Source organism: Anarhichas minor, unplaced genomic scaffold, assembly GCF_050575085.1.
Source record: "Anarhichas minor isolate MPS153535 unplaced genomic scaffold, ASM5057508v1 ptg000016l, whole genome shotgun sequence".
NCBI lineage: Eukaryota > Metazoa > Chordata > Actinopteri > Perciformes > Anarhichadidae > Anarhichas > Anarhichas minor.
The window spans coordinates 1,981,572-2,053,660 of NW_027466462.1; the positions used below are offsets into that span (position 1 = coordinate 1,981,572).

General features: G+C 39.3%; 6 long non-coding RNA genes across 6 annotated transcripts; 1 reads left to right on the forward strand and 5 right to left on the reverse strand.

The window, feature by feature from the left end:
* Positions 1-5,973: 5,973 nt before the first annotated feature.
* On the reverse strand, positions 5,974-7,765 carry LOC142950772 (uncharacterized). The gene is made up of 2 exons (XR_012954501.1): positions 7,411-7,765; positions 5,974-7,226 (listed from the first exon to the last, which is right to left on the reverse strand). It is a non-coding gene; the product is annotated as an uncharacterized LOC142950772 (long non-coding RNA).
* A 15,126-nt stretch (positions 7,766-22,891) lies between these two features.
* On the reverse strand, positions 22,892-24,775 carry LOC142950657 (uncharacterized). Its single transcript, XR_012954476.1, has 2 exons — positions 24,472-24,775; positions 22,892-24,290 (listed from the first exon to the last, which is right to left on the reverse strand). It is a non-coding gene; the product is annotated as an uncharacterized LOC142950657 (long non-coding RNA).
* Positions 24,776-36,139: 11,364 nt separating this feature from the next.
* LOC142950658 (uncharacterized) lies at positions 36,140-38,025 on the reverse strand. Its single transcript, XR_012954477.1, has 2 exons — positions 37,720-38,025; positions 36,140-37,538 (listed from the first exon to the last, which is right to left on the reverse strand). It is a non-coding gene; the product is annotated as an uncharacterized LOC142950658 (long non-coding RNA).
* A 9,805-nt stretch (positions 38,026-47,830) lies between these two features.
* On the reverse strand, positions 47,831-50,673 carry LOC142950773 (uncharacterized). Its single transcript, XR_012954502.1, has 2 exons — positions 50,396-50,673; positions 47,831-50,214 (listed from the first exon to the last, which is right to left on the reverse strand). It is a non-coding gene; the product is annotated as an uncharacterized LOC142950773 (long non-coding RNA).
* A 14,505-nt stretch (positions 50,674-65,178) lies between these two features.
* On the forward strand, positions 65,179-66,588 carry LOC142950774 (uncharacterized). The gene is made up of 2 exons (XR_012954503.1): positions 65,179-65,512; positions 66,223-66,588. It is a non-coding gene; the product is annotated as an uncharacterized LOC142950774 (long non-coding RNA).
* A 63-nt stretch (positions 66,589-66,651) lies between these two features.
* On the reverse strand, positions 66,652-68,635 carry LOC142950776 (uncharacterized). Its single transcript, XR_012954504.1, has 2 exons — positions 68,296-68,635; positions 66,652-68,169 (listed from the first exon to the last, which is right to left on the reverse strand). It is a non-coding gene; the product is annotated as an uncharacterized LOC142950776 (long non-coding RNA).
* Positions 68,636-72,089: the final 3,454 nt, after the last annotated feature.

Sequence of the window (72,089 nt, forward strand, 5' to 3'; positions counted from 1 at the left end):
GACAGACAGTGATGAAGAGGAGGATGAAGGAGGAGATGAAGACCATAGATAACTCCTCTCACTCCACTACGACCAGCTGTGACTGAGCAGCTCATTCAGACATCAGATCATCACAACGAGACCTTCAGACGCTGCTTTGGACCCCCGACCTCTGACCTCTGAGAGACTAGACTCATCTTCGTCTATATGGAGAGAACATCTGGATCTTGTTCTCTAGACAGAGAGTGATTCATTGAATATTTTCTACACAGATAGTAACAAACACCCAGCAGAGTTACTACTACTATCAGTCCCAGTCCACAGTAGAGGACGATCCATCCTGGACTCTCTGCTTGTGATGGACTTCCTGTCGTTGAAGGATCTCTTCCTCCACTTGATGTGTTTGGTGTCTCAGGTTTGGGCCGATCCCTCTCTGCTGTAAAGAGACCAAACAAGTCTGAGTCATTCATGAGAAGAAACAACATCTCACTACAACATAAACTAAACGTCCTCAACAGATTAAACTGGAACATATTTCACAGATCCTGTAAGAAGGAAGTGTAACGACAATAATCAGGTTCTTTTTAGTCCAGGAAACTTCTACTGAATCAACTCACCTGTGACGTTGAGGTGACATCTCTTTGATCTCTCATCATGACCTGTGAACACATCACACAGGTAAACACCTGAGTCATCAGTCCTGAGTCTGGACATGTGGAGTCTGAGTCGTCCTTCTCTGAGGACGTCTTTGTCAAACTGGACTCGTCCTGCAAACCGTTCATGCTGAGACTCTGGAACCTCAACACCTTCATGAAGATGAAACAGGACTGGGGGTCTGACATCAGTTAACATCTCACAGATGATATTAAGGGACTTGAGGGAACCGTCTGTTCTGGTGGTGAAGGTCCATTCCAGAGTGATGTTGTGGTTCTCCTCTGCCTGATAGGAGCTCTGTGTCACATTCACTACTAATGATGCTGTTGAGGAGACAGAGAGGGAGAGTGAGGAGCAGACAAACAGCTTTAACATGAGAGCCTTTAAACTGCATCTCTAGATGTTCCTGTGGAGTGTTTAGTGATGCTTCAGAGCTGTAGTGCTTTAAACATACAAAAGTCAACTCACCACAGACACAGGAGGTCAGGATGAAGAGCAGCAGGATGCAGCAGGTCATCTCCTCCCTGTGAGAGGAGACAGAGGTGAAGAGTCACCAACACATCACATCAAGGTGTTGGAGGTCCACATCTACAGTCTGTCTCTACATCACAATACTCCTTTGTGTTCATCATCCTGCTCATTACACACAACTGATGACACAAAGCCTTGATGCCAATGCAGCGTCAATGTGAACTACAACCACAGCTAAAGCTGGTTTCCCTCAAGACGTTTCATTCATAGTCAAATAAAATAAGTATAAGCTGCAGTAATATGTTTCAAGACAGCGCCAGATGTTCAACACGACAGGAAACAGTCAACACGTGTCTCTACACACTACAAGATGCTGAAAGTCCCGCCCGTTGACTTTATCAGCAAGTAGTCAAATAGAGGCAGAGTGGGCGATTCTGTCATATGATATGTGAACAAGTACTCAGGCGCTCAAACTGGTTGTTGTCGTTTCATCACTCTTCTCACTTTTTGTCTCCCCTACACGACGTGTTTACCATCCAGAGTTAGTTTCACATCTGATAACTTAACGGTAACTCTGGGCAGTAATGATTAACCACCTGCTCTGGCACTGCTGGCAACTTCCCCAATCTCATACTGCATGAATGCTCACATAGGGTTTTTCCCTTCCTCAAACATTTCTCTCATGTTTCCTCCAACACATCAAGCTTCTTATTGTCATCAATCAATCAATCACACTATGAACATCTATGTACCAACATTTATAACAAATACCACACAGAGAACACACACAACCTCATGTTGTTGTTGAAAAGTGTAATTTAAATAATACAGCTGTTTTTAATGGATCAGGTTTTATTCTGATGTGTCTTCAATGCATCACATCTCTTTAAAAAGGTCCAGCTGGTATTATTAAAGATGAGCTCGTTGGACCTTTTCAGGTTGAAGATGAACTCAAAATCAACTCCCAAACCTACAGCCAGTTTTTAGAAGACACTTTCTTCAAGCAGTGGCACAAGAAATAGTCTGCATCTTTCAAGAAGACCATGGTTTTTATGCAGACAATGCTCCATCTCATGCATGGAAGTACTCCACTGCGTGGCCAGTAAAGGCCTTAAAGATGAAAGAACAACATGGCCCCCTTCCTCACCTAAACCCTGTGGAGAACTTGTGGGCACTTCTTGAACGGGAGATTTACGGTGAAGGAAGCAGTCCACCTCTCAGAACAGGTTCTGGGACGCTGTGGTTGCTGCTGCACAACAAGTTGATCGTCAACAGATCAAGAAAGTGACAGAATCCATGAATGAATCTTATTACTGTTATTGAACAGAAGGGGGGGGGGGGGGGGGGGCTATATTGGTCACTGATTTATTTTGAAATGTCAGAAATGTTTATTTGTAAGTTTTGAGTTCTTTGTTTATTATTCTCACTTTAACAACTGAAAATAAACAAGTGAGATGGGAAATTTCTTTTTCGTTTTTAATTTAGTTGCATAATAATTCTGCAGACTAATAGTTGCACATTAATTGTGCACATATTCTCCTCAGAAAGCCAAAACCTCACTCTTACTTTCTTAAATATTCAGGTTTGAGGTTTATGAACATCTTGGATTGACAGAGAGCTCTGTAGTTGTTCAATAATAAAATGAATCCTCAAAAATACAACTTGCCTAATAACTGAGCACACAGAGAGTCTATTGTCAGGTTATTGACTTCACTACAGTCTAAATGTAGAAGGGTTGACCCCATCAAGATTTTAAATGATTTACATTCTGGAGAAAAAATATCCACAATTATTGAAAGTCAGCGACGCACTTTTGCAGAGAAAAAAAGGAATTAACTGCATAATGTGTAAAATCCATCCATATATTCAATTATATTTACAAAACTAATATTTGCAGGAGTTGCTGTGGTAACAATATGGCGCGAGTTAACTAATTTGAACATTTGTGTTTCACCTAAAATAAAGTGAAGGCGTCAGCTTACCACAGACGCAGGTCAGGCTGAGAAGTGTAGGAAATTTGGGTTTAGAACTGTGCTTTAAGAAATTATAATAGTGTTTAACAATTCATAATTAAGAAATCATAATTAGAAGTGTCTTGGAATACATAATTAGAAGATTCATAATTGTAGAAGTGTTTTAGGATTTGTAGTTTTAGAATTTGTAGTTAGAAGTGTATCTTAGTAGCACCTTTATATTTGCTTGTGAAGGTTTTTGCCAAAAGTTGCAAATCCTTATCTTTATATAGAATGTTTACCATAGAAGTGTTAAGCCATAAAATACAGTCATTGAATGTTTTAAACTGTAAAGAATAGTATGTTGGGAGTAAGGGACAGATAGATTTCTAGATAGGCAATTACAGGTCATACCCGTGCGAGGGTCCTGCGAGGAGGAGGAGCCAACTGGATTTAGCCAATAGGAACTACGGACACGAGGGGATGTTCCGGCCTCTTGCTCCTGTACCACTGGGTGGGTGGTAACGCTTTTTGGGGTGAGCAGGTCATATTCGGTGTAACTGTAAATAATGTACTCCACTATGCAATTGTTTTAGCATGAGAGGTATTAAATGCTTTGTTTATAATTGAAACCGGTTCTCTTTGTGTAAGAGGCTGGATTACATGCGGTTTCCCCACAGTCTAGAGGTTCCATGAACCTAACAGAAGCAGCAGAATCCTGCAGAAGATCTTCTCCCTGTGATATAAATCAAGAGGGTAAGCAACAAAGTGCATTCAAGAACATGAAAGACACTTGACCACTGACTACATCCACAGTAGTCTTTGCAGATTCAGCACCCACATGTTCCCAGTTGGAGAGTTCACTTTGTATCCTCCACTCTCTCTTTCTCACGGTCACGGTGTTTCTCAGCAGCTATTCTGCCAACTTGAACACACCCTGCACAGCCTGCAGCTCTGACGTGTCCCTACATGCACACTAACTCTTACTGTCCTGTTACAGTGAGTATACAAATAAATACCTTAATCAGCACAGTCAGCTGTCCTCAACCCAAGACGTCCTCAGTATGTCAAGAAGTTCCAAGATGAGCGTTCACTCAGCCTTTTCATTGCTGCACTAAAGTAAAGTGCGTCTGTGCCCTCACTCCTCCTGCTCTTGCGTTCATTCAACGGTATTTGTTGCATCAACATCCGTGTCTCTGCACATGGTTTTTGTTGGCAGACTAAGCTCCTCCCACTATAAATAAACCGTTGATAATATCACCTGCCAGCATTCAACATTTGATCGAAAGTAGCCTACAAACCTGCAGGAAATAACCAAAAGGGAGTTTCCTGGCTTCACACAAAAAACCGGACAGGTACCTGGTCGGTAGTTCCCTGCCTGCACAGACACACATTGCCGTACGGAACTATAAGTGTTCAGTGTTAATACATATAAGCAATAGTACAATCATTATTATACTATGTGATTTGTGCAGATGTATCCGTATTCATTTATAAGGATGAATCTGCACAAATCAACAAAGGTGCAAGCTGCTTTTCCTTGTTGCGCTCTTTATAAAAACTCTACTTCCTTTCTCAGAGAGGAAACGCAGCAACTAAGTGTGAAGATGATGATGATGACGATGATGATGATGATAGTTCACAGAAACTGACTCTTCAACATGTTTATCTTGTTTTAGTCCACCACAGATAATCTGCTCTGTGTTCACTTTATTGAAATAAGACGAGATAGAACTTTATTAATCCTGAAAGAAACAATTACATGAAGAGTAAAGTAAATAGATGAAGAGAATAAAGTAAACTAAATTAAAATAAAATACATTTATTCTGAAAGCACGTTTCCTTCCGCTTTTAGATTCTACAAACTAGTTCCTGTTGTCTCGAGGAATTATTTTGAAGATGATAATCTGTCCCTCATAGTCTCTGTCCTTTGTTCTTTTCATGTGGAGCATTTGGGCTGTGATGTTTGTATAAATGGTGCTGCATGAATAAATAAAGTGGAACATGTATCTAGACTGTGGAGGAATGTCAGTCTTCCTTTTCTCTCCGCGTGTGTTCCTCCAGCACTTTTACAATTCCGTTTATTCTGAAGATTATGAAATATCACTTTATAAAACAGCTGCTTTGTGATTAAACATTAACTAACAGTAAACAGTGTCTAAATGTCTCTAAATGACGTCATTCATTTACTGAAGTTTTCTTTTATTTATTTAAATATCTGCAAAACGTTTTGAGTAACAATCAGTGACGATGAGGTGACTTGAATATTTCTCTTCTCTTCCGCAGGTGAAAGTGGCGCCACCTGGTGGCTGAAATAAAGTGCTGCAAACCACGAAGACTTTAAACATCTTCAGTATTTCTGAAACTATTTGATTTGAGTACAATTTTAAAACACTTTATACTTCTGTCCCACTACTTCTCAGAGGTACATATTGTACTTTTTACTCCACTACATCTCAGAGGTAACGTTATTTATTTGCTTTTTTTATGCATTTATTTTGTTATTTCTGCCTTTTAAATAAATAAATAAATGTATTATTCTGAAAAGCCCTTTTGACTCTGAACATTTTAAATTAGTTTGAAACATAAAAACATTACAATTGTTTTCCATCATGTGTAAATACACATTGTTGTTTATTTGTGTATATGTAAATGTGTTGTGTGACTGTAGGAGCAGAGAGGTGATGCTTTTTAAAGATGTGTTACTGATGATTGGTTCTATTTAGATTATGTTTCTGTTTGTGTGTAGAGACGTTTTAATAACTTATCTTCATATCTATGACCTCTAAACATTGTATTAATTAAATAATGTATCAAAATATAAAGTATATTAAAAACCAAAACATCTTCTCCATTTGTGTTATATGTGACAAATCATTCAGATCAACAGAACTAGTTCATGCAAAAGTCAGCTCAGTGAATTTAAATTAATTTGTTTTATTTAGAAAAGAAACATACAAATCATTCATCAACTGATTCTTCAGGTCGTTAAACTAAAGTATAGAAATACACAAGAAACATCTTAATGTTTAATTGATCAGATCAGAAGTCAGATGACACAAGAAGCAAAAACCTCACAAATAAAATAAAGTAAAAGTGATCATAGTTATATTTAAAGAGCCTGATGGTCTAATGATCACAGCTGTAACATGCAGACATAAAGGCTCCCTCTAGTGGTCTTCATCATTAATACAGTGTTAACTCAATACAGTGAGAATGACGATCAACAACAGTAAATAACACGTTCAACAACAATAAAAGGGTGTGTGTGTGTGTGTGTGTGTGTGTGTGTGTGTATATATAAAAATACATAGAAATCTTCCATCTGTTGATTCCTCAATAATATGAACACATTCATCACATAAATCTTTAAGTGCAAAAGGTTAATGTACAGAATAAATATACATGATAAACATGTGCAACATAACTTTTAATACTTTTCTACATCCTTCATAACATCACTCCTCGATATACTGATCAATATCTGAGCTTCTATTAGACACTGATGTCAGTATTACTTCTGATGAACTTTATTCTCTTCATCTATTTACTTTACTCTTCATGTAAGTATATTATATTTATCAATGATGTCACTATTTATTTTACTCTTAATTGTTATTCTATTGTTCATATTTTTGTATTATGTTGTTTTTTTGTCATTTTTCTGATGTAATCTTTGATCAAACTTATGTTTGAGTATTTCATATCAGATGGTTCAGGTCTGTTTACTGTTGAACTCTTTAATCGTCTTTCTCTGCGTCTATCTTTGTAACATTTTGTGTTTCCTTTATGGAAAACACTTTGCATTGTTGATATCAGCTAATTGCTCATTTTTTTTATTTCCATTCATACCTTAATGCTGCTGTGAATCCTCAGATATATGAGTCATACACAGATCCAGTGTCTCAGACTGACTGAAGTCCTCCATCAGACTCTTTTTGTACAAACACTTGAAGGCTGAACATCTCAGTCTTGATGTGTTTTAGATCGTGTATGTTCTGTGGTGCTGAGTAGAAATCTTGTTTTCAATGCAGAGAGCAAATTAAGACAAAACCAGTGCAGCAGCTGTCAGTCCCAGTCCACAGAAGAGGCCGATCCTTCCCCGACTCTCTGGTGGTGTTCCACTTTCTGTCGGTGGAGGATCTCTTCTCAGAGTTGTTGCTCTCGCTGCTGCAAAGAAACCAAAGAAATCTGTTTTATTCATGTGAAGAAGAAACATTTTCACTGAAAAGTAAACTAGATACAACAGATTAAGTTGAAACACATTTCCTAGAAAGAAATGCTTTATCTGTTTTTTATTCATCTGAATAAAGCTGCTTGAACGTGTTGAGAAAGTTCTGCTGAATCAACTCACCTGTGACGTTGAGGTGACATTTCTCAGAGTTCCTCCCATAACTTGTGATCACCTCACACAGGTACAGACCCGAGTCAGCAGTCCTGAGTCTGGACATGTGGAGTCTGAGTCGTCCTTCTCTGAGGACGTCTTTGTCAAACTGGACTCGTCCTGCAAACTGTTTATCCTGAAACTCTGGGACCTCGACACCTTCACGAAAATGAAACAGGACGAAGGGTCTGACATCAGTTAACGTCAGACAGTGGATATAAAGGGAGTTGGGGGAACGGTCAGTGTTGGTGGTGAAGGTCCATTCCAGAGTGATGTTGTGGTTCTCCTCTGCCTGATAGGAGCTCTGTGTCACATTCACTACTAATGATGCTGTTGAGGAGACAGAGAGGGAGAGTGAGGAGCAGACAAACAGCTTTAACATGAGAGCCTTTAAACTGCATCTCTAGATGTTCCTGTGGAGTGTTTAGTGATGCTTCAGAGCTGTAGTGCTTTAAACATACAAAAGTCAACTCACCACAGACACAGGAGGTCAGGATGAAGAGCAGCAGGATGCAGCAGGTCATCTCCTCCCTGTGAGAGGAGACAGAGGTGAAGAGTCACCAACACATCACATCAAGGTGTTGGAGGTCCACATCTACAGTCTGTCTCTACATCACAATACTCCTTTGTGTTCATCATCCTGCTCATTACACACAACTGATGACACAAAGCCTTGATGCCAATGCAGCGTCAATGTGAACTACAACCACAGCTAAAGCTGGTTTCCCTGAAGACGTTTCATTCATAGTCAAATAAAATAAGTATAAGCTGCAGTAATATGTTTCAAGACAGCGCCAGATGTTCAACACTGCAGGAAACAGTCAACAAGTGTCTCTAAACACTACAAGATGTGGAAAGTCCCGCCCCCTGCTCTGACTTTAGCAGCAAGCAGTCAGATAGAGTAGGCGGGTCTGTCATAGTGATTATAGGCTCGTTTGAGATAAACCTGACGTGCGCAGAATCGATCACCGCCGATCGGCGCACAATACATGCCGGTTAGATTTGTGTCCAACTTGCTCTGACGTCATGCACACTTGGGCAACGATAACCTCACGAGAGCGAGCGGCCGGATTAGATTTGACAAGAAACGCCACGTTTTGTAGAAAATCCTCATTTTCTGTGTAATTGTAATATTTAATGCTCGATTGTTGGCTTTTAGTCTCATGTTGTGCGACGAAGGTTTAATCTTAAAACATATCTTGTGTGAATGATAAGAATAACGCTTATTTATACATATCAAAACGCAGCAAAGTGTTTGACAGGCAGACATAAAAAGAATAAGATAGCATACAATGTAGGTACACGTGTCTAGGAGCAGAGAGGTGATGCTTTTTAAAGATGTTACTGATGATTGGTTCTATTTAGATTATGTTTCTGTTTGTGTGTAGAGACGTTTTAATAACTTATCTTCATATCTATGACCTCTAAACATTGTATTAATTAAATGATGTGTCAAAATATAAAGTATATTAAAAACCAAAACATCTTCTCCATTTGTGTTATATGTGACAAATCATTCAGATCAACAGAACTAGTTCATGCAAAAGTCAGCTCAGTGAATTTAAATTCATTTTATTTAGTAAGGAAAAAAACATACAAATCATTCATCAACTGATTCTTCAGGTTGTTAAACTAAAGTATAGAAATACACAAGAAACATCTTAATGTTTAATTGATCAGATCAGAAGTCAGATGACACAAGAAGCAAAAACCTCACAAATAAAATAAAATAAAAGTGATCAGTTATATTTAAAGAGCCTGATGGTCTAATGATCACAGCTGTAACATGCAGACACAAAGGCTCCCTCTAGTGGTCTTCATCATTAATACAGTGTTAACTCAATACAGTGAGAATGACAATCAGTAAATAACACTTTCAACAACAATAAAACGTCATGTGTGTACATATATATATATGTATATATATACAAAAATACGTAGAAATCTTCCATCTGTTGATTCCTCAATAACGAACACATTCATCACATAAAGCTTTAAGTGCAAAAGGTTCATGTACAGAATAAATAGATATGGTATAAACATGTGCAATATAACTTTTACTACTTTTCTACATCCTTCATAACATCACTCCTCGATATACTGATCAATATCTGAGCTTCTATTAGACACTGATGTCAGTATTACTTCTGATGAACTTTATTCTCTTTATCTATTTACTTTACTCTTCATGTAATTGTTTCTTTCAGGATTAATAAAGTTCTATCTCGTCTTATTTCAATAAAGTGAACACAGAGCAGATTATCTGTGGTGGACTAAAACAAGATAAACATGTTGAAGAGTCAGTTTCTGTGAACTATCATCATCATCATCATCATCATCGTCATCATCATCTTCATCACACTTTGTGTCAGAGGCTTTAACATACTATTGTTATGAAGCACTGATACGTTTATAATCTGCTGCTCATTCATAAAGCGTCCAGACCTCTCAGATGGTTCAGGTCTGTTTACTGTTGAACTCTTTAATCGTCTTTCTCTGTTTCTTTATAACATTCTGTGTTTCCTTTATGAAAACACTTTGCATTGTCTCATCAGATAATTGATCATTATTTACCATCACAGTGATGAAGAGGAGGATGAAGGAGGAGATGAAGACCATCACACAGTGATGAAGAGGAGGATGAAGGACGAGATGAAGACCATCACACAGTGATGAAGAGGAGGATGAAGGAGGAGATGAAGACCATCACACAGTGATGAAGAGGAGGATGAAGGAGGAGATGAAAACCATCACACAGTGATGAAGAGGAGGATGAAGGACGAGATGAAGACCATCAGACAGTGATGAAGAGGAGGATGAAGGACGAGATGAAGACCATCACACAGTGATGAAGAGGAGGATGAAGGACGAGATGAAAACCATCAGACAGTGATGAAGAGGAGGATGAAGGAGGAGATGAAGACCATCAGACAGTGATGAAGAGGAGGATGAAGGAGGAGATGAAGACCATCACACAGTGATGAAGAGGAGGATGAAGGACGAGATGAAGACCATCACACAGTGATGAAGAGGAGGATGAAGGACGAGATGAAGACCATCACACAGTGATGAAGAGGAGGATGAAGGACGAGATGAAAACCATCACACAGTGATGAAGAGGAGGATGAAGGAGGAGATGAAGACCATCAGACAGTGATGAAGAGGAGGATGAAGGAGGAGATGAAGACCATCAGACAGTGATGAAGAGGAGGATGAAGGAGGAGATGAAGACCATCACACAGTGATGAAGAGGAGGATGAAGGACGAGATGAAGACCATCACACAGTGATGAAGAGGAGGATGAAGGACGAGATGAAGACCATCAGACAGTGATGAAGAGGAGGATGAAGGACGAGATGAAGACCATCAGACAGTGATGAAGAGGAGGATGAGGGAGGAGATGAAGACCATCAGACAGTGATGAAGAGGAAGATGAAGGACGAGATGAAAACCATCAGACAGTGATGAAGAGGAGGATGAGGGAGGAGATGAAGACCATCACACAGTGATGAAGAGGAAGATGAAGGAGGAGATGAAGACCATAGATAACTCCTCTCACTCCGCTACGACCAGCTGTGACTGAGCAGCTCATTCAGACATCAGATCATCACAACGAGACCTTCAGACGCTGCTTTGGACCCCCGACCTCTGACCTCTGAGAGACTAGACTCATCTTCGTCTATATGGAGAGAATCATTGGACCTTGTTTTATAGGCAGAAGGGAAATCGTTGAATGTTTTCAATGCAGATAGCAACAAACACCCAGCAGAGTTACTACTACTACTATCAGTCCCAGTCCACAGTAGAGGACGATCCATCCTGGACTCTCTGCTTGTGATGGACTTCCTGTCGTTGAAGCATCTCTTCCTTCACTTGTTGTGTTTGGTGTCTCAGGTTTGGGCCGATCCCTCTCTGCTGTAAAGAGACCAAACAAGTCTGAGTCATTGATGAGAAGAAACAACATCTCACTACAACATCAACTAAACGTCCTCAACAGATTAAACTGGAACATATTTCACAGATCCTGTAAGAAGGAAGTGTAACGACAATAATCAGGTTCTTTTTAGTCCAGGAAACTTCTACTGAATCAACTCACCTGTGACGTTGAGGTGACATTCCTTTGATCTCCAACCAAAACCTGTGGTCACACCACACTGGTAAAGACCTGAGTCATCAGTCCTGAGTCTGGACATGTGGAGTCTGAGTCGTCCTTCTCTGAGGGCGTCTTTGTCAAACTGGACTCGTCCTGCAAACCGTTCATGCTGAGACTCTGGAACCTCAACACCTTCATGAAGTTGAAACAGGACGAAGGAATTTACATCAGTTAACATCTCACAGTAGATATTAAGGGACTTGAGGGAACCATCTGTTCTGGTGGTGAAGGTCCATTCCAGAGTGATGTTGTGGTTCTCCTCTGCCTGATAGGAGCTCTGTGTCACATTCACTACTAATGATGCTGTTGAGGAGACAGAGAGGGAGAGTGAGGAGCAGACAAACAGCTTTAACATGAGAGCCTTTAAACTGCATCTCTAGATGTTCCTGTGGAGTGTTTAGTGATGCTTCAGAGCTGTAGTGCTTTAAACATACAAAAGTCAACTCACCACAGACACAGGAGGTCAGGATGAAGAGCAGCAGGATGCAGCAGGTCATCTCCTCCCTGTGAGAGGAGACAGAGGTGAAGAGTCACCAACACATCACATCAAGGTGTTGGAGGTCCACATCTACAGTCTGTCTCTACATCACAATACTCCTTTGTGTTCATCATCCTGCTCATTACACACAACTGATGACACAAAGCCTTGATGCCAATGCAGCGTCAATGTGAACTACAACCACAGCTAAAGCTGGTTTCCCTGAAGACGTTTCATTCATAGTCAAATAAAATAAGTATAAGCTGCAGTAATATGTTTCAAGACAGCGCCAGATGTTCAACACTGCAGGAAACAGTCAACAAGTGTCTCTACAACACTACAAGCTGTGGAAAGTCCCACTCGCCCGTTGACTTTATCAGCAAGTAGTCAAATAGAGGCAGCGTGGGCGATTCTGTCATATGATATGTGAACAAGTACTCAGGCGCTCAAACTGGTTGTTGTCGTTTCATCACTCTTCTCACTTTTTTTCTCCCCTACACGACGTGTTTACCATCCAGAGTTAGTTTCACATCTGACAACTTAACGGGCAGTAATGATTCACCACCTGCTCTGGCTCTGCTGCAACTTCCCCAATCTCATAACTGCATGATTACTCACTTTTGGTTTCTCCCTTCGGACCGTGTTTCTCAAACAGTTCTCTCATGTTTCCTCCAACACATCAAGCTTCTTATTGTCATCAATCACACTATGAACATCTATGCACCAACATTTATAACAAATACCACACAGTGAACACACACAACCTCATGTTGTTGTTGAAAAGTGTAATTTAAATAATACAGCTGTTTTTAATGGATCAGGTTTTATTCTGATGTGTCTTCAATGCATCACATCTCTTTAAAAAGGTCCAGCTGGTATTATTAAAGATGAGCTCGTTGGACCTTTTCAGGTTGAAGATGAACTCAAAATCAACTCCCAAACCTACAGCCAGTTTTTAGAAGACACTTTCTTCAAGCAGTGGCACAAGAAAAAGTCTGCATCACTGATTTATTTTGAAATGTCAGAAATGTTTATTTGTAAGTTTTGAGTTCTTTGTTTATTATTCTCACTTTAACAACTGAAAATAAACAAGTGAGATGGAAAATTTCTTTTTCGTTTTTCATTTAGTTGCATAATAATTCTGCAGACTAATAGTTGCACATTAATTGTGCACATATTCTCCTCAGAAAGCCAAAACCTCACTCTTACTTTCTTAAATATTCAGGTTTGAGGTTTATGAACATCTTGGATTGACAGAGAGCTCTGTAGTTGTTCAATAATAAAATGAATCCTCAAAAATACAACTTGCCTAATAACTGAGCACACAGAGAGTCTATTGTCAGGTTATTGACTTCACTACAGTCTAAATGTAGAAGGGTTGACCCCATCAAGATTTTAAATGATTTACATTCTGGGAAAAAATATCCACAATTATTGAAAGTCAGCGACGCACTTTTGCACAGAAAAAAGGAATTAACTGCATAATGTGTAAAATCCATCCATATATTCAATTATATTTACAAAACTAATATTTGCAGTCGTTGCTGTGGTAACAATATGACACGAGTACAATATTGAATGATCTTACCTTCAACACGTGTGAAGATGAAAAGCAGCACGAGGACGAGGAGAGTGAAGCTTGAGATTAGAGGCGAGAGAGAAACTGTAACTGAACTCCTCCACGTCCATTTAATGTAACTTAACTCTCCTTTCACTGATCAGCAGACCCACAGAAGACTGAACTCCAGTAGAGCGGCGCTGACTGTTATACAGACAAGTCCGTATTATGACTCACTGTAGAGAACCCACTGCAACCGCAACTCTGTGATAAACACAACATTGAGTGCGAGGATGCTGCATTCGTGTGCCTCGAGGTGTCGCTTCCTGCCTGGTGCTGAAAGTTAGATGGTTTCCTCTGTTAGAGGAAGTGGTTTCTCACAGATCACTGAGAGAGTCGGGAGGACGAGTGTCTGTTTTAACAGCACGATATTAACATTTTGATTTAATGGTTTAATATTTGTGTATTGTCTTGACATTTAGTCTTTTTGAGCTAAGTGTATGTTTTGATGACTGTGCAGAAAGGAGGATTTGTTTTTTGTTCAGGCTATTTATTCCTATTAAAGTAAAAAAAACAGAAGAGTCATAATCATTACTGGGGCTTGCTTATTCAGCAACCTTGATTCAAGTTATATATAATTATAAATGTATATTTAAAAAAAGAAGAAAACAAATCTAAAAGAATCGATGCTCTGCCTGCAGGAATGTTATGACTGCACTGACGGGGACATGTTTCACCATCTTGTGGTGATGACGTGGATGAACCTGTTGATGTAACATGCTCATATGCACCTTCTGCAGGGACTTGATCGTTCCTTGTAAGCGAGTTAAACATCACCCTAACAACAAACCATGAGGGACCAAATCTGTTAAACCCAGCAGACAGAAAAATAAACTCGTTTTTAAACAGGGAGTAGCCTCTGATCTGCATATAGCTAAGAGCTGAAAATAGACATTTTACAAGCAAAACAGAATCATAAAACTGAACTAGAGAAGAAGATGGCTGCAAACAACCTTGGCTCAGCCTGGTCTAGAATGAAAACTATCGCAGGTCTCGGGAATCCCAAGAACAGCAGTCAGGTCACTTTGGATGGCTTCAATTCAGACGCTGAGTTTGCTAATGCACTCAATCGCTTTGATATTCGTTTTGATACATTTGATTTTAGTAATGAAATTCAGGAACTGAATTACAAACTGGAAGACAATCAGCACTTTGACATTGACCACAAGGATGTGGAAGAGGCCTCGTGGACCTGACAACATCTGTGGTCGTTTACTTAAACCTTGTGCAGAAGAACTGAGTGCTGTATTCCACTATATACATGTTAATGAGTCTTTACAGGCACAGCATGCACCTAAGGTCAGGAAGGAGGCTGTGGTAGTCCCTGTTCCCAAACCCAGTTGCCCCAAAAGTGTAAATGATTTTAGGCCGGTTGCTCTCACATCAATTTTAATGAAAACCTTTGAAAAACTGGTAAGGTCAGAAGTTTTAAGGAAAACTGAGCCAGCACCTGATCCCATGCAGTTTGCTTACAGGCCACACAGAGGAGCAGAAGACACATCACTTTGTTTCATTTACTTTTTAAACACTTGGAGGGATCTCATGTTACACTTCTATTTGTTGATTTCTCCTCTGCTTTGAACACAGTTCAACCCCATATTTGAACCAGTAGGCTTCTAGAACAATTTGACTTAAGTCACAATCTTGTGGGCTGGATTCTTGACTTTTTAACCAACAGGACACAAAGAGTGAGGGTCAATGGAAGTTTGCTCCTCCACTGGCTCCCACAAGGATGTGTGCTTTCGCCCCTATTATTCATCCTCTACACAAATATGTGTCAGAGCAGGTATGAAAATAGGAGCATCTTAAAGTATGCAGATGACTCTGTTATTGTTAGTCGGCTCCAGGACAATGAGACCAGCCACGGCCGGTCATCGACGACTTTGCAGCTGTAACATGCAGACACAAAGGCTCCCTCTAGTGGTCTTCATCATTAATACAGTGTTAACTCAATACAGTGAGAATGATGATCAATAACAGTAAATAACACGTTCAACAACAATAAAAGGGTGTGTGTGTGTGTGTGTGTGTGTGTGTGTGTGTATATATAAAAATACATAGAAATCTTCCATCTGTTGATTCCTCAATAATATGAACACATTCATCACATAAAGCTTTAAGTGCAAAAGGTTAATGTACAGAATAAATATACATGATAAACATGTGCAACATAACTTTTACTACTTTTCTACATCCTTCATAACATCACTCCTCGATATACTGATCAATATCTGAGCTTCTATTAGACACTGATGTCAGTATTACTTCTGATGAACTTTATTCTCTTTATCTATTTACTTTACTCTTCATGCAAGTATATTATATTTATCAATGATGTCACTATTATTTATTTTACTCTTAATAATTGTTATTCTATTGTTCATATTTTTGTATTATATTGTTTTTTGTCATTTTTCTGATGTAATCTTTGATCAAACTTATGTTTGAGTATTTCATATCAGGATTAATAAAGTTCTATCTCGTCTTATTTCAATAAAGTGAACACAGAGCAGATTATGCTTATTTGTTATTTCCGTTCATACCTTAATGCTGCGGGATTTGCAGTACTAACATGTGTTCGTCCTCTACATTGTTCTAATAATAATATATCATAACTTTAGAGGCTTACAGTTGAAAGACAATATTGCAAATCCTGTGAAATCTGGTCTTTCACTTCTGAACCACTTTGAACCATCTTTTAAACATCTCCGTGTTTTAAACCTCTTTCAAACGTTGAAATGCTCTCAGTTCAATACTTCACCTCCACCTGAGGAACACAAGAGACATTTACAAGTCACCTCATAGTCACTGATTGTTACTCACAACTGTTTACAGATATTTAAATAAATAAAAGAAGACTGCAGTAAATGAATGACGTCATTTATTAACCAGCGGTAGATTGATAAAGAACTGAGGGCGGCTCAACATCATTCTATTTATGTTTTCACCGTTAATGTTTTACATGAGGAAGTAGGAGGAACCAGACGTCTGCTGCACGAGGAGCTGCATCGTGTTGCTCCACTTGAAAGTGAAAGTGAAGCTGAAGTATCATCAGTGTGTAGTTTTGATATAAAACAACATGTAACTGCTCTTATGAAACAATAATCAGTTCTCTTCTGAACTTGAGATTTGTTGCATGTTAACACGACTGATCAACTGTTCACATCTTCCTCGTGCTGCTTCAGTTCAGTTGGTTCAGATCAAACGTTCATCGTCTCACATGAACTCACCACACGGTGTCATTAATGTGTTTAAATATGAAGCTGTAGTTTAACCTCACTGTGTTTAATCCTGTCTGTTACTCACCGTCTTTCATCCATCGTCATTATTTTAACTCACTGAGTCCAAAATAACTTTCAAAAGACTCAAACGACTTACAGCACAAACAATATGCTGATCTTTCATTATGTTCATAAAGTCATAATGTATATTAGTGGGATTCATGAGGATATGAACGGATAAAGAATCATTTTGTTTCACTTTATTTGTATTTATTTTGAACAATGCAGTGAACAGTAAATATAGCAAACAGTCAATAAACTAATTCTCATTATAAAATTAATATCAACATCAACTTTACATTTATGGAAAGCAGAAGGAAACAAATCTCCTCATATAGTCTCACACATTAATTAAAACCATAACCTCCATATTCATCATACAAACACAGAACATGCAGCTCAACTCAAAGGACTTGCAGCACGGTGCACTTCTACCTCAGAGGGAAACTATTAAAACATTCATGTTTTTGGATAAATGTTCCTGGTTTTGTTGCACATTCAGACAGTTTCACATCACGAGTAAATGTGCTGTGATGGTGTTCAGAGACGTGAGAGCTGCTGCGGGTTTACAAGCAAACAGTCTGCTGGTAGAACAATATAAAGGTTCATTTAATAGCATTAATACATATGAGCTTGACTTTAAAACATATACACAATGAAACAATGACCGTAAATAACAGCTGACTGTAACAGACAAACATAGAAGATGAATTCATGCTCCTCAGCAGTGTTTCAATACAAAGAACAGACTGATGGTTTCAGATCTAAGATGTAGACGACAGTAATGAACTGATGAAGAGTCCCATCAGAGTAATGAACTGATGAAGAGTCCCATCAGAGTAATGAACTGATGAAGAGTCCCATCAGAGTAATGAACTGATGAAGAGTCCCATCAGAGTAATGAACTGATGAAGAGTCCCATCAGAGTAATGAACTGATGAAGAGTCCCATCAGAGTAATGAACTGATGAAGAGTCCCATCAGAGTAATGAACCAGAGCTCTGATTCCTCTGTCGTCTATCAGGCTCTGAGGTCACACTGCTGGACAGACAGTGATGAAGAGGAGGATGAAGGAGGAGATGAAGAGCATCACACAGTGATGAAGAGGAGGATGAAGGAGGAGATGAAAACCATCACACAGTGATGAAGAGGAGGATGAAGGAGGAGATGAAGACCATAGATAACTCCTCTCACTCCGCTACGACCAGCTGTGACTGAGCAGCTCATTCAGACATCAGATCATCACAACGAGACCTTCAGACGCTGCTTTGGACCCCCGACCTCTGACCTCTGAGAGACTAGATTCATCTTCGTCTATATGGAGGAAATCAATGGATCTAGTTCTATTGGTGGAGAGTGAATCATTGGACCTTGTTTTATAGGCAGAGGAACTCGTTGAATGTTTTCTACGCAGATAGTAACAAACACCCAGCAGAGTTCCTGCTACTATCAGTCCCAGTACACAGTAGAGGACGATCCATCCTGGACTCTCTGCTTGTGATGGACTTCCTGTCGTTGAAGCATCTCTTCCTCCACTTGATGAGTTTGGTGTCTCAGGTTTGGGCCGATCCCTCTCTGCTGTAAAGAGACCAAACAAGTCTGAGTCATTGATGAGAAGAAACAACATCTCACTACAACATAAACTAAACGTCCTCAACAGATTAAACTGGAACATATTTCACAGATCCTGTAAGAAGGAAGTGTAACGACAATAATCAGGTTCTTTTTAGTCCAGGAAACTTCTACTGAATCAACTCACCTGTGACGTTGAGGTGACATTTCTTTGATCTCCAACCAAAACCTGTGGTCACACCACACTGGTAAAGACCTGAGTCATCAGTCCTGAGTCTGGACATGTGGAGTCTGAGTCGTCCTTCTCTGAGGACGTCTTTGTCAAACTGGACTCGTCCTGCAAACCGTTCATGCTGAGACTCTGGAACCTCGACACCTTCATGAAGTTGAAACAGGACGAAGGGTCTGAGATCAGTTAACATCTCACAGAAGATATTAAGGGACTTGAGGGAACCGTCTGTTCTGGTGGTGAAGGTCCATTCCAGAGTGATGTTGTGGTTCTCCTCTGCCTGATAGGAGCTCTGTGTCACATTCACTACTAATGATGCTGTTGAGGAGACAGAGAGGGAGAGTGAGGAGCAGACAAACAGCTTTAACATGAGAGCCTTTAAACTGCATCTCTAGATGTTCCTGTGGAGTGTTTAGTGATGCTTCAGAGCTGTAGTGCTTTAAACATACAAAAGTCAACTCACCACAGACACAGGAGGTCAGGATGAAGAGCAGCAGGATGCAGCAGGTCATCTCCTCCCTGTGAGAGGAGACAGAGGTGAAGAGTCACCAACACATCACATCAAGGTGTTGGAGGTCCACATCTACAGTCTGTCTCTACATCACAATACTCCTTTGTGTTCATCATCCTGCTCATTACACACAACTGATGACACAAAGCCTTGATGCCAATGCAGCGTCAATGTGAACTACAACCACAGCTAAAGCTGGTTTCCCTGAAGACGTTTCATTCATAGTCAAATGAAATAAGTATAAGCTGCAGTAATATGTTTCAAGACAGCGCCAGATGTTCAACACGACAGGAAACAGTCAACAAGTGTCTCTAAACACTACAAGATGTGGAAAGACCCGCCCCCTGCTCTGACTTTAGCAGCAAGCAGTCAGATAGAGTAGGCGGGTCTGTCATAGTGATTATAGGCTCGTTTGAGATAAACCTGACGTGCGCAGAATCGATCACCGCCGATCGGCGCACAATGCATGCCGGTTAGATTTGTGTCCAACTTGCTCTGACGTCATGCACACTTGGGCAACGATAACCTCACGAGAGCGAGGGGCCGGATTAGATTTGACAAGAAACGCCACGTTTTGTAGAAAATCCTCATTTTCTGTGTAATTGTAATATTTAATGCTCGATTGTTGGCTTTTAGTCTCATGTTGTGCGACGAAGGTTTAATCTTAAAACATATCTTGTGTGAATGATAATAATAACGCTTATTTATACATATCAAAACGCAGCAAAGTGTTTGACAGGCAGACATAAAAAGAATAAGATAGCATACAATGTAGGTACACGTGTCCACATAAATATATCAACAAACATAGCCTAACAGAAAGCAACTGTTTCTGTGACTTCCTTATTCATTGAAGATGAGGCTGAAAAGTGAACTGCGATTTCATACAGTTCCTTTTATGCTACGGCCTGCTGTGGTCAAGTCATGCTAGTTTCTTGATGCATCTTGTCGTCGCTGTTTCCTGTTTCTAGTTCATGCTCACTTTGTGTCTCTCTCTTCATGACGTGTTTCCCTCCAGAGTTTGTTTCACACCCGATAACTTAACAGTTAGTGTCCTCAAACATTTCTCTCATGTTTCCTCCAACACATCAAGCTTCTTATTGTCATCAATCAATCACACTATGAACATCTATGTACCAACATTTATAACAAATACCACACAGTGAACACACACAACCTCATGTTGTTGTTGAAAAGTGTAATTTAAATAATACAGCTGTTTTTAATGGATCAGGTTTTATTCTGATGTGTCTTCAATGCATCACATCTTTTTAACTGTTCTTCACTGAATGAACCACCACGTTATTACCCTAAATATCTTGTCTAATACATCAATCCTCACATAATGAATCTGTACAATAATACACAGAAGTGATCATAACTTTATTTTACCGCAGCATTCACTCCCAACACCAAACACCTTCATCCACTATGAGATCAGACTTTAGACTGTTGAGCTCAAATCACTTGACACCGTGTTTTACTTTTGAAATGTCACTTTTACATTACTTACTGTTTTACTATCTGTTTACATCTCTTTATAACGTATCATTACGCATGCATAAGACTACACTAGTTACATTCAGCTCATTCTGTAATAACTGAACACCTGTATAGCACACACACACACACACACACACATATATATTTATTTGTATATTAACTTTACAGTATTTTATTTCTTGGATTACCATAACTTTTTATATTTAATGAGCATTGTTGGAGATGCGCTTGAGATCTAATTGTCTTATTATCATCTGTTAACATCTTATTATTACTGCAACTCAGCGACAGCACCACTCTACACATATAAATCTGTTCAACATGATGTATATGATAATAACACCAACATGAACACATGCATTCATTCATTACCTCGTACGTCTTCAGTCGTGGAAAGAAATAAAGAGACAAAGTTCTCCAGTTTGTGTCTGAATTCTTCGCGACAAGCAGCACACGAGGAGCCGATGCAGTTATGTGACTGTGGTTATAACCACAGTCATTTGAGTCAAGTAGCGCAACCACACTTGACTGTGTTTGCGCTACTTGGAAGTCAGTAACTAACCCGGATGTCAACGTTGATTTCTGGTTGAAAAAGCGTTGATATGGGGTCTGAACGTCTTAGACGTATTTTAACCGTCTTTTCAACCGGCTAAATTACGGTTACAATATCAACGTGTCACAAAACACCAATTTGTTTTAAAATATTGATGGTTTGTTAAGTTGTAGGTTGAAAGAGACGCGATTTTGGTTACTTTAAACGTATTTCTCCAAAATCATATTACGCTGGCCGGTGATATGTGGTCTACACGAAGACGTGATTTCAACGCATTCAATGTCTCATATAAAACGTCGTAAATATGGAACTATAGACTGTGTGCTGTCAACAAGAAGCTCCCAGGACATCTTAATGAGAGCAGAGCACATTCTGTCTGTATGTTCACCTAAAATACAACTCTTGGGTTTACTGCTGGAACACGCATGCGCACGGACTCTGTGTCATTCTATTATAGCTTCAACAGGCATCACAATAAATAGTTTATTACAATCTGAAATGGACAATTTTACACACGTGGAATCAATCCAGATGATGACAACAGTGTGTGCAACATCTACTTTGAAAGGAGGTGAGGCGTGTGCTAGACTCCTCCTGTGGACTCCTTCATATTCCACACGTGGGAATCTTGTGTGCATATTTTTCTCGCCTGTAAACACAAAGAAAGTCTTAAAGATCTTTACGTATGAAGGGACACGTCTAGCAGCTGGTGGACCAATGTGCAGATTTCTGTTTCCAGATCTTGTGTATTGTGGTGCATGTATGACAATAATCATGAAAGAAGTCATTGTGATACACAAACTAACATGTGCTTGGAGTAAATAGTGGTACATGATTCTGCTGCTGATACCACAGTTTGACAACATCAGGGAGCAAATATCCATTCTACATTTACTGATTCCACCGATATAAATTGACCACTTGATGGCGACATTACACATTCTTCAATTAACGCAGGCTTTACGCAGGCTTTGACCGCTGGGGGCGCAAATGTTTCACTTTCGCACAGTAGACTGTCGGCCAATAACGTTTCGGGAGACTGCACTACGGTACAGCTCATCCCCCCTCCACTGGCTCCCACAAGGATGTGTGCTTTCGCCCCTATTATTCATCCTCTACACAAATATGTATCAGAGCAGGTATGAAAATAGGAGCATCTTAAAGTATGCAGATGACTCTGTTATTGTTAGTCGGCTCCAGGACAATGAGACCAGCCACGGCCGGTCATCGACGACTTTGCAGCTGTAACATGCAGACACAAAGGCTCCCTCTAGTGGTCTTCATCATTAATACAGTGTTAACTCAATACAGTGAGAGAATGACGATCAGTAACAGTAAATAACACGTTCAACAACAATAAAAGGGTGTGTGTGTGTGTGTGTGTGTGTGTGTGTGTGTGTGTGTGTGTGTATATGTATATAAAAAAATGTAGAAATCTTCCAGCATCTGTGGATTCCTCAATAGCTGTATAGTGTAATAGTGTAGCTTAACACACAAAGGAATACATTCTTCAGTTTGTCAGAAACATTGAAATAAAAAACATGTATCCGTGTGTGTGTTTCCAAATTGTATTTGATGAAATGGTGGTAAACAGAAAGGTCTTCTGCTCTGAGCTGATGTAAACCTGCAGCTTTCTGTGAGTCTGTTATAAAAACTGAAATCTGCTCCTCTTTGGTTGTGACTCTGGAGACGGTAAGCAGTACTGTCCATAGTATTTTAAAGTCTCCCAACATTTACAATTCAATGTTACAGCCAACATACATTTACATACAGTTCTTCTATACAGTCTGTGGTGACAGCTCTGATCAGAAAATGACAAACTTAATAGCAGGTAATCATAGGAACGGTGTTAATGCTTCACACAGCTGATAATGATTAAAAACATCTTTCCTTTTGTCTTCTTCAGGAAGTGATCAGGGGATAACATCCATCTGGAAAGATCTGAACTCTACACTGTGTTCAATGTATTGAAATAATGCTGAGTAGCATGTTTACCTTATTTAACACGTATATTTAATCTCTGCTTCTTTCTTTGCGTTACATCACATGAAGCTTTAATTGCAAAAGGTTCATGTACAAAATAAATATACATGGTATAAAGATGTGCAATATAACTTTTACTACTTTTCTACATCCTTCATAATATCACTCCTCGGTATACTGATCAATATCTGAGCTTCTATTAGACACTGGCACACAGTCTATGGGGGGTGTGAGGTGTCTCTGATGATGCTGTGCGTCCTCTGCAGGCAGCGCTTGAGGTGGACGGTCTTGATGGAGTGAAGTACCGGTGATGCGTTGGGCAGTTTTTCCCGCCCTCCTTTATGTAAAACACTTTGCATTGCCTTGTTGATATCAACTAATTGCTCATTTTGTCACTTCAATGCGCTCCTTAATGAACCCTGGTTATTAAATAACATTGTTTGATTAGTGTTGTTAGTTCAGTGTGTTGGTTAAAGAGCCCTGGAGTTGGACACATTACTAGTATTGTGCTGAATCTCACATTGATAAATCATAATTCATAGTTCATACCTTAATGCTGCTGTGAATCCTCAGATATATGAGTCATACACAGATCCAGTGTCTCAGACTGACTGAAGTCCTCCATCAGACTCTTTTTGTGCAAACACTTGAAGGCTGAACATCACAGCCTATATATGGTGTGGATGCTGTATGTTCTGTTGTGCTGAGTAGAAATTTTGTTTTCAATGCAGCAATCAAATAAAGACAAAACCAGTACGACTGTCAGTCCCAGTCCACAGAAGAGGCCGATCCTTCCCCGACTCTCGATATGGAGGAAATCATTGAATCTAGTTCTATAGGCAGAAAGGAAATCGTTGAATATTTACTACGCAGCAACAAACACCCAGCAGAGTTACTACTACTATCAGTCCCAGTACTCTTCCTCCACTTGATGTGTTTGGTGTCTCAGGTTTGGGCCGATCCCTCTCTGCTGTAAAGAGACCAAACAAGTCTGAGTCATTGATGAGAAGAAACAACATCTCACTACAACATAAACTAAACGTCCTCAACAGATTAAACTGGAACATATTTCACAGATCCTGTAAGAAGGAAGTGTAACGACAATAATCAGGTTCTTATTAGTCCAGGAAACTTCTACTGAATCAACTCACCTGTGACTTTGAGGTGACATCTCTTTGATCTCCAACCAAAACCTGTGAACACATCACACAGGTAAAGACCTGAGTCAGCAGTCCTGAGTCTGGACATGTGGAGTCTGAGTCGTCCTTCTCTGAGGACGTCTTTGTCACACTGGACTCGTCCTGCAAACCGTTCATGCCGAGACTCTGGAACCTCAACACCTTCACGAAGATGAAACAGGACGAAGGAATTTACATCAGTTAACATCTCACAGTAGATATTAAGGGACTTGAGGGAACCGTCTGTTCTGGTGGTGAAGGTCCATTCCAGAGTGATGTTGTGGTTCTCCTCTGCCTGATAGGAGCTCTGTGTCACATTCACTACTAATGATGCTGTTGAGGAGACAGAGAGGGAGAGTGAGGAGCAGACAAACAGCTTTAACATGAGAGCCTTTAAACTGCATCTCTAGATGTTCCTGTGGAGTGTTTAGTGATGCTTCAGAGCTGTAGTGCTTTAAACATACAAAAGTCAACTCACCACAGACACAGGAGGTCAGGATGAAGAGCAGCAGGATGCAGCAGGTCATCTCCTCCCTGTGAGAGGAGACAGAGGTGAAGAGTCACCAACACATCACATCAAGGTGTTGGAGGTCCACATCTACAGTCTGTCTCTACATCACAATACTCCTTTGTGTTCATCATCCTGCTCATTACACACAACTGATGACACAAAGCCTTGATGCCAATGCAGCGTCAATGTGAACTACAACCACAGCTAAAGCTGGTTTCCCTGAAGACGTTTCATTCATAGTCAAATGAAATAAGTATAAGCTGCAGTAATATGTTTCAAGACAGCGCCAGATGTTCAACACGACAGGAAACAGTCAACACGTGTCTCTAAAACACTACAAGATGCTGAAAGTCCCGCCCGTTGCCTTTAGCAGCAAGTAGTCAAATAGAGGCAGAGTGGGCGATTCTGTCATATGATATGTGAACAAGTACTCAGGCGCTCAAACTGGTTGTTGTCGTTTCATCACTCGTCTCACTTTTTGTCTCCCCTACACGACGTGTTTACCATCCAGAGTCAGTTTCACATCTGACAACTTAACGGGAAGTAATGAGTCACCACCTGCTCTGGCACTGCTGCAACTTCCCCAATCTCATACTGCATGAATGCTCACATAGGGTTTTTCCCTTCCTCAAACATTTCTCTCATGTTTCCTCCAACACATCAAGCTTCTTATTGTCATCAATCACACTATGAACATCTATGCACCAACATTTATAACAAATACCACACAGAGAACACACACAACCTCATGTTGTTGTTGAAAAGTGTAATTTAAATAATACAGCTGTTTATAATGGATCAGGTTTTATTCTGATGTGTCTTCAATGCATCACATCTCTTTAAAAAGGTCCAGCTGGTATTATTAAAGATGAGCTCGTTGGACCTTTTCAGGTTGAAGATGAACTCAAAATCAACTCCCAAATCTACAGCCAGTTTTTAGAAGACACTTTCTTCAAGCAGTGGCACAAGAAATAGTCTGCATCTTTCAAGAAGACCATGGTTTTTATGCAGACAATGCTCCATCTCATGCATGGAAGTACTCCACTGCGTGGCCAGTAAAGGCCTTAAAGATGAAAGAACGACATGGCCCCCTTCCTCACCTAAACCCTGTGGAGAACTTGTGGGCACTTCTTGAACGGGAGATTTACGGTGAAGGAAGCAGTCCACCTCTCAGAACAGGTTCTGGGACGCTGTGGTTGCTGCTGCACAACAAGTTGATCGTCAACAGTTCAAGAAAGTGACAGAATCCATGAATGAATCTTATTACTGTTACTGAACAGAAGGGGGGGGGGGGGGGGGGGGGGGGGCTATATTGGTCACTGATTTATTTTGAAATGTCAGAAATGTTTATTTGTAAGTTTTGAGTTCTTTGTTTATTATTCTCACTTTAACAACTGAAAATAAACAAGTGAGATGGGAAATTTCTTTTTCGTTTTTAATTTAGTTGCATAATATTTCTGCAGACTAATAGTTGCACATTAATTGTGCACATATTCTCCTCAGAAAGCCAAAACCTCACTCTTACTTTCTTAAATATTCAGGTTTGAGGTTTATGAACATCTTGGATTGACAGAGAGCTCTGTAGTTGTTCAATAATAAAATGAATCCTCAAAAATACAACTTGCCTAATAACTGAGCACACAGAGAGTCTATTGTCAGGTTATTGACTTCACTACAGTCTAAATGTAGAAGGGTTGACCCCATCAAGATTTTAAATGATTTACATTCTGGGAAAAAATATCCACAATTATTGAAAGTCAGCGACGCACTTTTGCACAGAAAAAAGGAATTAACTGCATAATGTGTAAAATCCATCCATATATTCAATTATATTTACAAAACTAATATTTGCAGGAGTTGCTGTGGTAACAATATGGCGCGAGTACAATATTGAATGATCTTACCTTCAACACGTGTGAAGATGAAAAGCAGCACGAGGACGAGGAGAGTGAAGCTTGAGATTAGAGGCGAGAGAGAAACTGTAACTGAACTCCTCCACGTCCATTTAATGTAACTTAACTCTCCTTTCACTGATCAGCAGACCCACAGAAGACTGAACTCGAGGGCGCTGACTGTTATACAGACAAGTCCGCATATTTATTATGACTCAGTGGGGAGAACCCACTGCAACCGCAACTCTGTGATAAACACATTGAGTGCGAGGATGCTGCATTCGTGTGCCTTGAGGTGTTTCCTGTCTGTCACTGAAACTTAGAGGAAGTGGTTTCCTCTGTTAGAGGTAATAGTTTCTCACAGATCACTGAGAGAGTCGGGAGGGTGACTGTCTGTTTTAACAGCACGAGATTAACATTTTGATTTAATGGTTTAATATTTGTGTATTGTCTTGACATTTAGTCTTTTTGAGCTAAGTGTATGTTTTGATGACTGTGCAGAAAGGAGGATTTGTTTTGTGTTCATGCTATTTATTCCTATTAAAGTAAAAAACAAAAGAGTCATAATCATTACTGGGGCTTGCTTATTCAGCAACCTTGATACAAGTTATACATAATTATAAATATATATGTTAAAAAAAGAAGAAAACAAATCTAAAAGAATCGATGCTCTGCCTGCAGGAATGTTATGACTGCACTGACGGGGACATGTTTCACCATCTTGTGGTGATGACGTGGATGAACCTGTTGATGTAACATGCTCATATGCACCTTCTGCAGGGACTTGATCGTTCCTTGTAAGCGAGTTAAACATCACCCTAACAACAAACCATGAGGGACCAAATCTGTTAAACCCAGCAGACAGAAAAATAAACTCGTTTTTAAACAGGGAGTAGCCTCTGATCTGCATATAGCTAAGAGCTGAAAATAGACATTTTACAAGCAAAACAGAATCATAAAACTGAACTAGAGAAGAAGATGGCTGCAAACAACCTTGGCTCAGCCTGGTCTAGAATGAAAACTATCGCAGGTCTCGGGAATCCCAAGAACAGCAGTCAGGTCACTTTGGATGGCTTCAATTCAGACGCTGAGTTTGCTAATGCACTCAATCGCTTTGATATTCGTTTTGATACCTTTGATTTTAGTAATGAAATTCAGGAACTGAATTACAAACTGGAAGACAATCAGCACTTTGACATCGACCACAAGGATGTGGAAGAGGCCTCTTGGACCTGACAACATCTGTGGTCGTTTACTTAAACCTTGTGCAGAAGAACTGAGTGCTGTATTCCACTATATACATGTTAATGAGTCTTTACAGGCACAGAATGCATCTAAGGTCAGGAAGGAGGCTGTGGTAGTCCCTGTTCCCAAACCCAGTTGCCCCAAAAGTGTAAATGATTTTAGACCGGTTGCTCTCACATCAATTTTAATGAAAACTTTTGAAAAACTGGTAAGGTCAGAAGTTTTAAGGAAAACTGAGCCAGCACCTGATCCCATGCAGTTTGCTTACAGGCCACACAGAGGAGCAGAAGACACATCACTTTGTTTCATTTACTTTTTAAACACTTGGAGGGATCTCATGTTACACTTCTATTTGTTGATTTCTCCTCTGCTTTGAACACAGTTCAACCCCATATTTGAACCAGTAGGCTTCTAGAACAATTTGACTTAAGTCACAATCTTGTGGGCTGGATTCTTGACTTTTTAACCAACAGGACACAAAGAGTGAGGGTCAATGGAAGTTTGCTCCTCCACTGGCTCCCACAAGGATGTGTGCTTTCGCCCCTATTATTCATCCTCTACACAAATATGTGTCAGAGCAGGTATGAAAATAGGAGCATCTTAAAGTATGCAGATGACTCTGTTATTGTTAGTCGGCTCCAGGACAATGAGACCAGCCACGGCCGGTCATCGACGACTTTGCAGCTGTAACATGCAGACACAAAGGCTCCCTCTAGTGGTCTTCATCATTAATACAGTGTTAACTCAATACAGTGAGAGAATGATGATCAATAACAGTAAATAACACGTTCAACAACAATAAAAGGGTGTGTGTGTGTGTGTGTGTGTGTGTGTGTGTGTATATATAAAAATACATAGAAATCTTCCATCTGTTGATTCCTCAATAATATGAACACATTCATCACATAAAGCTTTAAGTGCAAAAGGTTAATGTACAGAATAAATATACATGATAAACATGTGCAACATAACTTTTACTACTTTTCTACATCCTTCATAACATCACTCCTCGATATACTGATCAATATCTGAGCTTCTATTAGACACTGATGTCAGTATTACTTCTGATGAACTTTATTCTCTTTATCTATTTACTTTACTCTTCATGCAAGTATATTATATTTATCAATGATGTCACTATTATTTATTTTACTCTTAATAATTGTTATTCTATTGTTCATATTTTTGTATTATATTGTTTTTTGTCATTTTTCTGATGTAATCTTTGATCAAACTTATGTTTGAGTATTTCATATCAGGATTAATAAAGTTCTATCTCGTCTTATTTCAATAAAGTGAACACAGAGCAGATTATGCTTATTTGTTATTTCCGTTCATACCTTAATGCTGCGGGATTTGCAGTACTAACATGTGTTCGTCCTCTACATTGTTCTAATAATAATATATCATAACTTTAGAGGCTTACAGTTGAAAGACAATATTGCAAATCCTGTGAAATCTGGTCTTTCACTTCTGAACCACTTTGAACCATCTTTTAAACATCTCCGTGTTTTAAACCTCTTTCAAACGTTGAAATGCTCTCAGTTCAATACTTCACCTCCACCTGAGGAACACAAGAGACATTTACAAGTCACCTCATAGTCACTGATTGTTACTCACAACTGTTTACAGATATTTAAATAAATAAAAGAAGACTGCAGTAAATGAATGACGTCATTTATTAACCAGCGGTAGATTGATAAAGAACTGAGGGCGGCTCAACATCATTCTATTTATGTTTTCACCGTTAATGTTTTACATGAGGAAGTAGGAGGAACCAGACGTCTGCTGCACGAGGAGCTGCATCGTGTTGCTCCACTTGAAAGTGAAAGTGATGCTGAAGTATCATCAGTGTGTAGTTTTGATATAAAACAACATGTAACTGCTCTTATGAAACAATAATCAGTTCTCTTCTGAACTTGAGATTTGTTGCATGTTAACACGACTGATCAACTGTTCACATCTTCCTCGTGCTGCTTCAGTTCAGTTGGTTCAGATCAAACGTTCATCGTCTCACATGAACTCACCACACGGTGTCATTAATGTGTTTAAATATGAAGCTGTAGTTTAACCTCACTGTGTTTAATCCTGTCTGTTACTCACCGTCTTTCATCCATCGTCATTATTTTAACTCACTGAGTCCAAAATAACTTTCAAAAGACTCAAACGACTTACAGCACAAACAATATGCTGATCTTTATTATGTTCATAAAGTCATAATGTATATTAGTGGGATTCATGAGGATATGAACGGATAAAGAATCATTTTGTTTCACTTTATTTGTATTTATTTTGAACAATGCAGTGAACAGTAAATATAGCAAACAGTCAATAAACTAATTCTCATTATAAAATTAATATCAACATCAACTTTACATTTATGGAAAGCAGAAGGAAACAAATCTCCTCATATAGTCTCACACATTAATTAAAACCATAACCTCCATATTCATCATACAAACACAGAACATGCAGCTCAACTCAAAGGACTTGCAGCACGGTGCACTTCTACCTCAGAGGGAAACTATTAAAACATTCATGTTTTTGGATAAATGTTCCTGGTTTTGTTGCACATTCAGACAGTTTCACATCACGAGTAAATGTGCTGTGATGGTGTTCAGAGACGTGAGAGCTGCTGCGGGTTTACAAGCAAACAGTCTGCTGGTAGAACAATATAAAGGTTCATTTAATAGCATTAATACATATGAGCTTGACTTTAAAACATATACACAATGAAACAATGACCGTAAATAACAGCTGACTGTAACAGACAAACATAGAAGATGAATTCATGCTCCTCAGCAGTGTTTCAATACAAAGAACAGACTGATGGTTTCAGATCTAAGATGTAGACGACAGTAATGAACTGATGAAGAGTCCCATCAGAGTAATGAACTGATGAAGAGTCCCATCAGAGTAATGAACTGATGAAGAGTCCCATCAGAGTAATGAACTGATGAAGAGTCCCATCAGAGTAATGAACTGATGAAGAGTCCCATCAGAGTAATGAACTGATGAAGAGTCCCATCAGAGTAATGAACTGATGAAGAGTCCCATCAGAGTAATGAACCAGAGCTCTGATTCCTCTGTCGTCTATCAGGCTCTGAGGTCACACTGCTGGACAGACAGTGATGAAGAGGAGGATGAAGGAGGAGATGAAGAGCATCACACAGTGATGAAGAGGAGGATGAAGGAGGAGATGAAAACCATCACACAGTGATGAAGAGGAGGATGAAGGAGGAGATGAAGACCATAGATAACTCCTCTCACTCCGCTACGACCAGCTGTGACTGAGCAGCTCATTCAGACATCAGATCATCACAACGAGACCTTCAGACGCTGCTTTGGACCCCCGACCTCTGACCTCTGAGAGACTAGATTCATCTTCGTCTATATGGAGGAAATCAATGGATCTAGTTCTATTGGTGGAGAGTGAATCATTGGACCTTGTTTTATAGGCAGAGGAACTCGTTGAATGTTTTCTACGCAGATAGTAACAAACACCCAGCAGAGTTCCTGCTACTATCAGTCCCACTACACAGTAGAGGACGATCCATCCATGACTCTCTGCTTGTGATGGACTTCCTGTCGTTGAAGCATCTCTTCCTCCACTTGATGAGTTTGGTGTCTCAGGTTTGGGCCGATCCCTCTCTGCTGTAAAGAGACCAAACAAGTCTGAGTCATTGATGAGAAGAAACAACATCTCACTACAACATCAACTAAACGTCCTCAACAGATTAAACTGGAACATATTTCACAGATCCTGTAAGAAGGAAGTGTAACGACAATAATCAGGTTCTTTTTAGTCCAGGAAACTTCTACTGAATCAACTCACCTGTGACGTTGAGGTGACATTTCTTTGATCTCCAACCAAAACCTGTGGTCACACCACACTGGTAAAGACCTGAGTCATCAGTCCTGAGTCTGGACATGTGGAGTCTGAGTCGTCCTTCTCTGAGGACGTCTTTGTCAAACTGGACTCGTCCTGCAAACCGTTCATGCTGAGACTCTGGAACCTCGACACCTTCATGAAGTTGAAACAGGACGAAGGGTCTGAGATCAGTTAACATCTCACAGAAGATATTAAGGGACTTGAGGGAACCGTCTGTTCTGGTGGTGAAGGTCCATTCCAGAGTGATGTTGTGGTTCTCCTCTGCCTGATAGGAGCTCTGTGTCACATTCACTACTAATGATGCTGTTGAGGAGACAGAGAGGGAGAGTGAGGAGCAGACAAACAGCTTTAACATGAGAGCCTTTAAACTGCATCTCTAGATGTTCCTGTGGAGTGTTTAGTGATGCTTCAGAGCTGTAGTGCTTTAAACATACAAAAGTCAACTCACCACAGACACAGGAGGTCAGGATGAAGAGCAGCAGGATGCAGCAGGTCATCTCCTCCCTGTGAGAGGAGACAGAGGTGAAGAGTCACCAACACATCACATCAAGGTGTTGGAGGTCCACATCTACAGTCTGTCTCTACATCACAATACTCCTTTGTGTTCATCATCCTGCTCATTACACACAACTGATGACACAAAGCCTTGATGCCAATGCAGCGTCAATGTGAACTACAACCACAGCTAAAGCTGGTTTCCCTGAAGACGTTTCATTCATAGTCAAATGAAATAAGTATAAGCTGCAGTAATATGTTTCAAGACAGCGCCAGATGTTCAACACGACAGGAAACAGTCAACAAGTGTCTCTAAACACTACAAGATGTGGAAAGACCCGCCCTGCTCTGACTTTAGCAGCAAGCAGTCAGATAGAGTAGGCGGGTCTGTCATAGTGATTATAGGCTCGTTTGAGATAAACCTGACGTGCGCAGAATCGATCACCGCCGATCGGCGCACAATGCATGCCGGTTAGATTTGTGTCCAACTTGCTCTGACGTCATGCACACTTGGGCAACGATAACCTCACGAGAGCGAGGGGCCGGATTAGATTTGACAAGAAACGCCACGTTTTGTAGAAAATCCTCATTTTCTGTGTAATTGTAATATTTAATGCTCGATTGTTGGCTTTTAGTCTCATGTTGTGCGACGAAGGTTTAATCTTAAAACATATCTTGTGTGAATGATAATAATAACGCTTATTTATACATATCAAAACGCAGCAAAGTGTTTGACAGGCAGACATAAAAAGAATAAGATAGCATACAATGTAGGTACACGTGTCCACATAAATATATCAACAAACATAGCCTAACAGAAAGCAACTGTTTCTGTGACTTCCTTATTCATTGAAGATGAGGCTGAAAAGTGAACTGCGATTTCATACAGTTCCTTTTATGCTACGGCCTGCTGTGGTCAAGTCATGCTAGTTTCTTGATGCATCTTGTCGTCGCTGTTTCCTGTTTCTAGTTCATGCTCACTTTGTGTCTCTCTCTTCATGACGTGTTTCCCTCCAGAGTTTGTTTCACACCCGATAACTTAACAGTTAGTGTCCTCAAACATTTCTCTCATGTTTCCTCCAACACATCAAGCTTCTTATTGTCATCAATCAATCAACTATGAACATCTATGTACCAACATTTATAACAAATACCACACAGTGAACACACACAACCTCATGTTGTTGTTGAAAAGTGTAATTTAAATAATACAGCTGTTTTTAATGGATCAGGTTTTATTCTGATGTGTCTTCAATGCATCACATCTTTTTAACTGTTCTTCACTGAATGAACCACCACGTTATTACCCTAAATATCTTGTCTAATACATCAATCCTCACATAATGAATCTGTACAATAATACACAGAAGTGATCATAACTTTATTTTACCGCAGCATTCACTCCCAACACCAAACACCTTCATCCACTATGAGATCAGACTTTAGACTGTTGAGCTCAAATCACTTGACACCGTGTTTTACTTTTGAAATGTCACTTTTACATTACTTACTGTTTTACTATCTGTTTACATCTCTTTATAACGTATCATTACGCATGCATAAGACTACACTAGTTACATTCAGCTCATTCTGTAATAACTGAACACCTGTATAGCACACACACACACACACACACACATATATATTTATTTGTATATTAACTTTACAGTATTTTATTTCTTGGATTACCATAACTTTTTATATTTAATGAGCATTGTTGGAGATGCGCTTGAGATCTAATTGTCTTATTATCATCTGTTAACATCTTATTATTACTGCAACTCAGCGACAGCACCACTCTACACATATAAATCTGTTCAACATGATGTATATGATAATAACACCAACATGAACACATGCATTCATTCATTACCTCGTACGTCTTCAGTCGTGGAAAGAAATAAAGAGACAAAGTTCTCCAGTTTGTGTCTGAATTCTTCGCGACAAGCAGCACACGAGGAGCCGATGCAGTTATGTGACTGTGGTTATAACCACAGTCATTTGAGTCAAGTAGCGCAACCACACTTGACTGTGTTTGCGCTACTTGGAAGTCAGTAACTAACCCGGATGTCAACGTTGATTTCTGGTTGAAAAAGCGTTGATATGGGGTCTGAACGTCTTAGACGTATTTTAACCGTCTTTTCAACCGGCTAAATTACGGTTACAATATCAACGTGTCACAAAACACCAATTTGTTTTAAAATATTGATGGTTTGTTAAGTTGTAGGTTGAAAGAGACGCGATTTTGGTTACTTTAAACGTATTTCTCCAAAATCATATTACGCTGGCCGGTGATATGTGGTCTACACGAAGACGTGATTTCAACGCATTCAATGTCTCATATAAAACGTCGTAAATATGGAACTATAGACTGTGTGCTGTCAACAAGAAGCTCCCAGGACATCGTAATGAGAGCAGAGCACATTCTGTCTGTATGTTCACCTAAAATACAACTCTTGGGTTTACTGCTGGAACACGCATGCGCACGGACTCTGTGTCATTCTATTATAGCTTCAACAGGCATCACAATAAATAGTTTATTACAATCTGAAATGGACAATTTTACACACGTGGAATCAATCCAGATGATGACAACAGTGTGTGCAACATCTACTTTGAAAGGAGGTGAGGCGTGTGCTAGACTCCTCCTGTGGACTCCTTCATATTCCACACGTGGGAATCTTGTGTGCATATTTTTCTCGCCTGTAAACACAAAGAAAGTCTTAAAGATCTTTACGTATGAAGGGACACGTCTAGCAGCTGGTGGACCAATGTGCAGATTTCTGTTTCCAGATCTTGTGTATTGTGGTGCATGTATGACAATAATCATGAAAGAAGTCATTGTGATACACAAACTAACATGTGCTTGGAGTAAATAGTGGTACATGATTCTGCTGCTGATACCACAGTTTGACAACATCAGGGAGCAAATATCCATTCTACATTTACTGATTCCACCGATATAAATTGACCACTTGATGGCGACATTACACATTCTTCAATTAACGCAGGCTTTACGCAGGCTTTGACCGCTGGGGGCGCAAATGTTTCACTTTCGCACAGTAGACTGTCGGCCAATAACGTTTCGGGAGACTGCACTACGGTACAGCTCATCCCCCCTCCACTGGCTCCCACAAGGATGTGTGCTTTCGCCCCTATTATTCATCCTCTACACAAATATGTATCAGAGCAGGTATGAAAATAGGAGCATCTTAAAGTATGCAGATGACTCTGTTATTGTTAGTCGGCTCCAGGACAATGAGACCAGCCACGGCCGGTCATCGACGACTTTGCAGCTGTAACATGCAGACACAAAGGCTCCCTCTAGTGGTCTTCATCATTAATACAGTGTTAACTCAATACAGTGAGAGAATGACGATCAGTAACAGTAAATAACACGTTCAACAACAATAAAAGGGTGTGTGTGTGTGTGTGTGTGTGTGTGTGTGTGTGTGTGTGTGTATATGTATATAAAAAAATGTAGAAATCTTCCAGCATCTGTGGATTCCTCAATAGCTGTATAGTGTAATAGTGTAGCTTAACACACAAAGGAATACATTCTTCAGTTTGTCAGAAACATTGAAATAAAAAACATGTATCCGTGTGTGTGTTTCCAAATTGTATTTGATGAAATGGTGGTAAACAGAAAGGTCTTCTGCTCTGAGCTGATGTAAACCTGCAGCTTTCTGTGAGTCTGTTATAAAAACTGAAATCTGCTCCTCTTTGGTTGTGACTCTGGAGACGGTAAGCAGTACTGTCCATAGTATTTTAAAGTCTCCCAACATTTACAATTCAATGTTACAGCCAACATACATTTACATACAGTTCTTCTATACAGTCTGTGGTGACAGCTCTGATCAGAAAATGACAAACTTAATAGCAGGTAATCATAGGAACGGTGTTAATGCTTCACACAGCTGATAATGATTAAAAACATCTTTCCTTTTGTCTTCTTCAGGAAGTGATCAGGGGATAACATCCATCTGGAAAGATCTGAACTCTACACTGTGTTCAATGTATTGAAATAATGCTGAGTAGCATGTTTACCTTATTTAACACGTATATTTAATCTCTGCTTCTTTCTTTGCGTTACATCACATGAAGCTTTAAGTGCAAAAGGTTCATGTACAAAATAAATATACAAGATATACACATGTGCAATATAACTTTTACTACTTTTCTACATCCTTCATAATATCACTCCTCGGTATACTGATCAATATCTGAGCTTCTATTAGACACTGGCACACAGTCTATGGGGGGTGTGAGGTGTCTCTGATGATGCTGTGCGTCCTCTGCAGGCAGCGCTTGAGGTGGACGGTCTTGATGGAGTGAAGTACCGGTGATGCGTTGGGCAGTTTTTCCCGCCCTCCTTTATGTAAAACACTTTGCATTGCCTTGTTGATATCAACTAATTGCTCATTTTGTCACTTCAATGCGCTCCTTAATGAACCCTGGTTATTAAATAACATTGTTTGATTAGTGTTGTTAGTTCAGTGTGTTGGTTAAAGAGCCCTGGAGTTGGACACATTACTAGTATTGTGCTGAATCTCACATTGATAAATCATAATTCATAGTTCATACCTTAATGCTGCTGTGAATCCTCAGATATATGAGTCATACACAGATCCAGTGTCTCAGACTGACTGAAGTCCTCCATCAGACTCTTTTTGTGCAAACACTTGAAGGCTGAACATCACAGCCTATATATGGTGTGGATGCTGTATGTTCTGTTGTGCTGAGTAGAAATTTTGTTTTCAATGCAGCAATCAAATAAAGACAAAACCAGTACGACTGTCAGTCCCAGTCCACAGAAGAGGCCGATCCTTCCCCGACTCTCGATATGGAGGAAATCATTGAATCTAGTTCTATAGGCAGAAAGGAAATCGTTGAATATTTACTACGCAGCAACAAACACCCAGCAGAGTTACTACTACTATCAGTCCCAGTACTCTTCCTCCACTTGATGTGTTTGGTGTCTCAGGTTTGGGCCGATCCCTCTCTGCTGTAAAGAGACCAAACAAGTCTGAGTCATTGATGAGAAGAAACAACATCTCACTACAACATAAACTAAACGTCCTCAACAGATTAAACTGGAACATATTTCACAGATCCTGTAAGAAGGAAGTGTAACGACAATAATCAGGTTCTTATTAGTCCAGGAAACTTCTACTGAATCAACTCACCTGTGACTTTGAGGTGACATCTCTTTGATCTCCAACCAAAACCTGTGAACACATCACACAGGTAAAGACCTGAGTCAGCAGTCCTGAGTCTGGACATGTGGAGTCTGAGTCGTCCTTCTCTGAGGACGTCTTTGTCACACTGGACTCGTCCTGCAAACCGTTCATGCCGAGACTCTGGAACCTCAACACCTTCATGAAGATGAAACAGGACGAAGGAATTTACATCAGTTAACATCTCACAGTAGATATTAAGGGACTTGAGGGAACCGTCTGTTCTGGTGGTGAAGGTCCATTCCAGAGTGATGTTGTGGTTCTCCTCTGCCTGATAGGAGCTCTGTGTCACATTCACTACTAATGATGCTGTTGAGGAGACAGAGAGGGAGAGTGAGGAGCAGACAAACAGCTTTAACATGAGAGCCTTTAAACTGCATCTCTAGATGTTCCTGTGGAGTGTTTAGTGATGCTTCAGAGCTGTAGTGCTTTAAACATACAAAAGTCAACTCACCACAGACACAGGAGGTCAGGATGAAGAGCAGCAGGATGCAGCAGGTCATCTCCTCCCTGTGAGAGGAGACAGAGGTGAAGAGTCACCAACACATCACATCAAGGTGTTGGAGGTCCACATCTACAGTCTGTCTCTACATCACAATACTCCTTTGTGTTCATCATCCTGCTCATTACACACAACTGATGACACAAAGCCTTGATGCCAATGCAGCGTCAATGTGAACTACAACCACAGCTAAAGCTGGTTTCCCTGAAGACGTTTCATTCATAGTCAAATGAAATAAGTATAAGCTGCAGTAATATGTTTCAAGACAGCGCCAGATGTTCAACACTGCAGGAAACAGTCAACACGTGTCTCTAAAACACTACAAGATGCTGAAAGTCCCGCCCGTTGCCTTTAGCAGCAAGTAGTCAAATAGAGGCAGAGTGGGCGATTCTGTCATATGATATGTGAACAAGTACTCAGGCGCTCAAACTGGTTGTTGTCGTTTCATCACTCGTCTCACTTTTTGTCTCCCCTACACGACGTGTTTACCATCCAGAGTCAGTTTCACATCTGACAACTTAACGGGAAGTAATGAGTCACCACCTGCTCTGGCACTGCTGCAACTTCCCCAATCTCATACTGCATGAATGCTCACATAGGGTTTTTCCCTTCCTCAAACATTTCTCTCATGTTTCCTCCAACACATCAAGCTTCTTATTGTCATCAATCACACTATGAACATCTATGCACCAACATTTATAACAAATACCACACAGAGAACACACACAACCTCATGTTGTTGTTGAAAAGTGTAATTTAAATAATACAGCTGTTTATAATGGATCAGGTTTTATTCTGATGTGTCTTCAATGCATCACATCTCTTTAAAAAGGTCCAGCTGGTATTATTAAAGATGAGCTCGTTGGACCTTTTCAGGTTGAAGATGAACTCAAAATCAACTCCCAAATCTACAGCCAGTTTTTAGAAGACACTTTCTTCAAGCAGTGGCACAAGAAATAGTCTGCATCTTTCAAGAAGACCATGGTTTTTATGCAGACAATGCTCCATCTCATGCATGGAAGTACTCCACTGCGTGGCCAGTAAAGGCCTTAAAGATGAAAGAACGACATGGCCCCCTTCCTCACCTAAACCCTGTGGAGAACTTGTGGGCACTTCTTGAACGGGAGATTTACGGTGAAGGAAGCAGTCCACCTCTCAGAACAGGTTCTGGGACGCTGTGGTTGCTGCTGCACAACAAGTTGATCGTCAACAGTTCAAGAAAGTGACAGAATCCATGAATGAATCTTATTACTGTTACTGAACAGAAGGGGGGGGGGGGGGGGGGGGGGGGGCTATATTGGTCACTGATTTATTTTGAAATGTCAGAAATGTTTATTTGTAAGTTTTGAGTTCTTTGTTTATTATTCTCACTTTAACAACTGAAAATAAACAAGTGAGATGGGAAATTTCTTTTTCGTTTTTAATTTAGTTGCATAATATTTCTGCAGACTAATAGTTGCACATTAATTGTGCACATATTCTCCTCAGAAAGCCAAAACCTCACTCTTACTTTCTTAAATATTCAGGTTTGAGGTTTATGAACATCTTGGATTGACAGAGAGCTCTGTAGTTGTTCAATAATAAAATGAATCCTCAAAAATACAACTTGCCTAATAACTGAGCACACAGAGAGTCTATTGTCAGGTTATTGACTTCACTACAGTCTAAATGTAGAAGGGTTGACCCCATCAAGATTTTAAATGATTTACATTCTGGGAAAAAATATCCACAATTATTGAAAGTCAGCGACGCACTTTTGCACAGAAAAAAGGAATTAACTGCATAATGTGTAAAATCCATCCATATATTCAATTATATTTACAAAACTAATATTTGCAGGAGTTGCTGTGGTAACAATATGGCGCGAGTACAATATTGAATGATCTTACCTTCAACACGTGTGAAGATGAAAAGCAGCACGAGGACGAGGAGAGTGAAGCTTGAGATTAGAGGCGAGAGAGAAACTGTAACTGAACTCCTCCACGTCCATTTAATGTAACTTAACTCTCCTTTCACTGATCAGCAGACCCACAGAAGACTGAACTCGAGGGCGCTGACTGTTATACAGACAAGTCCGCATATTTATTATGACTCAGTGGGGAGAACCCACTGCAACCGCAACTCTGTGATAAACACATTGAGTGCGAGGATGCTGCATTCGTGTGCCTTGAGGTGTTTCCTGTCTGTCACTGAAACTTAGAGGAAGTGGTTTCCTCTGTTAGAGGTAATAGTTTCTCACAGATCACTGAGAGAGTCGGGAGGGTGACTGTCTGTTTTAACAGCACGAGATTAACATTTTGATTTAATGGTTTAATATTTGTGTATTGTCTTGACATTTAGTCTTTTTGAGCTAAGTGTATGTTTTGATGACTGTGCAGAAAGGAGGATTTGTTTTGTGTTCATGCTATTTATTCCTATTAAAGTAAAAAACAAAAGAGTCATAATCATTACTGGGGCTTGCTTATTCAGCAACCTTGATACAAGTTATACATAATTATAAATATATATGTTAAAAAAAGAAGAAAACAAATCTAAAAGAATCGATGCTCTGCCTGCAGGAATGTTATGACTGCACTGACGGGGACATGTTTCACCATCTTGTGGTGATGACGTGGATGAACCTGTTGATGTAACATGCTCATATGCACCTTCTGCAGGGACTTGATCGTTCCTTGTAAGCGAGTTAAACATCACCCTAACAACAAACCATGAGGGACCAAATCTGTTAAACCCAGCAGACAGAAAAATAAACTCGTTTTTAAACAGGGAGTAGCCTCTGATCTGCATATAGCTAAGAGCTGAAAATAGACATTTTACAAGCAAAACAGAATCATAAAACTGAACTAGAGAAGAAGATGGCTGCAAACAACCTTGGCTCAGCCTGGTCTAGAATGAAAACTATCGCAGGTCTCGGGAATCCCAAGAACAGCAGTCAGGTCACTTTGGATGGCTTCAATTCAGACGCTGAGTTTGCTAATGCACTCAATCGCTTTGATATTCGTTTTGATACCTTTGATTTTAGTAATGAAATTCAGGAACTGAATTACAAACTGGAAGACAATCAGCACTTTGACATCGACCACAAGGATGTGGAAGAGGCCTCTTGGACCTGACAACATCTGTGGTCGTTTACTTAAACCTTGTGCAGAAGAACTGAGTGCTGTATTCCACTATATACATGTTAATGAGTCTTTACAGGCACAGAATGCATCTAAGGTCAGGAAGGAGGCTGTGGTAGTCCCTGTTCCCAAACCCAGTTGCCCCAAAAGTGTAAATGATTTTAGACCGGTTGCTCTCACATCAATTTTAATGAAAACTTTTGAAAAACTGGTAAGGTCAGAAGTTTTAAGGAAAACTGAGCCAGCACCTGATCCCATGCAGTTTGCTTACAGGCCACACAGAGGAGCAGAAGACACATCACTTTGTTTCATTTACTTTTTAAACACTTGGAGGGATCTCATGTTACACTTCTATTTGTTGATTTCTCCTCTGCTTTGAACACAGTTCAACCCCATATTTGAACCAGTAGGCTTCTAGAACAATTTGACTTAAGTCACAATCTTGTGGGCTGGATTCTTGACTTTTTAACCAACAGGACACAAAGAGTGAGGGTCAATGGAAGTTTGCTCCTCCACTGGCTCCCACAAGGATGTGTGCTTTCGCCCCTATTATTCATCCTCTACACAAATATGTGTCAGAGCAGGTATGAAAATAGGAGCATCTTAAAGTATGCAGATGACTCTGTTATTGTTAGTCGGCTCCAGGACAATGAGACCAGCCACGGCCGGTCATCATGACTTTGCAGCTGTAACATGCAGACACAAAGGCTCCCTCTAGTGGTCTTCATCATTAATACAGTGTTAACTCAATACAGTGAGAGAATGATGATCAATAACAGTAAATAACACGTTCAACAACAATAAAAGGGTGTGTGTGTGTGTGTGTGTGTGTGTGTGTGTGTATATATAAAAATACATAGAAATCTTCCATCTGTTGATTCCTCAATAATATGAACACATTCATCACATAAAGCTTTAAGTGCAAAAGGTTAATGTACAGAATAAATATACATGATAAACATGTGCAACATAACTTTTACTACTTTTCTACATCCTTCATAACATCACTCCTCGATATACTGATCAATATCTGAGCTTCTATTAGACACTGATGTCAGTATTACTTCTGATGAACTTTATTCTCTTTATCTATTTACTTTACTCTTCATGCAAGTATATTATATTTATCAATGATGTCACTATTATTTATTTTACTCTGAATAATTGTTATTCTATTGTTCATATTTTTGTATTATATTGTTTTTTTTCATTTTTCTGATGTAATCTTTGATCAAACTTATGTTTGAGTATTTCACATCAGGATTAATAAAGTTCTATCTCGTCTTATTTCAATAAAGTGAACACAGAGCAGATTATGCTTATTTGTTATTTCCGTTCATACCTTAATGCTGCGGGATTTGCAGGACTAACATGTGTTCGTCCTCTACATGGTACTAATAATAATATATCATAACTTTAGAGGCTTACAGTTGAAAGACAATATTGCAAATCCTGTGAAATCTGGTCTTTGACTTCTGAACCACTTTGAACCATCTTTTAAACATCACCGTGTTTTAAACCTCTTTCAAACGTTGAAATGCTCTCAGTTCAATACTTCACCTCCACCTGAGGAACACAAGAGACATTTACAAGTCACCTCATAGTCACTGATTGTTGCTCACAACTGTTTACAGACATTTAAATAAATAAAAGAAGACTGCAGTAAATGAATGACGTCATTTATTAACCAGCGGTAGATTTATAAAGAACTGAGGGCGGCTCAACATCATTCTATTTATGTGTTCACCGTTAATGTTTCACATGAGGAAGTAGGAGGAACCAGACGTCTGCTGCACGAGGAGCTGCATCGTGTTGCTCCACTTGAAAGTGAAAGTGAAGCTGAAGTATCATCAGAGTGTAGTTTTGATATAAAACAACATGTAACTGCTCTTATGAAACAATAATCAGTTCTCTTCTGAACTTGAGATTTGTTGCATGTTAACACGACTGATCAACTGTTCACATCTTCCTCGTGCTGCTTCAGTTCAGTTGGTTCAGATCAAACGTTCATCGTCTCACATGAACTCACCACACGGTGTCATTAATGTGTTTAAATATGAAGCTGTAGTTTAACCTCACTGTGTTTAATCCTGTCTGTTACTCACCGTCTTTCATCCATCGTCATTATTTTAACTCACTGAGTCCAACATAACTTTCAAAAGACTCAAACGACTTACAGCACAAACAATATGCTGATCTTTCATTATGTTCATAAAGTCATAATGTATATTAGTGGGATTCATGAGGATATGAACGGATAAAGAATCATTTTGTTTCACTTTATTTGTATTTATTTTGAACAATGCAGTGAACAGTAAATATAGCAAACAGTCAATAAACTAATTCTCATTATAAAAATAATATCAACATCAACTTTACATTTATGGAAAGCAGAAGGAAACAAATCTCCTCATATAGTCTCACACATTAATTAAAACCCATAACCTCCATATTTATCATACAAACACAGAACATGCAGCTCAACTCAAAGGACTTGCAGCACGGTGCACTTCTACCTCAGAGGGAAACTATTAAAACATTCATATTTTTGGATAAATGTTCCTGGTTTTGTTGCACATTCAGACAGTTTCACATCACGAGTAAATGTGCTGTGATGGTGTTCAGAGACGTGAGAGCTGCTGCGGGTTTACAAGCAAACAGTCTGCTGGTAGAACAATATAAAGGTTCATTTAATAGCATTAATACATATGAGCTTGACTTTAAAACATATACACAATGAAACAATGACCGTAAATAACAGCTGACTGTAACAGACAAACATCAAAGATGAATTCATGCTCCTCAGCAGTGTTTCAATACAAAGAACAGACTGATGGTTTCAGATCTAAGATGTAGACGACAGTAATGAACTGATGAAGAGTCCCATCAGAGTAATGAACTGATGAAGAGTCCCATCAGAGTAATGAACTGATGAAGAGTCCCATCAGAGTAATGAACTGATGAAGAGTCCCATCAGAGTAATGAACTGATGAAGAGTCCCATCAGAGTAATGAAGCAGAGCTCTGATTCCTCTGTCGTCTATCAGGCTCTGAGGTCACACTGCTGGACAGACAGTGATGAAGAGGAGGATGAAGGAGGAGATGAAGAGCATCACACAGTGATGAAGAGGAGGATGAAGGAGGAGATGAAAACCATCACACAGTGATGAAGAGGAGGATGAAGGAGGAGATGAAGACCATAGATAACTCCTCTCACTCCGCTACGACCAGCTGTGACTGAGCAGCTCATTCAGACATCAGATCATCACAACGAGACCTTCAGACGCTGCTTTGGACCCCCGACCTCTGACCTCTGAGAGACTAGAATCATCTTCGTCTATATGGAGGAAATCAATGGATCTAGTTCTATTGGTGGAGAGTGAATCATTGGACCTTGTTTTATAGGCAGAGGAACTCGTTGAATGTTTTCTACGCAGATAGTAACAAACACCCAGCAGAGTTCCTACTGCTACTATCAGTCCCAGTACACAGTAGAGGACGATCCATCCATGACTCTCTGCTTGTGATGGACTTCCTGTCGTTGAAGGATCTCTTCCTCCACTTGATGAGTTTGGTGTCTCAGGTTTGGGCCGATCCCTCTCTGCTGTAAAGAGACCAAACAAGTCTGAGTCATTGATGAGAAGAAACAACATCTCACTACAACATAAACTAAACATCCTCAACAGATTAAACTGGAACATATTTCACAGATCCTGTAAGAAGGAAGTGTAACGACAATAATCAGGTTCTTTTTAGTCCAGGAAACTTCTACTGAATCAACTCACCTGTGACGTTGAGGTGACATCTCTTTGATCTCCAACCAAAACCTGTGGTCACACCACACTGGTAAAGACCTGAGTCATCAGTCCTGAGTCTGGACATGTGGAGTCTGAGTCGTCCTTCTCTGAGGACGTCTTTGTCAAACTGGACTCGTCCTGCAAACCGTTCATGCCGAGACTCTGGAACCTCAACACCTTCATGAAGATGAAACAGGACGAAGGAATTTACATCAGTTAACATCTCACAGTAGATATTAAGGGACTTGAGGGAACCGCCTGTTCTGGTGGTGAAGGTCCATTCCAGAGTGATGTTGTGGTTCTCCTCTGCCTGATAGCTCTGTGTCACATTCACTACTAATGATGCTGTTGAGGAGACAGAGAGGGAGAGTGAGGAGCAGACAAACAGCTTTAACATGAGAGCCTTTAAACTGCATCTCTAGATGTTCCTGTGGAGTGTTTAGTGATGCTTCAGAGCTGTAGTGCTTTAAACATACAAAAGTCAACTCACCACAGACACAGGAGGTCAGGATGAAGAGCAGCAGGATGCAGCAGGTCATCTCCTCCCTGTGAGAGGAGACAGAGGTGAAGAGTCACCAACACATCACATCAAGGTGTTGGAGGTCCACATCTACAGTCTGTCTCTACATCACAATACTCCTTTGTGTTCATCATCCTGCTCATTACACACAACTGATGACACAAAGCCTTGATGCCAATGCAGCGTCAATGTGAACTACAACCACAGCTAAAGCTGGTTTCCCTGAAGACGTTTCATTCATAGTCAAATAAAATAAGTATAAGCTGCAGTAATATGTTTCAAGACAGCGCCAGATGTTCAACACGACAGGAAACAGTCAACACGTGTCTCTAAAACACTACAAGATGCTGAAAGTCCCGCCCACCCATTGCCTTTATCAGCAAGTAGTCAAACAGAGGCAGAGTGGGCGTGTCTGTCTCTCTCTGTCTATTTATAACTTCTCATTACGCATGCATAACGCTAAACTAGTTACATTCAACTCATTCGTTCTGTAATAACTGTACACCTGTATAGCACACACACACACACACACACACACACACACACACACACACACACACACACACACACACAAACACACACTAATATACATATATATATACACTTCTGAGTTTTTTTATTTCTTGGATTCCCATAACTAACATAATTTATTTATTGAGCTTTTCTTGAGATGCGCCTGAAATCTAATTGTCTCATTATCATTCATTAACATCTTAGTCTGCGACTAACTAACAGCACCAACCCTCACTCTGTTCAACGTGATTCATATGATAACAACACCAACATGAACACATGAAGTCATTGATTCATTACCTTGTACTGTGTAAAGATCTTCTATAAAGACGACAAAGTTGATGCTTCTGAATTCTTCTCAGCGACAAACAGCCAGCGAGGTGTCGATGTGCAGATCTCTAGTGTGAGCGGAATTTACCGTTAACCTAACGTTAACGCCCCTCCCCCCCCCCCGTGAAATTCTTTGGTAGTCCAACTTTCAAAGAATTTAACGGGGGGGGGGGGGGGGGGGGGGCGTTAACTAAGGTCATGCTGCTACACTCCGCCCATTCCAAAGAAGCAGGGACAAGTATTCAAAGAACACAGACGGTAATCCTGCAACACTAGAGATCTGCACATCGACACCTCGCTGAGAAGAATTCATAAACGTTGTCGTCTTTATGCAGATCTTTACACAGTACGAGGTAATGAATAATTGAATGAATGTGTTAATGTTGGTGTTATTATCATATGAATCATGTTGAACAGATTCAGCATTTTGCTCATATATAGTTCGTATTGATGGTAGGTTAAAACAGGAAGTGATGAAGATTTGTTAAGGCAAAAAATAAGAAGTTTAGGGGTTAAAAGTTAAATTATAGGATTGATGAAGAGTTTTCTTTTTCAACAATAATGTAGTTTATAGATTCTATTGTCAGGTTACTGACTTCACTTCAGTCTAAATGTAGAAGGGTTGACCCGAGCCACCGTTTCAGGATCCATAAACACGTTAGTGTTCAGTGTTAATACATATAAACAATAATATAATCATTTATAAGGATGAATCTGCACAAATCAACAAAGGTTCAAGCTGCTTTTCCTTGTTGCGCTCTTTATAAAAACTCTACTTCCTCTTTCTCAGAGAGGAAACGCAGCAACTAAGTTGATCATTCAAACTAATATCCACGAAGAATCGTTATAACAAATAAAATATATTTATTCTGAAAGCACGTTTACTTCCGCTTTTAGATTCTACAAACTAGTTCCTGTTGTCTCGAGGAATTATTTTGAAGATGATAATCTGTCCCTCATAGTCTCTGTTCTTTGTTCTTTTCATGTGGAGCATTTGGGCTGTGATGTTTGTATAAATGGTGCTGCATGAATAAATAAAGAGGAAATGTACCACGTTCATCTTCTTCTTCTTCTTATCTCATTCATTTTATATCCACTAGTGCTCCTCCTCTTTAGAGGTGAAGTGTTTGAGGGTTGGAGGAGCGTCTACTCTAAATGATCCCAGCTGTAACCTGCAGACACAAAGGCTCCCTCTAGTGGTCTTCATCATTAATACAGTGTTAACTCAATACAGTGAGAATGACGATCAATAACAGTAAATAACACCTTCAACAACAATAAAAGGGCATAAATACAGTATATTTATACACATATACACATATAATCACATGTACATTTCGTACATTACATTACCAAAAAGGTTATTCATTTCATCACAGCAAACTGGTATTACATCAATTACAGAAAATATACTTAAAGTGTATTTTTGCATCTGCTATAGTTAGTTAAGTGTAATCACTCAGTGATTGTTGGTCATTATTCATCAAAAGAAAAAGTAAATCATAACTGAAAACAGCATTTTGTTGTAATAATTCAACAAATCACTCAGAAGATCAATACAATTAGTTAACATGTTCAAGTTATCACAGTCAGCAAAGTCAATTTAAATACATTTGATTTAGTGAGAAAACGTAGAAATCTTCCATCTGTTGATTCCTCAATAACATGAACACATTCATCACATGAAGATTTAAGTGCATAAGGTTAATAAAATAATTATACAAGGTATACAAGGTAAACATGGTTCTCAGCATTATTAGTTCTTCCAAAGTTGTGCAATATTACAAGTTAATATCATGTGCAATATTATTTTCATTATATGTGCAACATAACTTTTACTACTTTTCTACATCCTTCATAACATCACTCCTCGATATACTGATCAATATCTGAGCTTCTATTAGACACTGATGTCAGTATTACTTCTGATGAACTTTATTCTCTTCATCTATTTACTTTACTCTTCATGTAAGTATATTATATTTATCAATGATGTCACTATTATTTATTTTACTCTTAATAATTGTTATTCTATTGTTCATATTTTTGTATTATATTGTTTTTTTTGTCATTTTTCTGATGTAATCTTTGATCAAACTTATGTTTGAGTATTTCATATCAGGATTAATAAAGTTCTATCTCGTCTTATTTCAATAAAGTGAACACAGAACAGATTATCTGTGGTGGACTAAAACAAGATAAACATGTTGAAGAGTCAGTTTCTGTGAACTATCATCATCATCATCATCATCATCATCATCATCATCATCATCATCATCATCATCTTCTTCACACTTTGTGTCAGAGGCTTTAACATACTATTGTTATGAAGCACTGATACGTTTATAATCTGCTGCTCATTCATAAAGCGTCCAGACCTCTCAGATGGTTCAGGTCTGTTTACTGTTGAACTCTTTAATCGTCTTTCTCTGTTTCTTTATAACATTCTGTGTTTCCTTTATGAAAACACTTTGCATTGTCTCATCAGATAATTGATCATTATTTACCATCACAGTGATGAAGAGGAGGATGAAGGAGGAGATGAAGACCATCACACAGTGATGAAGAGGAGGATGAAGGAGGAGATGAAGACCATCAGACAGTGATGAAGAGGAGGATGAAGGAGGAGATGAAGACCATTACAGTGATGAAGAGGATGATGAAGGAGGAGATGAAAACCATCACACAGTGATGAAGAGGAGGATGAAGGAGGAGATGAAGACCATCACACAGTGATGAAGAGGAGGATGAAGGAGGAGATGAAGACCATGAGACAGTGATGAAGAGGAGGATGAAGGAGGAGATGAAGACCATGAGACAGTGATGAAGAGGAGGATGAAGGAGGAGATGAAAACCATCACACAGTGATGAAGAGGAGGATGAAGGAGGAGATGAAAACCATCACACAGTGATGAAGAGGAGGATGAAGGAGGAGATGAAGACCATCAGACAGTGATGAAGAGGAGGATGAAGGAGGAGATGAAGACCATGAGACAGTGATGAAGAGGAGGATGAAGGAGGAGATGAAGACCATCAGACAGTGATGAAGAGGAGGATGAAGGAGGAGATGAAAACCATCAGACAGTGATGAAGAGGAGGATGAAGGACGAGATGAAGACCATCAGACAGTGATGAAGAGGAGGATGAAGGAGGAGATGAAGACCATAGATAACTCCTCTCACTCCGCTACGACCAGCTGTGACTGAGCAGCTCATTCAGACATCAGATCATCACAACGAGACCTTCAGACGCTGCTTTGGACCCCCGACCTCTGACCTCTGAGAGACTAGAATCATCTTCGTCTATATGGAGGAAATCAATGGATCTAGTTCTATTGGTGGAGAGTGATTCATTGGATCTAGTTCTCTAGGTGGAGAGTGATTCATTGGATCTAGTTCTCCAGGCGGAGAGTGATTCATTGGATCTAGTTCTCTAGGTGGAGAGTGATTCATTGGATCTAGTTCTCCAGGCGGAGAGTGATTCATTGAATGTTTTCTACGCAGATAGTAACAAACACCCAGCAGAGTTACTACTATCAGTCCCAGTACACAGTAGAGGACGATCCATCCTGGACTCTCTGCTTGTGATGGACTTCCTGTCGTTGAAGCATCTCTTCCTCCACTTGTTGTGTTTGGTGTCTCAGGTTTGGGCCGATCCCTCTCTGCTGTAAAGAGACCAAACAAGTCTGAGTCATTCATGAGAAGAAACAACATCTCACTACAACATCAACTAAACGTCCTCAACAGATTAAACTGGAACATATTTCACAGATCCTGTAAGAAGGAAGTGTAACGACAATAATCAGGTTCTATTTAGTCCAGGAAACTTCTACTGAATCAACTCACCTGTGACTTTGAGGTGACATTTCTTTGATCTCTCATCATGACCTGTGAACACATCACACAGGTAAACACCTGAGTCATCAGTCCTGAGTCTGGACATGTGGAGTCTGAGTCGTCCTTCTCTGAGGACGTCTTTGTCAAACTGGACTCGTCCTGCAAACCATTTATCCTGAGACTCTGAGACCTCAACACCTTCATGAAGATGAAACAGGATGAAGGATCTGACATCAGTGAACATCTCACAGAAGATATTAAGGGACTTGAGGGAACCGTCTGTTCTGGTGGTGAAGGTCCATTCCAGAGTGATGTTGTGGTTCTCCTCTGCCTGATAGGAGCTCTGTGTCACATTCACTACTAATGATGCTGTTGAGGAGACAGAGAGGGAGAGTGAGGAGCAGACAAACAGCTTTAACATGAGAGCCTTTAAACTGCATCTCTAGATGTTCCTGTGGAGTGTTTAGTGATGCTTCAGAGCTGTAGTGCTTTAAACATACAAAAGTCAACTCACCACAGACACAGGAGGTCAGGATGAAGAGCAGCAGGATGCAGCAGGTCATCTCCTCCCTGTGAGAGGAGACAGAGGTGAAGAGTCACCAACACATCACATCAAGGTGTTGGAGGTCCACATCTACAGTCTGTCTCTACATCACAATACTCCTTTGTGTTCATCATCCTGCTCATTACACACAACTGATGACACAAAGCCTTGATGCCAATGCAGCGTCAATGTGAACTACAACCACAGCTAAAGCTGGTTTCCCTCAAGACGTTTCATTCATAGTCAAATAAAATAAGTATAAGCTGCAGTAATATGTTTCAAGACAGCGCCAGATGTTCAACACTGCAGGAAACAGTCAACACGTGTATCTAAACACTACAAGCTGTGCAAAGTCCCGCTCGCCCGTTGCCTTTATCAGCAAGTAGTCAAATAGAGGCAGAGTGGGCCTGTCCGTCATATGATATGTGAACAAGTACTCAGGCGCTCAAACTGGTTGTTGTCGTTTAATCACTCGTCTCACTTTTTGTCTCCCCTACACGACGTGTTTACCATCCAGAGTCAGTTTCACATCTGATAACTTAACGGTAGCTCTGGGCAGTAATGATTAACCACACCTGCTCTGGCTCTGCTGGCAACTTCCCCATTCTCATAACTGCATGAATGCTCACATAGGGTTTTTCCCTTCGGACCGTGTTCCTCAAACAGTTCTCTCATGTTTCCTCCAACACATCAAGCTTCTTATTGTCATCAATCAATCAACTATGAACATCTATGTACCAACATTTATAACAAATACCACACAGTGAACACACACAACCTCATGTTGTTGTTGAAAAGTGTAATTTAAATAATACAGCTGTTTTTAATGGATCAGGTTTTGGATGGATCAGGTCACTCCCAACACAAACACCTTCATCCACTATGAGATCAGACTTTAGACTGTTGAGCTCAAATCACTTGACACCGTATTTTACTTTTGAAATGTCACTTTTACATTACTTACTGTTTTACTATCTGTTTACATCTCTTTATAACGTATCATTACGCATGCATAAGACTACACTAGTTACATTCAGCTCATTCTGTAATAACTGAACACCTGTATAGCACACACACACACGTGTATATATATATATATATATATATATTTGTATATTAACTTTGCAGTATTTTATTTCTTGGATTACCATAACTTTTTATATTTAATGAGCATTGTTGGAGATGCGCTTAAGATCTAATTGTCTTATTATCATCTGTTAACATCTTATTATTACTGCAACTCAGCGACAGCACCACTCTACACATATAAATCTGTTCAACATGATAATAACACCAACATTAAAACATGCATTCATTCATTACCTCGTACGTCTTCAGTCGTGTAAAGAAACAAAGAGACAAAGTTCTCCAGTTTGTGTCTGAATTCTTCTCAGCGACAAGCAGCACACGAGGAGTCGATGTACAGATCTGTAGTCAGTTTATAGAAAAGACCGGAGTATCTGTGTACACAGGAGTGTGTACACAGCAGGGGCATTTCTAGGATTCACAGAAAGGGGGGGCTTAGCCCGAAGGGGAGTGGCATGTTTGGCAATTGTTTTTGGGGCCCATTTGGGGCTGTGGATATCCATTGTTTCAGACAGTTCATAGATTGGTTCAATCAGAAAGAGGGTGATTTTGCTCTGTAGTTTTGCTTGCATTCAGTATATGACAACACAAGAGACAGAATTTGAGGGTCATAGTGAAATTTGACAACACAAATATGAACTTTTCTCAAGTAAAGAGAGAAATAATTTTCCTACTTGTAAAGGAAAGACGGATAAACTAGCTTTCATATCCGCGTCACTCCCAAATCCTAATTCTTAAAGGGACCGCACACAATGGATGGAGAATGGACCTGACAGTGTCAACTTTATATCGTTCAGTATGATGATAGGCTGTTGGATTGTAATTTGAAGGAGGAGAAAACATACAAACCAGAACACACGCACATATGTAGCATGTTAGAGCTATAAATAACTTGTCCATGTGAGAAACAATAGTTTAATTTAAACATAACATTTTAGAAAACTTGTAATGTTGAAGATAGTTATAGACATACATGGTTATATCTAATTTCTTTTTCATACTATATGTTAAATATGCAAATGAGTCATTATCTAATGGTAGCTTTTGTTGAATTTAGGAGAAATCTACAGACGTAAATAGACAAAAATAAACACCTGGATGTGTATTTTGAATGTTTTCTTCCCACTAGTCTGAAAGAAGACGTGTTGTGGACGCAAAATAGATCAAAATCTCAAATGTTTTTGCCTGTAGTGTCTCCCCTTAAGAAGTTACGTGCCACATTAAAAAGGTAAATCAAATATTAAAAAAGAAAACTCACTTACAGGATGGACACGACGTGGCCGCAGGTCAGACAGAACACGAGGAGGAAGGCAGCACCTTCAGCCTCGTTAAAGTGAAGTGACTGCACCTGTTCCTCTCCTGTCATCAGGTGTGCTCATGTGACCTCATGACGTGGACTTCTGACATTATGCTGTTTTGTTGCATTAGTTTCTTACAAATAAAATCTTGTAATTAATAAAGAAAATGGTCACAATTCTAGTATTTAAAATATTGCAAATAACATCACAATTCCTCATGATGCACATAATCCTGTTTTTCAGATGTGTTTTACAATAGTTTTAAAAAGAATTTAAAGCATTTTTAAAATCTTATATAATAAGAAATAAAATAAAATAATTTTAAAAATGCCACAGCTTGTGTGTTTTCATTCAGGTTGTGTTTCAGTAATTGGTTAATCCACCAGAAAAATGCACAGGATAGAGCAATTTATTGGATGTCAAATATTTCTAATTCAGAATTTTAATTATTTTATTTGAATGTCTTGTAACGTTCAGGTAACCTCGTCACATGAACACCTGCTTGTTTTCCCTTCTTCCAGCACATTTTCATATCGTTCTTTTACAGACTTTACTCATATGTGATTTGGTGTTTTACTACAACCAAAGGAAAAGAAACGTTCTGAGAAAAATAAATGGAAAAAGCAAAGGTTTTATATATTTCATTTTATTTCAAAAAGATGTATTGGAAAAAAATATTAATTTACTTATCAAACTTCAAGATACACAAAATATTAAACATTTCCTCAATACAAATACGGTTCATAATCTGAAATGAATAAATGGATATTTCCACTCTAGTGGCCATTAGAGGAACTGCAGCTCAAAACATACCTGTGAACCATTGATGTGAAAACACTGACAAAACATTAAACATAGTATAAAAGTACATATTTATAGATATATCATGAAAGGTATTTACAAGCATCACAGTCAGCGACTAAGTCCCCGCTTTTTGTTTTTAAACTACAGGTTAGCAGCTGCTGTAACATACAGCCAGTGGTGGAAAGTAAGAAAGTACTTATCAGCACTGTACTTTTTGTGGTACTTGTACTTAACTTGAGTACTATCCGTTTTTGCTAGTTTATCCAACAGTGTATATGTACAGTGTATATGTACATATATATATATATATATATATATACATATATATATATATATATATATACACATATATATATATATATATATATATATATATATACATATATATATATATATACATATATATATATATATATATATATACATATATATATATATATATATATATACATATATATATATATATATATATATATATATATATATATATATATATATATATATATACATACATATATATATATATATATATATATATATATATATGTACATATATATATATATATATATATATATATATATATATATATATATATATATATACATATATATATATATAAACTACTACTCTACAGCAGGTCAAATATTGTACTTTTCACTCCATTACAATCATCTGAGAACTTTAGCTTCTTTGCCGATTCAGGTTAATAAAACAAAATATAATCAACAACAATTAGGATTTAAATAAGTGGTGACAGCTCTGATCAGAAAATGACAAACTTAATAGCAGGTAATCATAGGAACGGTGTTAATGCTTCACACAGCTGATAATGATTAAAAACATCTTTCCTTTTGTCTTCTTCAGGAAGTGATCAGGGGAGAACATCCATCTGGAAAGATCTGAACTCTACACTGTGTTCAATGTATTGAAATAATGCTGAGTAGCATGTTTACCTTATTTAACACGTATATTTAATCTCTGCTTCTTTCTTTGCGTTACATCACATGAAGCTTTAAGTGCAAAACGTTAATGTACAAAATAAATATATATGGTATAAACATGTGCAATATAACTTTTACTACTTTTCTACATCCTTCATAATATCACTCCTCGATACCTTAATGCTGCTGTGAATCCTCAGATATATGAGTCATACACAGATCCAGTGTCTCAGACTGACTGAAGTCCTCCATCAGACTCTTTTTGTACAAACACTTGAAGGCTTAACATCACAGCCTATATATGGTGTGGATGCTGTATGTTCTGTGGTGCTGAGTAGAAATCTTGTTTTCAATGCAGCAATCAAATAAAGACAAAACCAGTACGACTGTCAGTCCCAGTCCACAGAAGAGGCCGATCCTTCCCCGACTCTCGATATGGAGGAAATCATTGAATATTTACTACGCAGCAACAAACACCCAGCAGAGTTACTACTACTATCAGTCCCAGTACTCTTCCTCCACTTGATGAGTTTGGTGTCTCAGGTTTGGGCCGATCCCTCTCTGCTGTAAAGAGACCAAACAAGTCTGAGTCATTGATGAGAAGAAACAACATCTCACTACAACATAAACTAAACGTCCTCAACAGATTAAACTGGAACATATTTCACAGATCCTGTAAGAAGGAAGTGTAACGACAATAATCAGGTTCTTTTTAGTCCAGGAAACTTCTACTGAATCAACTCACCTGTGACGTTGAGGTGACATCTCTTTGATCTCTCATCATCACCTGTGAACACACCACACAGGTAAACACCTGAGTCATCAGTCCTGAGTCTGGACATGTGGAGTCTGAGTCGTCCTTCTCTGAGGATGTCTTTGTCAAACTGGACTCGTCCTGCAAACCGTTCATGCTGAGACTCTGGAACCTCGACACCTTCATGAAGATGAAACAGGATGAAGGGTCTGAGATCAGTTAACACATCACAGAGGATATTAAGGGACTTGAGGGAACCGTCTGTTCTGGTGGTGAAGGTCCATTCCAGAGTGATGTTGTGGTTCTCCTCTGCCTGATAGGAGCTCTGTGTCACATTCACTACTAATGATGCTGTTGAGGAGACAGAGAGGGAGAGTGAGGAGCAGACAAACAGCTTTAACATGAGAGCCTTTAAACTGCATCTCTAGATGTTCCTGTGGAGTGTTTAGTGATGCTTCAGAGCTGTAGTGCTTTAAACATACAAAAGTCAACTCACCACAGACACAGGAGGTCAGGATGAAGAGCAGCAGGATGCAGCAGGTCATCTCCTCCCTGTGAGAGGAGACAGAGGTGAAGAGTCACCAACACATCACATCAAGGTGTTGGAGGTCCACATCTACAGTCTGTCTCTACATCACAATACTCCTTTGTGTTCATCATCCTGCTCATTACACACAACTGATGACACAAAGCCTTGATGCCAATGCAGCGTCAATGTGAACTACAACCACAGCTAAAGCTGGTTTCCCTCAAGACGTTTCATTCATAGTCAAATAAAATAAGTATAAGCTGCAGTAATATGTTTCAAGACAGCGCCAGATGTTCAACACGACAGGAAACAGTCAACACGTGTCTATAAACACTACAAGATGCAGAAAGACCCGCCCCCTGCTCTGCCTTTAGCATAGCATAACAGAGGCGGAGTAGGGCAGGTCTTGTCATGTCCTCCAACACATCAAGCTTCTTATTGTCATTGTTGAGATTTACGGTGAAGGAAGCAGTCCACCTCTCAGAACAGGTTCTGGGACGCTGTGGTTGCTGCTGCACAACAAGTTGATTGTCAACAGATCAAGAAAGTGACAGAATCCATGAATGAATCTTATTACTGTTACTAAACAGAAGGGGGGGGCTATATTGGTCACTGATTTATTTTGAAATGTCAGAAATGTTTATTTGTAAGTTTTGAGTTCTTTGTTTATTATTCTCACTTTAACAACTGAAAATAAACAAGTGAGATGGAAAATTTCTTTTTCGTTTTTAATTTAGTTGCATAATAATTCTGCAGACTAATAGTTGCACATTAATTGTGCACATATTCTCCTCAGAAAGCCAAAACCTCACTCTTACTTTCTTAAATATTCAGGTTTGAGGTTTATGAACATCTTGGATTGACAGAGAGCTCTGTAGTTGTTCAATAATAAAATGAATCCTCAAAAATACAACTTGCCTAATAACTGAGCACACAGAGAGTCTATTGTCAGGTTATTGACTTCACTACAGTCTAAATGTAGAAGGGTTGACCCCATCAAGATTTTAAATGATTTACATTCTGGGAAAAAATATCCACAATTATTGAAAGTCAGCGACGCACTTTTGCACAGAAAAAAGGAATTAACTGCATAATGTGTAAAATCCATCCATATATTCAATTATATTTACAAAACTAATATTTGCAGTCGTTGCTGTGGTAACAATATGACACGAGTACAATATTGAATGATCTTACCTTCAACACGTGTGAAGATCAAAAGCAGCACGAGGACGAGGAGAGTGAAGCTTGAGATTAGAGGCGAGAGAGAAACTGTAACTGAACTCCTCCACGTCCATTTAATGTAACTTAACTCTCCTTTCACTGATCAGCAGACCCACAGAAGACTGAACTCCAGTAGAGCGGCGCTGACTGTTATACAGACAAGTCCGTATTATGACTCACTGTAGAGAACCCACTGCAACCGCAACTCTGTGATAAACACAACATTGAGTGCGAGGATGCTGCATTCGTGTGCCTCGAGGTGTCGCTTCCTGCCTGGTGCTGAAAGTTAGATGGTTTCCTCTGTTAGAGGAAGTGGTTTCTCACAGATCACTGAGAGAGTCGGGAGGACGAGTGTCTGTTTTAACAGCACGATATTAACATTTTGATTTAATGGTTTAATATTTGTGTATTGTCTTGACATTTAGTCTTTTTGAGCTAAGTGTATGTTTTGATGACTGTGCAGAAAGGAGGATTTGTTTTTTGTTCAGGCTATTTATTCCTATTAAAGTAAAAAAAACAGAAGAGTCATAATCATTACTGGGGCTTGCTTATTCAGCAACCTTGATTCAAGTTATATATAATTATAAATGTATATTTAAAAAAAGAAGAAAACAAATCTAAAAGAATCGATGCTCTGCCTGCAGGAATGTTATGACTGCACTGACGGGGACATGTTTCACCATCTTGTGGTGATGACGTGGATGAACCTGTTGATGTAACATGCTCATATGCACCTTCTGCAGGGACTTGATCGTTCCTTGTAAGCGAGTTAAACATCACCCTAACAACAAACCATGAGGGACCAAATCTGTTAAACCCAGCAGACAGAAAAATAAACTCGTTTTTAAACAGGGAGTAGCCTCTGATCTGCATATAGCTAAGAGCTGAAAATAGACATTTTACAAGCAAAACAGAATCATAAAACTGAACTAGAGAAGAAGATGGCTGCAAACAACCTTGGCTCAGCCTGGTCTAGAATGAAAACTATCGCAGGTCTCGGGAATCCCAAGAACAGCAGTCAGGTCACTTTGGATGGCTTCAATTCAGACGCTGAGTTTGCTAATGCACTCAATCGCTTTGATATTCGTTTTGATACCTTTGATTTTAGTAATGAAATTCAGGAACTGAATTACAAACTGGAAGACAATCAGCACTTTGACATCGACCACAAGGATGTGGAAGAGGCCTCGTGGACCTGACAACATCTGTGGTCGTTTACTTAAACCTTGTGCAGAAGAACTGAGTGCTGTATTCCACTATATACATGTTAATGAGTCTTTACAGGCACAGCATGCACCTAAGGTCAGGAAGGAGGCTGTGGTAGTCCCTGTTCCCAAACCCAGCTGCCCCAAAAGTGTAAATGATTTTAGACCGGTTGCTCTCACATCAATTTTAATGAAAACCTTTGAAAAACTGGTAAGGTCAGACATTTTCAGGAAAACTGAGCCAGCACCTGATCCCATGCAGTTTGCTTACAGGCCACACAGAGGAGCAGAAGACACATCACTTTGTTTCATTTACTTTTTAAACACTTGGAGGGATCTCATGTTACACTTCTATTTGTTGATTTCTCCTCTGCTTTGAACACAGTTCAACCCCATATTTGAACCAGTAGGCTTCTAGAACAATTTGACTTAAGTCACAATCTTGTGGGCTGGATTCTTGACTTTTTAACCAACAGGACACAAAGAGTGAGGGTCAATGGAAGTTTGCTCCTCCACTGGCTCCCACAAGGATGTGTGCTTTCGCCCCTATTATTCATCCTCTACACAAATATGTGTCAGAGCAGGTATGAAAATAGGAGCATCTTAAAGTATGCAGATGACTCTGTTATTGTTAGTCGGCTCCAGGACAATGAGACCAGCCACGGCCGGTCATCAACGACTTTGCAGCTGTAACATGCAGACACAAAGGCTCCCTCTAGTGGTCTTCATCATTAATACAGTGTTAACTCAATACAGTGAGAGAATGACGATCAGTAACAGTAAATAACACGTTCAACAACAATAAAAGGGTGTGTGTGTGTGTGTGTGTGTGTGTGTGTGTGTGTATATATGTATATAAAAAATTTTAGAAATCTTCCATCTGTTGATTCCTCAATAATATGAACACATTCATCACATAAAGCTTTAAGTGCAAAAGGTTAATGGACAGAATAAATATACATGATAAACATGTGCAACATAACTTTTACTACTTTTCTACATCCTTCATAACATCACTCCTCGATATACTGATCAATATCTGAGCTTCTATTAGACACTGATGTCAGTATTACTTCTGATGAACTTTATTCTCTTCATCTATTTACTTTACTCTTCATGCAAGTATATTATATTTATCAATGATGTCACTATTTATTTTACTCTTAATAATTGTTATTCTATTGTTCATATTTTTGTATTATATTGTTTTTTGTCATTTTTCTGATGAAACTTATGTTTGAGTATTTCATATCAGGATTAATAAAGTTCTATCTCGTCTTATTTCAATAAATTATACTATGATAATGCTTATTTGTTATTTCCGTTCTTTAATGCTGCGGGATTTGCAGTACTAACATGTGTTCGTCCTCTACATTGTTCTAATAATAATATATCATAACTTTAGAGGCTTACAGTTGAAAGACAATATTGCAAATCCGGTGAAATCTGGTCTTTCACTTCTGAACCACTTTGAACCATCTTTTAAACATCACCGTGTTTTAAACCTCTTTCAAACGTTGAAATGCTCTCAGTTCAATACTTCACCTCCACCTGAGGAACACAAGAGACATTTACAAGTCACCTCATAGTCACTGATTGTTACTCACAACTGTTTACAGACATTTAAATAAATAAAAGAAGACTGCAGTAAATGAATGACGTCATTTATTAACCAGCGGTAGATTTATAAAGAACTGAGGGCGGCTCAACAACATTCTATTTATGTGTTCAACGTTAATGTTTCACATGAGGAAGTAGGAGGAACCAGACGTCTGCTGCACGAGGAGCTGCATCGTGTTGCTCCACTTGAAAGTGAAAGTGATGCTGAAGTATCATCAGAGTGTAGTTTTGATATAAAACAACATGTAACTGCTCTTATGAAACAATAATCAGTTCTCTTCTGAACTTGAGATTTGTTGCATGTTAACACGACTGATCAACTGTTCACATCTTCCTCGTGCTGCTTCAGTTCAGTTGGTTCAGATCAAACGTTCATCGTCTCACATGAACTCACCACACGGTGTCATTAATGTGTTTAAATATGAAGCTGTAGTTTAACCTCACTGTGTTTAATCCTGTCTGTTACTCACCGTCTTTCATCCATCGTCATTATTTTAACTCACTGAGTCCAACATAACTTTCAAAAGACTCAAACGACTTACAGCACAAACAATATGCTGATCTTTCATTATGTTCATAAAGTCATAATGTATATTAGTGGGATTCATGAGGATATGAACGGATAGAGAATCATTATGTTTCACTTTATTTGTATTTATTTTGAACAATGCAGTGAACAGTAAATATAGCAAACAGTCAATAAACTAATTCTCATTATAAAATTAATATCAACATCAACTTTACATTTATGGAAAGCAGAAGGAAACAAATCTCCTCATATAGTCTCACACATTAATTAAAACCATAACCTCCATATTCATCATACAAACACAGAACATGCAGCTCAACTCAAAGGACTTGCAGCACGGTGCACTTCTACCTCAGAGGGAAACTATTAAAACATTCATGTTTTTGGATAAATGTTCCTGGTTTTGTTGCACATTCAGACAGTTTCACATCACGAGTAAATGTGCTGTGATGGTGTTCAGAGACATGAGAGCTGCTGCGGGTTTACAAGCAAACAGTCTGCTGGTAGAACAATATAAAGGTTCATTTAATAGCATTAATACATATGAGCTTGACTTTAAAACATATACACAATGAAACAATGACCGTAAATAACAGCTGACTGTAACAGACAAACATAGAAGATGAATTCATGCTCCTCAGCAGTGTTTCAACACAAAGAACAGACTGATGGTTTCAGATCTAAGATGTAGACGACAGTAATGAACTGATGAAGAGTCCCATCAGAGTAATGAACTGATGAAGAGTCCCATCAGAGTAATGAACTGATGAAGAGTCCCATCAGAGTAATGAACCAGAGCTCTGATTCCTCTGTCGTCTATCAGGCTCTGAGGTCACACTGCTGGACAGACAGTGATGAAGAGGAGGATGAAGGAGGAGATGAAGAGCATCACACAGTGATGAAGAGGAGGATGAAGGAGGAGATGAAGACCATAGATAACTCCTCTCACTCCGCTACGACCAGCTGTGACTGAGCAGCTCATTCAGACATCAGATCATCACAACGAGACCTTCAGACGCTGCTTTGGACCCCCGACCTCTGACCTCTGAGAGACTAGATTCATCTTTGTCTGTATGGAGGAAATCATTGGATCTAGTTCTATAAGTGGAGAGTGATTCATTGGACCTTGTTTTATAGGCAGAGGAACTCGTTGAATGTTTTCTACACAGATAGTAACAAACACTCAGCAGAGTTCCTACTACTATCAGTCCCAGTACACAGTAGAGGACGATCAATCCCCGTCTCTCTGCTTGTGATGGACTTCCTGTCGTTGAAGGATCTCTTCCTCCACTTGATGAGTTTGGTGTCTCAGGTTTGGGCCGATCCCTCTCTGCTGTAAAGAGACCAAACAAGTCTGAGTCATTGATGAGAAGAAACAACATCTCACTACAACATCAACTAAACGTCCTCAACAGATTAAACTGGAACATATTTCACAGATCCTGTAAGAAGGAAGTGTAACGACAATAATCAGGTTCTTTTTAGTCCAGGAAACTTCTACTGAATCAACTCACCTGTGACGTTGAGGTGACATTTCTTTGATCTCCAACCAAAACCTGTGGTCACACCACACTGGTAAAGACCCGAGTCAGCAGTCCTGAGTCTGGACATGTGGAGTCTGAGTCGTCCTTCTCTGAGGACGTCTTTGTCAAACTGGACTCGTCCTGCAAACCGTTCATGCCGAGACTCTGGGACCTCAACACCTTCACGAAGATGAAACAGGACGAAGGGACTGAGATCAGTGAACATCTCACAGAAGATATTAAGGGATTTGAGGGAACCGTCTGTTCTGGTGGTGAAGGTCCATTCCAGAGTGATGTTGTGGTTCTCCTCTGCCTGATAGGAGCTCTGTGTCACATTCACTACTAATGATGCTGTTGAGGAGACAGAGAGGGAGAGTGAGGAGCAGACAAACAGCTTTAACATGAGAGCCTTTAAACTGCATCTCTAGATGTTCCTGTGGAGTGTTTAGTGATGCTTCAGAGCTGTAGTGCTTTAAACATACAAAAGTCAACTCACCACAGACACAGGAGGTCAGGATGAAGAGCAGCAGGATGCAGCAGGTCATCTCCTCCCTGTGAGAGGAGACAGAGGTGAAGAGTCACCAACACATCACATCAAGGTGTTGGAGGTCCACATCTACAGTCTGTCTCTACATCACAATACTCCTTTGTGTTCATCATCCTGCTCATTACACACAACTGATGACACAAAGCCTTGATGCCAATGCAGCGTCAATGTGAACTACAACCACAGCTAAAGCTGGTTTCCCTCAAGACGTTTCATTCATAGTCAAATAAAATAAGTATAAGCTGCAGTAATATGTTTCAAGACAGCGCCAGATGTTCAACACGACAGGAAACAGTCAACACGTGTCTCTAAACCAGGGGTCACCAACCTTTTTGAAACGGAGAGCTACTTCAAGGGTACTGAGTAGTACGAAGGGCTACTTGTTTGATACAAACTTCCTGAATAACAAAGTTACACAGATCACCTTTTAATAATAATAATAATATATGTGAAGAGACTGATCATATGTCAATGTTAATTATTCCTCACAATAATTATTAACAATGATTGTGTATTTTGTTCTAAATCGCACCTGTTATATTGTTGTAAAAATTATCACTTCTAAAAAATTTTAGGAAATCATTAACTGTCATATCTTCACATCATGACTGGTTTGTACTAATCACTACCTTCGTAACATTTTTGAACAAATCATGAACTCTGTCCCATGTTTATACAAATTATCAGTTATGTAAGACAAAAAAAATCAACTCTTTCACATGTTTAAATGAATCCTATTACATCAGTACTAATCACCACATTTTGGGAAATCTGGGTCAACTTTGCATTGCGCAATGAAGCCTGCATGCCGGCCTGTAGTCTGTAGTCACCAGCTTTTTTTTGGTACCTTTTTCTCCACGAAGAAACTAGTAAAAAGTCTCGTCTATAGCCGAGGGGGGGGGGGGGGGATCCAACCCTCCGAGGCACGCGAGCGTCTTTGGTCGCCTGCGTTCAAACCTCTAGTCTGGGCCTTTTCGATCGCACCGCGTTGCCTCGCCTCTACCCCCGCCACCCACGAGTTGTTGCCCCACGGCCTGTTCCGAGGACTGACGACGTTGTGTGCGATCGCGGCGGGGGCGGTGCGTCCGGTGCCAACGGGAAGCGCCCGCCATTCGGAACCTGAAAACCTAGTGAGGTGCGGCGGCCTCTTCCTTTTAAAATCTACATGAATACAAGCGTTTTTGATTCAAAAAGGACATAAACCTAAAAGGACCTAGTGCTATTTTTAGAACATGCCTTGCGGGCGACTCACATGGTCCCTGCGGGCGACTAGGTGCCCGCGGCAGAAATAACATGTTTTTTCACAATAAACACTTGAAATGATGAAGGCACTTGCAAATCACAAGGTAGTAAATAATGTAAACCATACTTTGGTGTTTAATTTTTACCTCTTTACTTAAGATTTCATTCAACTTATTTTCTTTTAGATGACCGACTTTCATCAATGATGGACACAACATCGCTTTCCTTGGTTTAACTTGCCGAATGGCCGACCGTGTTGGCAACCTCTGCTCTAAACACTACAAGCTGTGGAAAGTCCCGCCCGCCCGTTGCCTTTATCAGCATAGTCAAATAGAGGCAGAGTGGGCGTGTCCGTCATGTGATGTGAACAAGCGCTCAGGCGCTCAAACTGGTTGTTGTTTCATCACTCGTCTCACTTTTTGTCTCCACTACACGACGTGTTTACATCCAGAGTTAGTTTCACATCTGATAACTTAACGGGAAGTAATGATTCACCACACAGGCTCTGCTGCAACTTCCCCAATCTGATAACTGCATGAATGCTCACTTCTGGTTCCACCCTTCGGACCGTGTTCCTCAAACAGTTCTCATGTTTCCTCCAACACATCAAGCTTCTTATTGTCATCAATCAATCAACTATGAACATCTATGTACCAACATTTATAACAAATACCACACAGAGAACACACACAACCTCATGTTGTTGTTGAAAAGTGTAATTTAAATAATACAGCTGTTTTTAATGGATCAGGTTTTATTCTGATGTCTTCAATGCATCACATCTTTTTAACTGTTAAAAAAACTCTTCATCAAACCTATAATTTAACTTTTAACTCCTAAACTTCTTATTTTTTGCTTTAACAAATCTTCATCACTTGTTGTGACCATCGACATTAACACTGATGGTTGACTTTAGAAACAAGAGTTTATAAGAATGAACTCGACATCAGCATCGACTCTATTGACACTTTACCTTGTTGTGTCTTTTCCGTCGTACAGTGAAGATCAGAACCAAACCATCAACGCTGTTGACTGGTGGGGAATAAAGCACCAAAAACAACAACACTGTTCCTCTGAGTTAAGGGGAGGAGCCTGCTTTCCCTCTGAGTCAACTGAAACTGAAAACTCCTACCTCGGTATATAAAGCTGCACTGGCCTCAATGTCAGTCCAGAGATCTGCACATCGACTCCTCGCGTGCTGCTTGTCACTGAGAAGAATTCAGACCTAAACTGGAGAACCTTGTCTCTTTATTTCTTTACACGACTGAAGACGTACGAGGTAATGAATGAATGAATGTGTTAATGTTGGTGTTATTATCATATACATCATGTTGAACAGATTTAGTATTTTGCTCATATATTGTGGTTTTTTTTTTTCTATATTTGCCTCCAAAATACATAAAATATGACAATAATGTAGCTTATAGATTCTATTGTCAGGTTACTGACTTCACTTCAGTCTAAATGTAGAAGGGTTGACCCGAGCCACCGTTTCAGGATCCATAAACACGTTAGTGTTCAGTGTTAATACATATAAACAATAATATATTCATTTATAAGGATGAATCTGCACAAATCAACAAAGGTTCAAGCTGCTTTTCCTTGTTGCGCTCTTTATAAAAACTCTACTTCCTCTTTCTCAGAGAGGAAACGCAGCAACTAAGTTGATCATTCAAACTAATATCCACGAATAATGTTATAACAAATAAAATACATTTATTCTGAACGTTTACTTCCGCTTTTAGATTCTACAAATTAGTTTCTGTTGTTTCGAGGAATTATTTTGAAGATGATAATCTGTCCCTCGACTTGTCTCTGTTCTTTGTTCTTTTCATGTGGAGCATCCAACAGTAAACAGTGTCTAAATGTCTCTAAATGACGTCATTCATTTACTGCAGTTTTCTTTTATTTATTTAAATATCTGCAAAACGTTTTGAGTAACAATCAGTGACGATGAGGTGACTTGAATATTTCTCTTCTCTTCCGCAGGTGAAAGTGGCGCCACCTGGTGGCTGAAATAAAGTGCTGCAAACCACGAAGACTTTAAAAATGTTCAGTATTTCTGAAACTATTTGATTTGAGTACAATTTTAAAACACTTTATACTTCTCTACCACTACATCTCAGAGGTACATTGTTAGTTTGTGTATATGTAAATGTGTTGTGTGACTGTAGGAGCAGAGAGGTGATGCTTTTTAAAGATGTTACTGATGATTGGTTCTATTTAGATTATGTTTCTGTTTGTGTGTAGAGACGTTTTAATAACTTATCTTCATATCTATGACCTCTAAACATTGTATTAATTAAATAATGTATCAAAATATAAAGTATATTAAAAACCAAAACATCTTCTCCATTTGTGTTATATGTGACAAATCATTCAGATCAACAGAACTAGTTCATGCAAAAGTCAGCTCAGTGAATTTAAATTCATTTGTTTTATTTAGAAAAGAAACATACAAATCATTCATCAACTGATTCTTCAGGTCGTGAAACTAAAGTATAGAAATACACAAACATTTTAATGTTTAATTGATCAGATCAGAAGTCAGATGACACAAGAAGCAAAAACCTCACAAATAAAATAAAGTAAAAGTGATCATAGTTATATTTAAAGAGCCTGATGGTCTAATGATCACAGCTGTAACATGCAGACACAAAGGCTCCCTCTAGTGGTCTTCATCATTAATACAGTGTTAACTCAATACAGTGAGAATGACGATCAATAACAGTAAATAACACGTTCAACAACAATAAAAGGGCGTGTGTGTGTGTGTGTGTGTGTGTGTGTGTGTGTGTGTGTATATAAAAAAATGTAGAAATCTTCCAGCATCTGTGGATTCCTCAATAGCTGTATAGTGTAATAGTGTAGCTTAACACACAAAGGAATACATTCTTCAGTTTGTCAGAAACATTGAAATAAAAAACATGTATCCGTGTGTGTGTTTCCAAATTGTATTTGATGAAATGGTGGTAAACAGAAAGGTCTTCTGCTCTGAGCTGATGTAAACCTGCAGCTTTCTGTGAGTCTGTTATAAAAACTGAAATCTGCTCCTCTTTGGTTGTGACTCTGGAGACGGTAAGCAGTACTGTCCATAGTATTTTAAAGTCTCTGACACAAAGTGTGAAGATCTGGGAACAGGAGCGATGATGATGATGATGATGATGATGGATAGTACACAGAACTCTTCAACATGTCTCTTGTTTTAGTCCACTAGGAGTCGCTGTTGGGCCTCCCAACATTTACAATCCAATGTTACAGCCAACATACATTTACAATGTAAACATCTTTCCTTTTGTCTTCTTCAGGAAGTGATCAGGGGATAACATCCATCTAGAAAGATCTGAACTCTACACTGTGTTCAATGTATTGAAATAATGCTGAGTAGCATGTTTACCTTATTTAACACGTATATTTAATCTCTGCTTCTTTCTTTGCGTTACATCACATGAAGCTTTAAGTGCAAAACGTTAATGTATAAAATAAATATACAAGATATACACATGTGCAATATAACTTTTACTACTTTTCTATATCCTTCATAATATCACTCCTCGATATACTGATCAATATTTGAGCTTCTATTAGACACTGGCAAACATAGTTCATAGTTCATACCTTAATGCTGCTGTGAATCCTCAGATATATGAGTCATACACAGATCTAGTGTCTCAGACTGACTGAAGTCCTCCATCAGACTCTTTTTGTACAAACACTTGAAGGCTGAACATCTCAGTCTTGATGTGTTTTAGATCGTGTATGTTTTGTGGTGCTGAGTAGAAATCTTGTTTTTAATGCAGAGAGCAAATAAAGACAAAACCAGTGCAGCAGCTGTCAGTCCCAGTCCACAGAAGAGGCCGATCCTTCCCCGACTCTCTGGTGGTGTTCCACTTTCTGTCGGTGGAGGATCTCTTCTCAGAGTTGTTGCTCTCGCTGCTGCAAAGAAACCAAAGAAATCTGTTTTATTCATGTGAAGAAAAAACATTTTCACTGAAAAGAAAACGAGATACAACAACATCTAAACAAAGCTGCTTCATTGAAACTTCTACTGAATCAACTTACCAGTGACATTGAGTTGACATGTCTTAAAGTTCCTCCCATAACTTGTGAGCACTTTACACAGGTAAAGACCTGAGTCATCAGTCCTGAGTCTGGACACATGAAGTCTGAGTCGTCCTTCTCTGAGGACGTCTTTGTCAAACTGGACTCGTCCTGCAAACCGTTCATCCTGAGACTCTGGAACCTCGACACCTTCATGAAGTTGAAACAGGACGTGTCTGATAAAAGTCAACATCTCACAGTAGATATAAAGGGAGTTGGGGGAGCGGTCAGTGTTGGTGGTGAAGGTCCATTCCAGAGTGATGTTGTGGTTCTCCTCTGCCTGATAGGAGCTCTGTGTCACATTCACTACTAATGATGCTGTTGAGGAGATAGAGAGGGAGAGTGAGGAGCAGACAAACAGCTTTAACATGAGAGCCTTTAAACTGCATCTCTAGATGTTCCTGTGGAGTGTTTAGTGATGCTTCAGAGCTGTAGTGCTTTAAACATACAAAAGTCAACTCACCACAGACACAGGAGGTCAGGATGAAGAGCAGCAGGATGCAGCAGGTCATCTCCTCCCTGTGAGAGGAGACAGAGGTGAAGAGTCACCAACACATCACATCAAGGTGTTGGAGGTCCACATCTACAGTCTGTCTCTACATCACAATACTCCTTTGTGTTCATCATCCTGCTCATTACACACAACTGATGACACAAAGCCTTGATGCCAATGCAGCGTCAATGTGAACTACAACCACAGCTAAAGCTGGTTTCCCTCAAGACGTTTCATTCATAGTCAAATGAAATAAGTATAAGCTGCAGTAATATGTTTCAAGACAGCGCCAGATGTTCAACACGACAGGAAACAGTCAACACGTGTCTCTAAACACTACAAGATGCGGAAAGTCCCCCCCTGCTCTGACTTTAGCAGGAAGTATCAAACTGAGGCTCCAGCCCTGCACCTCACACACGGGTAGAACAGGAAGTGGTTCACAGTCTTGAGTTAAAAAAAGAAGACGATGAAGAAGATGAACGTACATTTTCCTCTGAGTGATCCGATGGACAGAATGAAAACAGTCAATTAAACACCTCAAAATTATACTTTCATCTCAACTGTATTTATTCATACAGCAACATTTATACAAATTTACAGCCCAAGTGCTCCACATGAAAAACAACAACACATAAACAACTATAGTACAATTTTGGAAGACTACAAATTACAAGAATTAAACAATCAATTGATAAAATAAAAATATCAATTTTAAACATTTAAAATGTTAAACATTTGTTGGAAAGGCCGAGATTTATGTGAATTAAATGTAGTTTCTTGGTCATTGAATTACTAAAGTGTTATAGATTAAACTGAATTAATAAAAAACAATGAACGAAAAGAACAAAACAAATATAAATGTAACTTGAAGACAAAGGGATCGATGTCTCTTTTAGATCAGCCCGCTTTCCTCTACATATATATTTACAAAACTAATATTTGCAGTCGTTGCTGTGGTAACAATATGGCGCGAGTACAATATTGAATGATCTTACCTTCAACACGTGTGAAGATGAAAAGCAGCACGAGGACGAGGAGAGTGAAGCTTGAGATTAGAGGCGAGAGAGAAACTGTAACTGAACTCCTCCACGTCCATTTAATGTAACTTAACTCTCCTTTCACTGATCAGCAGACCCACAGAAGACTGAACTCCAGTAGAGCGGCGCTGACTGTTATACAGACAAGTCCGCATATTTATTATGACTCAGTGGGGAGAACCCGCGGCAACAGAAACCGCAACTCGATTATTAACACAACATTAGAGTACGAGGATGCTGCACCCGCCTGCCTCGAGGTGTCGCTTCCTGTTACTGAAAGTTAGAGGTAATAGTTTCTCACAGATCACTGAGAGAGTCGGGAGGACGAGTGTCTGTTTTAACAGCACGATATTAACCTTTTGATTTAATGGTTTAATATTTGTGTATTGTCTTGACATTTAGTCTTTTTGAGCTAAGTGTATGTTTTGATGACTGTGCAGAAAGGAGGATTTGTTTTGTGTTCATGCTATTTATTCCTATTAAAGTAAAAAAACAGAAGAGTCATAATCATTACTGGGGCTTGCTTATTCAGCAACCTTGATACAAGTTATATATAATTATAAATGTATATTTAAAAAAACAATCTAAAAGAATCGATGCTCTGCCTGCAGGAATGTTATGACTGCACTGACGGGGACATGTTTCACCATCTTGTGGTGATGACGTGGATGAACCTGTTGATGTAACATGCTCATATGCACCTTCTGCAGGGACTTGATCGTTCCTTGTAAGCGAGTTAAACATCACCCTAACAACAAACCATGAGGGACCAAATCTGTTAAACCCAGCAGACAGAAAAATAAACTCGTTTTTAAACAGGGAGTAGCCTCTGATCTGCATATAGCTAAGAGCTGAAAATAGACATTTTACAAGCAAAACAGAATCATAAAACTGAACTAGAGAAGAAGATGGCTGCAAACAACCTTGGCTCAGCCTGGTCTAGAATGAAAACTATCGCAGGTCTCGGGAATCCCAAGAACAGCAGTCAGGTCACTTTGGATGGCTTCAATTCAGACGCTGAGTTTGCTAATGCACTCAATCGCTTTGATATTCGTTTTGATACCTTTGATTTTAGTAATGAAATTCAGGAACTGAATTACAAACTGGAAGACAATCAGCACTTTGACATCGACCACAAGGATGTGGAAGAGGCCTCGTGGACCTGACAACATCTGTGGTCGTTTACTTAAACCTTGTGCAGAAGAACTGAGTGCTGTATTCCACTATATACATGTTAATGAGTCTTTACAGGCACAGAATGCATCTAAGGTCAGGAAGGAGGCTGTGGTAGTCCCTGTTCCCAAACCCAGTTGCCCCAAAAGTGTAAATGATTTTAGGCCGGTTGCTCTCACATCAATTTTAATGAAAACCTTTGAAAAACTGGTAAGGTCAGAAGTTTTAAGGAAAACTGAGCCAGCACCTGATCCCATGCAGTTTGCTTACAGGCCACACAGAGGAGCAGAAGACACATCACTTTGTTTCATTTACTTTTTAAACACTTGGAGGGATCTCATGTTAGACTTCTATTTGTTGATTTCTCCTCCGCTTTGAACACAGTTCAACCCCATATTTGAACCAGTAGGCTTCTAGAACAATTTGACTTAAGTCACAATCTTGTGGGCTGGATTCTTGACTTTTTAACCAACAGGACACAAAGAGTGAGGGTCAATGGAAGTTTGCTCCTCCACTGGCTCCCACAAGGATGTGTGCTTTCGCCCCTATTATTCATCCTCTACACAAATATGTGTCAGAGCAGGTATGAAAATAGGAGCATCTTAAAGTATGCAGATGACTCTGTTATTGTTAGTCGGCTCCAGGACAATGAGACCAGCCACGGCCGGTCATCATGACTTTGCAGCTGTAACATGCAGACACAAAGGCTCCCTCTAGTGGTCTTCATCATTAATACAGTGTTAACTCAATACAGTGAGAATGATGATCAATAACAGTAAATAACACGTTCAACAACAATAAAAGAGAGTGTGTGTGTGTGTGTGTGTGTGTGTGTGTGTGTGTGTGTGTGTGTGTGTGTATATGTATATAAAAAAATGTAGAAATCTTCCATCTGTTGATTCCTCAATAATATGAACACATTCATCACATAAAGCTTTAAGTGCAAAAGGTTAATGGACAGAATAAATATACATGATAAACATGTGCAATATAACTTTTACTACTTTTCTACATCCTTCATAACATCACTCCTCGATATACTGATCAATATC